Below are 52,491 nucleotides of genomic sequence, written 5' to 3' on the forward strand. Positions count from 1 at the left end.
TTTTTGAATGGCGACGATTTAACACAATCAATAAGTAATAACTAATTCGGTTAACATCCAAAGAATGAAGTATTAAATGTAAGGGGGAAAGAACACATTTACTACTCTATTTTATAACGAGATCGTTTAAACATATCTAGTTACTACTACTATCTATACCCGAAGCCATTGAATATTTGTCTTCACATTTTCGTTGATTCTCTTTTTCATGTTATTAACATTATTTTTCACGTATTTCCAAAAAAAAGTCATATTGAGCCATTATTATGTTGTTGACTTTTTAACAGCACTCGTTACAGCACTAAATTACCTCCTAAGATCAGTTCGATATTATAAAAACCACCAATCATGGAGTATGCTTTGTTGACAACTATCGATGGTTAAGTCCGATATTATATAACATACTTGACCTGGGGAAATAAGTGTTTGATAACGCAATCAAAGGTTCATAGAAACTATGCACTACAGAGTAGATCATTAAGTTTTCGGAAATACACTTTTTGATTTTGGTACTTCCTCAAAAGTAGCATAATCAAAACAATGTTCGCGCTCTGACTTACTAGTTGAAAGTACCATATTGTAGAGAGCCACTGCCTGTCAAAGAGACGCCTGGATCCGTCGTCCTACTTTTAATACCTCTAAAACACTTTATGCCTGATTTTAACAGAGAAGGGACTATATATAGTGATCGCCGTAAATTTTTCCAATTCATAATTCTGTAATTATCTATAATCCTGTATAGGGCAAAGATTGGTAAAAATTAAGGCGTTATCTTAATTCCAATGATATAGCTGGAGAAACAGTACATTGTTGCAAAGTTACTTTGCATTGCTGTGAGTATCGTTCAGTAAACAACCATCTGTTGTAGCAGGGTGCTGTACCTTCTATTTCTTTCATTTCTACATTCTTGGGTCTAATGTTTGAAATTCAATTTTCTTTTGTAATGCGGAAATGGAAACTTAGATTTGAAACGATAGGTCATATGTATCTTTCAACAAGCGAATTAAACTCTGTAATGTATTTCAATTAGATTGGATACATAGTTATGCTATTTAACTGTGCAAACAGATTTTTGATCTTATTGCTACGATCCCGGCCCTAAGATAACCTAAACGTTTCTTTTAATTGAAATGAAACGGATACGTGTGTTTGTTACATTAATATAACATTTGTTGGAATTCTATAGGATTAACGAGGTGTAACGGCTGAATGGGATGGAAAGAATGTGCATTGAGTATTGTTGTATTAAAGCTATAATTATTTATTAAAGTACATACGCTGGTTTTATAGAATCAAGATGTAAAGCATGTTACACAGGCGCCATAATAAATCAGCATTTAAACTACTGCATTATCAAATAAAAAGATGAATGAAATATTCCTTTTTATGTGGATGACTGACAAACGGATCGAGTGCTATAAAGGTTTTTTAGATTTGTAAGAGAGTGTGTAACTGAACTGACGATACTTATTTCAAAAAGACAAATGAAACATGAATAAAATGTCTGTCAATTAATACCAATGAATAAATAGGTACAAATAGGTATGTCAAAGTTAAATATTTAACAGGAAAATGAATGAACTGTTTATCACTTTGATTTTATTGGATATGAAAGAATGCACTACCTATTAATGACTATTAATTATAATGCTCGTGTCAGTAGCACATCTCGGAATATCCATTAGATCTATCTGCTGGTGAATCAACGATTGTGTGAAATATATTTATTGGAAACGAACAACCAGACAATAAAGGGGCAAACAGAAACTAAAACTTTAATCTATACGGATTATGTTAGAGATATTACTAGGAATTTGTTGTGCTTTGAGTCTGGTGTATGTGTTCCTTTGTATTTGGCGCAGACGGAAAAGGGAGCCACCCCCTGGTCCAAAAGGATATTTATGTTGCGGAAACAGTTTTCAGATTGATGCTGATCGGATTCATCATAATTTAAACCAACTTCGAGAAGAATTTGGAACGATTTATCAACTGAAATTATACGGAACTTCTATCATTAATTTGTCGTCAGTGTCTCTTTTGTATGATGCATTTGAAACCCCGCCGACGGACGAATTAGCTAATGATCGGTCGGCAAACTCTACCTCAGACATTTTCTACGGAAGGAAGCATATGGGATGTGCAAATTTATCAAGTACTACACTACTTTTGCGAGAATTTCATAGTAGTGCAATACCAAGATATTTTGAAAATGAACATTACTTTGAATTACTTATTAAAGAAGAAGTGAAAAAACTGCATTTAAACCTTATAAGTAAACCGAGCTGCAATATTAATCCACATGCGTATTTAAGGAAATATTTCAAAAACATATGCTCAGTACTGGTAAGTAAAAATACTTGCTTTTCCAAACAATTACTTTATACATATAAAATTGTGAAAGTATAGAGAACACTCCATTACTTCAGAATTTTCACCAGTATTTTCTTTGACCGAAAAACAGAAAATAGCCCTTATGACGATCAACCAATCCTGAACTGCCAGTCGCAAGCCCCTAGAATACTAGTAAGTTGGGTTAGCCTGGTTCCCTGCGTGTACTTATAGCTAATAACTGTGTAACAGTTAAGGGCTAAAGTTGATTATCAAATCTCAATCATTGGGTATTAATTCAAGTGTGGACAACTTTAAACAACCGTTTATCATTTCTGAGTGAAATAGTTGATCAATTTGTTTGACCTTTAAGTATTTCGCTTGTTAGTATTTGGTTTAACATTACTGTCTTCTTCCACAGTACATGGCAGTAAAGCGCTCGAAGAAATATCTTTTTTTTACATTTTTACGATTTGAGAAAACAAATACTGCATCTTCAAGATATTTCAAGACATTTTGACGGAATCTATCAATACTGGATACCATTATTTAATTCGGCTAACATTCAGTAGATTAAGTAACAAATGCAAGGAAAATTAAAACTAGCTGTATCAACGAGACACGTAGTCAAATCACTTTATTTTTATGGAACCCGTCTAGACCGGAAACCCTACAAAGCAGTCGGGTATAAGTTCCCGCTACTGAAAATATTTCCTGTTAGCCCGAAAGCCCTCAAAACTGAATATTTGCTTTGATGCTAACTGTCCGCTTAAAATAGTTCTATTGATGTACTTTCTGGTACAATATATCATCATACTTGAATGTTGGAGTATTCTATCAAGTAAAGGTAGATTTGAATGTTTTCGTCTTTACAGTTAGACATTTGTGTTACAAATGTTTAGTTACACATTTGTAAATGTTTTGATATTTGTTTTAAAATTTGTTTTAATTTAATGTTTAACTTGTTTTAAAATGTTACACTTATTCATATTTACTTTGGAAGTTTTACAATATTTCGATTGCATACTCACTGTGTGTTTTGTCCGCAAGCATTGGCCTGGCACTCATTAATCTTCGCAAATATTTTCTGGGCGTTTCCGTTGGTTAATATCTATATTACTTAATTAATCTATACATTTTACCAATGGCACGGTGGCGTAGTGGAAATATCTTATTTTCACGCACGTTACCATGTGTTCAAAATCATTCCATACCATTTTTTTTTAATTCAGTGTTATTTAATTGTATTAATATTGCTTTTATTCTAACATTGTTTTATGTAACAAATTTTTTTCAGTTGTTTTCTCTTCTAGTATTTATTGTATTATTTCTTTATTCCGTCTACTGACGGCAGTTGCTTGAATTGTCAGTTAAATGAACGAACACTTGTCCAACTCTGAACTTTGCTTATTCGGAAACACTAGTGACGAGTATTTTGTGTTTAGACCGAAGATATTTTATATTCTTTAGTCGTGGTCTTTCCACAAGTTAACTTGAATACAAATGTATTTCTTTCATAAAATGAACTATAAAACATCATGGTATATGTGGCAATTTTCAGTCCTGTCAAATTTTGCTGATAAAATAAGGAAAAAAAATGATATGTTCAGATTTGAGACTTGAACACTCCCCCCCCCCCACCTCAATCACCACTTGCCACGAGATTGACAGGTAAGTAAAGGGTTTGCCCGCAAACATACCTATACATGCGACATATCGATGTATCGCTATGTTTCGAACATTGATCATAAGATAACGGTTTCTGAGTGCCAGGTCAATACCACTGGCACCAAAACAGAAAAAAAAATACCACTGTACATCTGTACATGCCATACCTTACCACTAAGAAATTCAAAACTTCTATCTTTTGAAAACAGATGCAAAAATCATATTTCATTACTACCGTACAAATGTAGAAAAGGAGATTATCCCATATCTTTCAGACTTTCTACATTTTGCTCATAATGATCATTACAGTCTGCGTTCATCCGAACATAAGGATCTTTCTATTGTTAAACCTAAAACGAACTACCTGAAACATACATTTAGTTACAAAGCTGCACACATATGGAATTCAAATCCTTCTTACAAAAAACTTCATAATAATATGTCTGCGTTCAAGCGCGCTTTAAAGAATTTTCTCTTGCTACAATAGTTCTTAGCAATTTATCACTAGTAATAACAATAATTTTGTTGCATTAATGTTATTTGTTTTCAAATGAGCGTGGATGTTGAATAATTCGGTTAACTATAATAATATTAACTGTATTATCTTATAATCCAAATCTGGAACATGTATATTTTTTTATGAGACAGACTTTCCTTTTTTGCACGTCTTAATTGTTGTGAATTAATCTTTGTGACGTGTGGTAAACTTTAGCGCCAGGTTTGCAATGGGTAGATTTTCATGAAATATGTCGCAAAGGTTTGAATTTTTAAAGCCCGAATGTTTGTTATCGTTTGGATAACTTTATCCAACTTACGCGGTTACAAATTATGGCAACGTTTCTGTTATATACAAGCAAGTATTGTTACAAATGTATTTTAATGTAAAACCTGGTGAGCATCAAATTCCCGTATGCGGGGATTGTGACAATCAAATTCTAGACTTCTTTTAAAACATGGTTACTGTTATACTTATAATTTTTGTATATTATGCTTTTTAAGACTTCTAAAATTTGAGAACGTGTTTGTCGAAGAAAATTTAAGTAATTCTGATATGTGTATTTTTGTATAAATGTTTGATTATAAATTGACTGTATGATTGTGTAAATGTATGAATGTATATGAAATTTAATTGAAGGCCATACTGGAAATAAGTTGTATGATATTTGTATTTGTACGCTTAGTATGTAACCTTCAGAAAATAAAATTGTTATCTTATCTTATCTACCTAGGTATGCTATAAGAACATTGGTCATGAACGGGCCATTCTAGCCCATTTCAGTCGCTCATTGCTCGCATAAAACGTGCAATGCAGTACAATCTGACTAAAGTACTTGATCTTCTAAACGAAGATCTGAGAACGACCCATTCACATTCGTCTTCTGTATATTTTGGATTTCCAATATTGCTTTTTTTATTTTCGCAAACCTTTTTTTGTTTGAACCAATCAGACAACTTGTTCGAATGTCAAAGTGTAAGAAAAATATGTAGTTAATCCAGGGCTCGAACCTGGGACCTCTCGTTTACAACGCAAGTGCTCTACCGACTGAGCTAACCGGCTATCTAAAATCTTTCGACATAAAAATTGTTGATATCAAAACCCAAGTCTTTATAAAGCTTACAGAAAGCTGTAAGGTAGCTTTTGATTGGCTAGCGGAAGGGTTGTCAGAACAAGGCCATCAATAGCTCGTTGTCAGATCCTATGCGTAGCGTAATAGGAGATGTACTTTAGTCAGATTGCAGTGCAGTAAATAGGTACTATGCATATTGAACAAGTGGTAATTCATCTACCATCGTGCACCAGTCGCATTGCCTTAGTATTTCATATCGCAGAGACACTCCGCATGGTAGAATAAACGACCTTTTTCAGACTACTTACACACAAACATTCAAGAATAAATCAAATAAAAGGAAACATTTTTCCCTTTACTTATTATTTCATGTTTGACCTACGTTTTTCAGTTGATTGGAGAATCTTTACACGAGTCAGATCCTGACAAAGACGCACCGTGGGAATTCATTGATCACTTGTTTGAACTTATTGAACCATCAGTAGATGGCGCTCTCAGAACATTTCCGTTCTTGCGGTACCTGCCCGGTTACTATGGAAACATGTACAGACGGACAATCGAAGCAAGAGACCAAGTTGCAAAACGCTTTTTCGAGGACCAGAAGGTAACCATCTTGTATACTGCTTCAGCCAAACCTTTGCTTGTTTTTATAATCTTCGCCCTTATTCAGTGTAGAATAGGTATGGTTTATTGAGTCGAAACGGTTTTCAAGGGCCAAAAGCTAACGAAATTCAGAAAGAAAAAGAAAAACAAGTAATTAGAGAAAGGAACGCCAAGTCTGCAGCCTGAGCTCGGCAACTGGCGTTCAGTTTTTGATTATGAACAACGAATATTAAGCTACATTGTTCAATCATCGACATTCGACGAAACACAAACGAACATGAAAGTAGAGCTGGAAAGGCGAGGTCGGCAATCTGCATTCAACTTTACATAGACGAACTTCATTGCAGAGCTTGACTTTAGACCTCGTCACCCGAGGTTGGCATTCGTTTATTGCTTTACGCAATCAAATAGTGGTGGCTAAGCTCTGCATTCTAACTCGGAATTCATTTATTTCTATGCAGATCAGCGAGCTTGATATTGTAACCACCGGCATTAGTTTTTCACTGCAAATGTACATGATATAAATGCTAATAGCTAATCCAAAAGCCAACCACGAATTCTGACCGTAGAATGCAGATCTGGACTCGTACTTCAGGTCGCTTCTCAATATCTAGAATGAATTAGCAACTTAGTTGTCTATGCTGCATAACTAGACAGACCGAGCAGCTGTATGCTCAGCAGAGCAAAGGTGTTCCGTGTTTAGCTCCATTCTAGCAAATGAGCTTTATACGGAGAACATAAATCCACAGGAGCTATATACGAATACATGCTCCGAATATAGTTCCCAAAGAAACTATTTCCGAAGGAAGTCCTGACCTATATATTTTTGAGAATATTATCATTAAACACTCTTTAAGAAGTGAACGCTTTTTCCACTACTTTCTGGAAACAGTTTCATAAACTGTACATATTTCTTTTTATCACTTGAGTTTTTAGGCCATTAAGTATTACACTTATGTAATAACATTTTGGCGTTGATTTTGTTTTGAAAAAGAAAAGATCAAATTGACTGTGTCTGTGACATGTACATACAGAAGAATATTCGATGTCTTATAAAAGAATATCAAAATTTATATGTCTTTCTTCATTAAATGTATTAAACTCGTTGAATAAGTATAATAACATGCTCGACACAGCCTTGCATTTTATTGTTTTATTCTACTCGTTTAATAAATTCATTATTAAAATTCGCTCATGCAATATCCTGTATATATTTGCCTTTGCTTCGTAGAGCCATGCCAGATAAGATGATAAATCTGTTTTACACAATGCTCATTCCTACTAAATCACTGGCAAAAATTCCAGGCTTATCACATGACGGAACAAGGAGAACGAATATATGAATTTTCGAGCTTAGACCCAGTGAAGAAAGAAAGCTAACATACATTTGGATCAGTAACTCTTAACTATTTCAGACTATTTTATGACGGTAAACCTTCGAATATGGTTAGAGAACATTGTTTTCCATAGATTTCCATAGATTTCCATTGTAACATTATAGCGTGTACGCCCTTCCATAAATCGAAACATGTATATCTAATCACATCTTTTTCGGCGATGCCGTCTAAATTCGTTTTCGTTACTTATGCCACGTGACTTCAGTTTGCAAATCAAACTACTTGATAACGCATTATAGATAATTTATCAAAATGGAAGATTTATGCAACACTCTGCCTGATTGGACGAGAGTTTCAATTTCTTTCACTCTGTTGATTGTGCTACGCTGAGTGAAATGTAGACAAAGCGTTTATCCTAAACGACGCTGTTCACAGTTTTAAAGCTAACTTTGGCTCAGTATATTTAGCAAGAATATTGATATATCTCAAAATGATAAGTAAGTTTAATAAATATGATAAAAACCTGTTCAAATACCAGCATATATCAAATTAAAGAAAGAGCTGAATACGGTCTGCGTATCACATGAATAAGGGTGTGATAAGAGTCTTTTATGTAGAGAAGTGCTTTTAAAAGATTTTCCTTGTTACAATTGTCGTCTGTATATGAAAAGGTTTCTTGCTTTTGTGACTTATTCAGATTGCATATTAAAAGGATACTTGTTTGCTTTGATATATTTGTTATAAATTATTTAACTGATTTATTATATATGAATATTTTTCTTTAGTATGGTATGCAAACATTGAACTCAGTTGAAATCAGTTTTATTATATATATGCTATATAATGACTGAATCTCATTACACTGAAATGAAGGTACGCTGCATACAGTTTATCTATGTGATATAACTACGGTCAAACTTTGCTTATGAAACAGACATATTGAAATAATTACAATTGTATGTTTTGCTTGACCTTCACTTTTTATAGGTGTGACGTCATTTCCAAAGATTCATGAATAGCGAATATGCATTTGTTAAAGCGGGATCAGTTGGCCTATTTTAGAAATAAATAAAAATAATAAATAAAAAACAGAGGATATTACATGAGTGTCTTTTCATATTGAATTTATTAAACGAGTTGAATAAAATAATAAAATGCGAGGCTCTGCCGAGCATTTTATCAATTTTATTCAACGAGTTTAATAAATTCAATGTGGAAAGTCACAAATGTAATATTCTTTTTATCACATGTTAGCCTTTCTTGTCGAAACATCAAAGATTTGACTTTCTTTTACCATATAAACAAGACAATTTGACCGACGTCGCCAAAACAATGAACGATTATTCGTCTAAGGATAAACGAAACAAAATTGCAACCCTACGAAACCTTTGCGAAAAATTAAAAGAGAACCATTTAAATTGTTAAAGTGCGGTGTTTAGTTTTGCAAAATGTTAGATGAAAGATGAATGTTAGACGAAAAATTCATAAACTTCTTTCCTTATTACAATTCGCCGACCATCATTTTTAAAGATATTTCTTGTTCAAGAACTATCTTAGTTCCACCAGAAGATCGGACGAAAAACATATGAATAGTGATACTTTATTTAAGTAATTTTCGTGTGAATGAGATGACCCCCTGTTTACATCGTTGGCTCGTTTGATAAAACTTCTTTTCAGTACACATAAAATGTAGTAAATTTTGTCAAAATGTATAATAAAATACTGTTAATGCAGCAAAAAAAAATCACTTTTGAAAAAAATAATCACTTCTTGGGTTTGTTCACATGACTGACCAATCTGAACGGACAAACATTACCTTATTCCCATGTATACACTTACCTTATTCACAGTAAGTTCCCAGTACTTTTTTTAATTGGTGGCATCTGACCATATGACGTGGACTGTATACGTGTAGAGAGAATTTGAGAACAGTGCAGGTAGAATTCACATAAAAAAGGTCCCCAAATTTTGAAAACTTCAAAAGTTAACGACAACGTGTTAACTAAATTGCTTTGATAAATCGATGTGATCTCTAATACATAAATTTAACATGAACATGAAAGTCTTAATTACAGTTAGGCCTACATTATGATAATAACTGTGAAAAGATCCTTGTGAAGCGCAGAAGCCGTTTTGTGTTTTGCATTACCGTACATATGAATATTTCCGCCAAGATGTGTTACATTTTCAACCTCAAATTTCACTTAAACTGAGCATTAATAATTTCTTAATTAGTACCCCTTTTATCGAAATAACAAAATATTTTCAATAGTTTTGAAACATTATCTGTAGCTATCGCAAAAGACGTAGAAATGGATTATGTACAGGTAACATTTCGAAGGAAATGCTCACTTAGTCTGTCTGTGTAATGTTTACAACTCTAATCAGAGAAGAAGTGTTTATGGAATCATCGTCTTTTAAGCCCGTGGAATAAAATAAAAGCGTCTTAATGAAATATTTCAGACGTCTTTTGATTTTTTTTGCTACAGATTTTACTAATCGACAGCTATGCGTCTTAAAAGTAAAAAAAAAAATGTATAATGGAACACATTTGGACGCCACTTAAGAACGGTCAGTTGAGGAAATTCATCCGCTGAATTACGCAGACCCTCAAGATCCAAAGTAAATAAAAGTAATCCTAGCTAGTTGAATTCCTTGCATGCTGAATAACACGACATCATATACTGATTGCATTTGCAGGAGACAGTGCAATGGGAGAACCAACATTTAGAGTCATATTACCCAGAGAAGTGCCTACGCCTTTATGTATCTTGAACAATGAAGTGTGACCTAAGCGGCACTGGTCAGTTTCGTATTGTGGCCCGGGAACGTTTTCTGAATAAAATAGGCAGTAGATGTATTTTGAAGGCAACTGGTAATTAATAATGTTTATAGAACAAAAGATTCCTGCGGACGAGTAATTATTGTGTAAAATAAATAAATGCTTGAATCGATTTTCCTTGCTCCGTGAAGACGGCCGGGTCAAAAATCGTACCTGAGATAAATGAGTCTAACGAAATGGAAACATCCAGATTCAGCTCAACTTTGCGGAAAAAGTAAATGATTATGAGAACTTTTCTTCCCATAATTATTTTCGTCTGTTCACATGCTTTAAAGATACTAGTATACATATGTTTAAGGTCAGCCATTTGCAGATTATACGGTACAGGTACAGGTCGCGCAAGGTGTGCATTTTGGGCCATTTTTGCCTCAAAATTTAGTGTCTTGAAACCGGAGTTGTACTCGCTTTTATCATAGAAACAATGGAATCGGCAGGCTGAAAATGTAACACGATGAAGCGATACAACCGCTCTACACTTCCCTAGCATTTCCCAAAATTGGATTTCTTAGGATTTTTTTCACACTGGTATCAACGAAGATACGTTGATTTTTCAAATATGCTGCCCCTTGCCCCCAGCTAACAAACTAAATTGACAAAACGCAGAGCTGGTGAGATCTATCTATTTAAGATGTGAATGGAACCAAGCATGTCACTAATACATCGAAAATACAACCTGTCCTGATAATGCATATTAGTTACAAAAGAAGTGTGTTGTCAAGAACGACTGTGTTCAATATGTAACATTACACGTTACATGGTTTATACACAGTGCAGTTCTAAAACTGTTTTACCACGCTTGTAAAGTGTAGCTGAATTCCTAGTAAATTCACTAGAACTGTGATAATTCAAAAAGTAAGAAATGTCGAGTTATGGTTCTTGTACACAACCTGCACTTCCCCTCCATGACCTCAGTAAATGTGTTAGTAACATTCCCTGTTACAATCAAGTCACATGTAAAACTGCTTTCTATCATTTAAACGATGACAATATAGCATTGACCAGGTACTGGGGTTATAGTTCAGATCACACATGCAGGGAGTAAAAATTGACATTTGACTTCACAGTGATTTGGGTCATATTTAACCAAAACTATTACAGAAATTACCAGTAAACATAGTAAAATTGACTGTACAGGCAAGGAAAGAAAACATTATTTTATGTTTTACTCCGCAAACAATCCAAAGAAACCCGCATCATTCGTATCTAGAGCAAAATTTTCTCCTTGTACGGGCAATTTATTTGTTTAAAATTTATACTGTACACATACTAGCAAATATAGCATAACTGATCTTTATTTCTTCAATTAGAAATACATTTTTTGAATTTTTTATTTACAGAAAACATACTTTTCTGGAAGATTGCGGGGACTAGTTGACGTGTGTTTACAGCGCCAGTTAGAGGACATCGCTAAGACTGGCAGCACTTTGCTAACAGATGAACATGTCAAGGGATTCATATTCGATACACTCGCGGCAGGTAAATTCGTTAGCAAAATAAAAATCAAAAATTTATTTCATTTCGATTACGACTAGTTTTAATTTAGAAAGCGTGCATATATCTGAATATTAACCGCATATTAACTCAGTATATAAAAACACTATACAATTTACGCAAACATTTGATTAATATACAAGAAATATTTGAATGTCGGGCCATAACTATACAAAGCTAGCTAATGTTTATTGTATGTATCACCGACTTTAAATAAAACTTGTATTTGTATTTATTTCAAATATCTTCAAAATGTTTCTTTAAGTCAGGTTCACTCATGATGCATTTACGTAACTCGGTCCAAAGGTGGTTCCTGTATATTTTAAAGAAAACGTGCTGATATGATCCTTACTGCAGGAGTCAATGCGTGTAATATGTATTCCGCTTACATACGAACTTTGCTTCGATAGTTATATACAACCTGCAATAATTTGCTAATTTCAGGTATGACAGAAATACTGAAGAGTATTCGTCTGTTTATTTTACTCATGTGTCACTATCAAGACGTACAGACACGTCTCCAAGCTGAAATTGACTGTATAATCGGTAAATATTTACGAATAGTTTTTGTGCAATCAAAAATTCGTGATGCAAAATGGTAAATGGACCACTTTCTGGCGAAGTAATAAGATCTTTCCAAAGGATTTAGGATAGTACGACATTGTCATTGTGCCAGAAATAATTAAATCACAATAAAAATACAATAAACAAGCCGAATTCGGCATGAGAATATCATTTTAGAGCCTTTTATGTCTAACTTTATGTCTCTGTACATTTTAGTACTTAAAAACCTGATGAAAGTTTGCTATCCTATGCAGGAACTGAACGGTTTCCCGCGGTATCAGACCGGACGTGGATGCCGTACACGGAAGCTGTCATGCTCGAGCTGTGGCGGTATGGTTCTCAGACACCTCTGGCTATACCACACTTGTGTAAAAAGGATTTTGTTTTAGACGGGTATTTTATAGAAAGGGGATCCGTGGTAAGCATTTGTGTTTTGTTTTGTTTTTGTCTGGTTTAACGTCATACCGACACAGTTATAGGTCATATGGCGACTTTTCCAGCTTTGATGGTGGAGGAAGACCCCAGGTGCCCCTCCGTGCATTATTTCATGACGAGCCGGCCCTGGGTAGAACCACCGACCTTCCGTAAGCCAGCTGGATGGCTTCCTCACATGAAGAATTCAACACCCCGAATACGGCTCGAACCCACATCAGTGAGGGGCAAGTGATTTGAAATCAGAGACCTTAACCACTCGGCCACGGAGGCCTCGGTAAGCATTTGTGCATTCAATTATTATCTGATAAGAGCAATCACGATAAGCTATATTTTGAAACGGGGTTACACTTTTAAACGCCTTCATAACAAGAGCTGTCCGTAAGACAGCGCGCTCCACTATTCGGCGATTTGACAGTAAAATGTCTATATATATAGATATAGCACCACAGTTATGTCCAGAATACGAAGTTTGTCAAAAAAAATGTAAGTATGGAAGGGGCATAATTTGGTCAAAAATACAAAACCAGAGTTATGGGGATTGTTACCAGATGATAAAGATACATTTTAAGTTTTAAGTCATTATCTTATATTGTACTAAAGTTATATCCAGAAAGCGAAGATTGCTATAAAACGTTAAGTATGAAAGTGGTATGATTCTGTCAAAAATACAATCAGAGTTATGGGAATTGTAACGACACATGCAGATGATGATTATAAAGAAATATTTTTTAATTTCAAGTCATTATCTTTTAAAGTACCAAAGATATATCTATAAACGAAGCCTTCGAAAAACACAACTTGGTGACCTTGACCTTGGGTATAAGCCCCTGCACATACTTTGTTTGCATGCTGAACAATGTTAATGTGAAGTTACAGTAAGATATAAGCAATGGTAACAAAGAAAAGCAAAGGTTGCCGAAAAACTTTAACCAAGAAAGCTCACACCGACGCCGGGGCGAGTAGAATAGCACCCCTATTCTCCGAATAGTGGAGCTAAAATGTAGTGTCGTATTCAATAACTACTTTGTGTCTTTTCTGAAACGTTTTACTGTATGACATAAACACATGAAGTAGCTGCTTTTCTGTATTCTGTATAAAATGGAGAAACTTCCATTGGCTGCAGCACACAACAGGACCCATTTTAAATGTCTGTTACAAACATTTTCACGAAGAAAATTGCCAGTACTATATCAAAATAAAAATAAAAGTACATGGGATGGGGGAAGGGTAGATATGGTGTTTGATGCAAGAAAAACATTTTAGTCCGACAAACAAACTGTAGAGTAAGCTAAAAATGAGACCTAAAATTTAAGTGGTGTTGTTTGTCCTAAATTTTCATGACAGATGCTGAAATGCAATTATTTCATGATGAAAATGCTACCTAAATGCCAAGCATAGATCTGTCATGTAATTTCTGCAAAGAGATGCAATGAAAGAAAGGAAATAAGCTGTATAGAGCAAAACAAAAACCATACTGAAAAAAAGTCGAATCCACGTTAATACATTTTTCCTTCCAAGTCCCAGTTTAAATTCTGTGTAGATTATAATCGAATGTATAATGTCTAAACAGTGACATAGCAAAATATACATACAGATGTACTTTCAATATATATGTATACTTTTCCAGATTTTTCCCAATTTGTACTGCATACACCATGATTCCGAAATCTGGGGTGACCCCTGGGACTTCCGGCCAGGGAGATTCCTTGATAGCAGAGGAGATCTACTTCCGCCAGAGCATAGCTTTATACGAAAGTAAGTCACAATACAATGTAAATAAACACGTGTTTTCATAATGGTTCTGTAATTGATCTAAAGCAGATGACAGAACGAGAATCTGCTATATTGAGAAAACCGATTTCATTGACAATTTTATAACATGATCACTTTAAAACACTTTAAACCAAACATTCCTGTTGACACTTGAGGTTGCTTCCTACAAATTACACGATAAGATAATACGAGTAACCGTTCCGGGTAATTACCGTAATGCACGTACAGCCCGTTCATTCCGGACCTGTGCCCTAATAGGGCGTTTGAGACTTTTAGCAGGCTTCACTTATCAAAAGCACTGACCAAATACTTAGCATTGATTGCCTACCAAATGTAAAAAAGTAATGATTAAACATTTCTCATAACTCAAATGCAAGTACCAAAGGTCACATAACAGTTTGGATATAATATTTGTAAAGCATATAGTATTTTACAGCAATCATATATCAAATACCATTACATTTATATTCATCAAGTATTGATGTAACCTCAACTATCTTGGCATAGGCGTTTTCATGGTCCAACTAGAATACCTTATACTGGACTAAACATGTAAATATGTCAACTGTTAAAATAATTGTTCCTATATTTCAGTGTAGTACCATTCAGTGTAGGAAAACGCGCGTGTCCAGGACAGGACTTCGCACGATCACGAATCTTCATTACAATTACTTCACTCTTACAGCGCGTGCGCGTTCTACCACCGGAAAACTATGACTTGCCGTCTGCTGACCCGAGACTATACACGAGAAACTTTCCACTGACAGAACCTCAATATGAGTGTAGAATCATTCCTAGAGAAAACAATATTATCTGATCTCATGAACCACCAGAGAGTTGTCAAGAAAGTCATTTCAGACAGGATGGAAGTTCCGTTTTCTATTCAAGAAACTGGCATTTATTACAATCTAACTAATTCTCAAAAATAACAAAGTTGTTAACAAATTTTATTAATAGCAGACTTTTAAGTGTCGTGTGGCGGCTGTAAAAAGTCTACCCGTACTTAGACTCACTGTTGTGATATGTTCTGGTCCTTTGCGATCATGGACTCCTTTCAATTTTACTAAAATAGAATTCCGCTTTAACATGTTCTAGGCGAGTACGTCTCATAAAACGCCTTGATTATACCGAGCCTGCTATTAGATTGATGGTTTTGTTCAGTGCTTACATAGAACCTTCTTACAGTGTTTATTGTAATAAATGAAGTTTTAGTGTACCAAAAATAATTCTAAATGCCTACTAGAACCAATAGAGCCTGTCAAATACTGTTTGTAATAAATATATTCATTCTCGGTTTCAATTTTTCTTGATTCTGACAAACTAGTTTAAGATGGCCCTTATATCTACTTACAAACGGGAAGCTTGAAAAGCTGTGAAGTTAGCAGTGTGATCGGTAATCGACATTCAGCTCGACATTCGATATTTTGAAAGTCGTTCTGCAGTGTTGAGTCAGTCAGATGAACGGCTGGCTCGACATTCGGCTTTATTTTGACTAATGAGCTAAGTGTCGAGTCAGATGAACAGTCAGCTCCGACAGTCCACTTTATGACGACTATTGAGTACAATCCCAATACAGCTAGAAATTAGAAATCTTATACAATGCCACTAGGTGAGGCGGACACTGCAGCTCAAATTTCAGAAATCTATTGTCGAGCTGAATGTCGATTGCCGGTCTCTGTGCTACCTTCACAGACAAGTTTGTAACTTCCTCATACATTTAGCAGGGAAAATAATGAAGGAATGAGAGCAATTTGGTTTCTGCCATTTTGTTTATTCTTAAATAACGAATTAGCTATATCACACTTTTCTTGAACAGTTTGACCTTGTATTGTTTATAGTAGCCATACTGTTTCCTTCCCATCATATTCTCTCGAGTCCATCCATAACATAAACCATCGTCATTAGCTCCAGATTTCTGTTTTATTATCTGACCTGGAAAAAGTAGGTATAATTCAAAACAAACATGCTATATTCATAACAAGGGTTTTCATTCTATGATCACATTTTCTCGGAAAATGATAATGTCGTAACCACTCTGAAGCGCACTAGTTGTGCACACCGCTTATATTTAAAAAAAATACTTAAAAAGTTTATTTGCAGCTCTCATTGTATACCATTTGACTAATGACTGGCCGAATGTCAGTGTAAGTACTTATAGTACTGTTAAGACGTTCTACATTTCAAGGTGTGAATGCTAGAGCTCTATTTATATACAGTGAGTTACAGAGTTCAGAGTCTATGAATTCTTGAAAAGACAACCTGTCGACATTAGATTTTGTCTTCACAACTTCATATTCTGCAACTGAGTCGAGAGTACTGGTTAGAAAATCGTTAAAACTAACATAAACTGATTCAAAATAATTACTTCATTTTCATTTTACCTTTTTTAAATGCAAGTTCGCTGCCTCCTGGACTTGGGGTATTATCTTCTACCGCAATGACACGGACATTCCGGAGATTACCGACAGTGTCTTCGTTTTCTTCGTCACTATCCGACTCTGTCGGAACAAACTTGTCAACTGCACTGTATTCTGTAACAGTACAAATTGCTTTTAAGATATCCGATCCACAAATAAAGTACTTAAGAAACTAAAGTATGTGTTAAAACTTTAAAGACGCGCAATGATTCTCGCATTAACATGTACATTTTCGGTATTCCGTAGTTCCATCCTTCACAGTTACCGAAAAAGGTCAGGTTGCAAATAAGCTGGAGGAATGTGTAAATTTAGGTCTAATCGAAAACCCAAGGATTTTTTTTTTCAGTTTTCAGTTTTATTTTATTTATTCCATAAGGCTATTAGCCCATCATGGCATAACAAGCATACATACAGATATGACGAACAGTGAAAACATATATATAATTACATACACTTCAATGTGGAGAAGGTCTGACAAATATTTTTTGCAACCTTTTCATTTAACATAAATGATTTAGATTATGTTAATACAATATTTCTTTTAATGTATCAACTACACTTGTATATAAAATAATGATATCGTAGACACATTCATTCTGATAAAATTTCAGGAATTATACAATCTATAAATTCTGCATTTCTTAGTGAGAATTGACAGTTATGCAGTTGCATATCATTTATATTGTCAAACGATAAACATATTAATATACATATGCACACACAAAAATACTAACTGCGGCTAAGCGACCGATCTTACCGAAACGAAAAGTAAGAAAGGCTACTTATTTTAACATCAATATACTATATCCACAAATTTATCAATCTTACAAAAACATACATGCAAGACAGATACCATGGATAAATTTCTTCAAAACACATAAAGTAAAGATAATGAAGTAGCCTCAGAATTATTGACTTAAAGATGGTCATTTTCTTTTATACAAAAACGTGATTGTAGTGATATCTTATTCATGTCTAAAAACATTTATTCACGTGTACCATATAACCTGTCGTTTTCTTCTTTGAAATGCTTTATATACATAAATTCCTAGTTTTCTTATATATATGGTATTCTCTAGCGTTAACAACTCAATAAATTTGAACATATTTGGATGTTTCCAATACCTTTATGTATGTAAAGTTTTCTTAAATCAGAGTACATTGAACATTCAAGTATGAAATGATATTCATCTTCTAGCTTATTACATATTACACATTTTCTATCAATCACTGGGATTCTTACTGGTCTTGCCCATCGACCTGCTTCTATTTGTAACCTATGAGATGACACTCTTAATCTTACAAAAGATTGACAAAGTTTAGTAACCGTGAAATAATCTAAATAATCTTGAAATTTAAAATTTGCAATAGTTCTATAAAATAATGCTCGAGTCGATTCTTGTAACCTTTCATGCCAATTCTGTACAAAATTATCTTTTAGTCTTTGCTTAACTATTTCTAAAACATATCTGCATTACCTACGCTTTGTTGCAGCCAAACTTCGTAAAAGCCAAGAGAACATAAAAGTCCTTTTAATTGAGAACACCAGTTCTGTCTTCCTGGGTTAGTTTCAAAATCATTTTTCAATACCTGATAAATTCTACTTATATACTTGTTCTCTTTACTACCTAAGATTTTTATCCAGTATTTAATAACATTAAATAAGTGTCTACAGTGTAAGGATATTCTACCTAGTTCTCCATATATAAAATCATTCTGTGTTGTTTTTTTAACACCTAAGACTTTTTTACAATATTGCATATGTACACGTTCCATGGATTGACTAGAACTAAAACCCATAACTTCACTTCCATAATTCAGTATTGGGGCAATTAAAGTATCAAATAAATCCATCTTATGTCTAGGTTTAATATACGTAAATTTATATAGGTATTTCTCTAAACTAAAAATTGCTTTCTGCGCTTGTCCTGCTAACGTTGTTTGCGCAGTGCTAAAAGAGCCTCCACATGTAAAAACAATACCTAGATATGTAAATTTCGTAACAATTTCAATTAAGTTTCCGTTATAATAAAACGCCAGATCCCTGGCCAGTCTACCACCCCTTTTGAATATCATCACTTTAGTTTTGGATACATTTACTTTTAATTTCCAAGTATTACAATAATCATTTAACAAATGTATACATTGTTGCAATTCTTCAGCAGAATTGGCGAAAATGGCAATGTCATCGGCGTACAAAAGCAGAAAAAGTTTAAACATATGAATATCAAGACCCTCAATACCACTATGTATAAATGTTTCTTCCAGATCATTCAGCAGCATAGAAAAAAGAAAGGGAGATAAGCACCCCCCCTGTCTGACACCGAGTGAACATGTAAACTCTTCGCTCAAGTTGTTCAAGTATTTTACCTTTGATTTCACACAATCATACATCGATTGAATTATATTTAAAATGTTTCCACGTAATCCTAATCTAATAAGTTTGTACCAGAGATTTTCTCTAACAACATAATCAAATGCTTTACTATAATCAACAAATAGACAGAAAAGTTGCTTCCCTTGATTTAAAAAATTGGAAATTAAACCATTTAATACAAACACATTATCTATAGCACTCATGTTTGATCTAAAGCCAGCTTGAGCCTCAACATATACATTATAAGATTCAGCCCAGTTTTTCAATCTAGTATTTATGACACTTGTAAATAATTTACCTAGACTACTCAATAGTGTAATTCCTCTGTAGTTTTCAACATTATTAATACTTCCTTTCTTATGTAAAGGAATGACGTAACCTTCTAACCATCTGTCATTTCAAAAATTTTGTTAAACAGAATATACAATAACGGTACAAAAATGTCCTTTCCTGCAATGAAAAATTCATTAAGTAATAAATCCGGACCTGCAGAACGATTGTGTTTTAATTGGTTTATTGCTATTCTAATTTCATTTTCAGATATAATAGTATTCAACTCTTCAAACATAACTTTAAATTCATTTTCCCTATATCTATTGTTAAATTCTAATACATCTTCGTCAGGTACAAAAAATCTATCTTCTGGGTTATTCACTGCTCTAAAATATTGCTCAAACGTTGATAGAGGGATACTTGTTGGTTTAACGCCAGCAGCTTCTTTCAACATTTTCCAGTATCTACGTGCATTTTTAAACCTACAGTTTTCAAGTTGGGAAGTTTTCTGCTTATCGTATTCATATCTACACTTTCTCAATAAACTCTTATATTCTGATCTAACTTTTACCATATTTACTCTATTTTCATCACATGGATTATTACGATATCTATTTAACAATCGAAAAAATACATTTCTTTTCTCATAACACTCGTCATTATACCAGGGATTTTCATTTTTTACAAAATATTCACCAGTTGTATTAATACCTGACTTGATAGACTTCTTAAAAAATGGTGACGCCACACTATCTATTGTATCTTCGAAACTTTTCAAACATTCATTAATACTATTGCTATCTGTGCACAATGAAATGTTGTTTCCTATACTATTAAAATTTTCCGTAATATCATCACATTTCAGGCGGTCTACAAACTCTGAGCATAAGTCATTTTTCCATATATATTTAGTGTTGACAAAATTTGCTTCATCATTACTTGCAGTTGTTTGATTAACTGTATCAAATGCCAGCGAAAATTCAATCAGACAATGGTCAGACAATATGTTCGGCTCATTAACATGAAAATTATATACATGTTCAAATAATTCCGGCCTACCTAGAACGTAATCAATAACGCTAGCCCCACGATTATTTACAAAAGTATATTGTCCGATATTCAGATCACTCCCTAATCTTCCGTTCATTATTCTAAACCCCGACTGTTTACAAAAATCAAGTAAATATAAACCGTTATTATTGACATGCCCCTGATCTTTTGATACCCTTGGTAACTCAAGGATATTCAAGGATAAATTATCGCTATGAAAAGGCCTTTATGAAAAGGCCTTCCTGCAGGATCATGTATATACTTTATGGTATAGAATATCTCATTAGTGAGGGGAAAGTTTAATTATCGTGTTTGGTATTGAAATAAATGTGAGAAAACCAAGGATATCCTTCTTTAAACCAAAATCAAAATGTACCGCGTTTTATTCAGACTTTCGAGCAGTTATACGGAATTAAGTAATACAAGTCTAAGTATTCCGTAAGTAAAAAAATATCTAATTTCTATTTTTTAATGTGAATACATCAAAACCAAGTATAAAATGAAGAACGTTTTCCTCTTGTTTTCATTTTTTTTTTTTTTTTTTTTTTTTTTTGGTTTTTCCTTTTTGTTTTGTTTTGATGAGATAATCAGAGAGTGATAAAAGTATAATGCCATGGTAACTAACTGCAGTAGAGAGATATCGTTACCTTTTTATCCTTTAATTACCTGTTAGATGTGCCACTTGACGGCAATCCTCGCTCTGGCGAAATCTGCCACCAACCCCCATTCTAGTTGTGTACTGTTTGTGAGGTTCCAGGACAGAGATATCAGCTGGACACCGAACCTCCGGTGGTAAATTCAACGTTTCTATTGAATCTTAACAAAAAACAAAACAAAAAAAAAAACATGTTGATTTCTATACACCACTAACATTTATATAAACTGTATCCATTAACGTTCTGAGCTTACATACAAGAACGCATGCTTCCATAATATCAGTGAAATTGTTTTAACATTACATGGTAGCTTATTCAGTACAGCATCCTTAACTCTGTGCTCAAACCGTTGTGTTCTTCATAATCAGTTTGCTCCCTTTGTCTGCAGTATCTCACAAAAAAACTGTCCACGATTGTTCTAGCAACAGTAGGAGAAGCTACGTGATGAATTTTAACAAAATTTGCACCATATGATTTGAGAGATCTTAAGCGAACAAACAGCCAAATTGGAATTTTTGACAAACAAAATACTTTACGTATGTCAGTTGATGTGTGACGATCTATGATAACGGACTTGTAAGCAAAATCACAAGGATTTCAGAAAGAAATGTAACGGATTTATGAATAGATATTTCGATTCCTGCAAGAAAAGTAAACCTGCATTCATTTTTAAGCTTTTAATTCTATTTGGTTTATATTATTGTTTAAAGACCCACCCTAACCTATAAACCTACTCCCCACCCCTCCACCCCACATAAACTATAGGGACGTTAGTCTATTATCCCGTGTGAGTGAATTATTGATAAATAGCTTAAACAGTACTTACACGAGATCGGTTTTAGACAAAAAATGGTCATGCGAAGATCAAGCAGTCTGAACAGTATAGTCTGTTTTAGGAATGTACGACCATGTACTGTAATTGGTAATGAGTAAATGCATCAGACCATGTCAGACATACGGACTTTTTTTTAATTGGAACCGAATTTGGGCCAAATTCCGAAGGCCGAGTAGTAGGATTTTTACCCGACAAATGTTAAAGCTGAAATTTCCCATTAAAAGACTAATAAAACCTGAAATTTTTCACGACATAACTTTAAAATGCAGGTCGTGGGTTCGAGCCCCATTGGGGTCACGGCCATGCATTCTCATATGACACCAGTACTGGTTTTTCCAGGAAGCGGACTCGAGAGTGTTTAAATAAGCTTGAAGCTCTCATCATAACTGAGCTAAAATAAATTAGTATAAACTAAAAATGCAGGTCTGAATTATATTGTTAAATATTGTAAACAGCGTATAGCTGACACTTGTAATGGTTTATCAAACTCAGAAAAAAATAATTTGGATGTTTTACCAAACATTTTCCAACTGTATCTTCCCTGACCCCATCTCAAAAATAGTGTAAAGAAAAACCAGAAATCCTGGACTGTCTATAAATATATCATCATTATTGATCAAACAAATGCGCCGAATGCCTATGACCCAAAGGTAACGTAAGACTCTATTCCAGTATGTACGCCTGATGATTTTGAAGATTAACCGATAAGCTCCTTATTCGTTGTTTCCGGAGGTTATGGCATATATTTTGTTGAAAATAAATGGACTGCATATTCTTTAAGCACGCTTTAGAAAGTTATTTTGAAGCAGATCAAATACATGTAGAAGCCTAAAACAGTCAAATTAATAACGCGAAGAAGAGGAGAATTTTAGCATGTAGGGCTTTCCCTGTTCTGTATATATAAAGGTCTTCCGATTCATCATGGGCAGTTTGAAAGCTTCAGGTAAGGTTACAGGATTTGAAGTCAAAAACAGAATCTATCAACTTTGACTGTCAAGATGTAAGACGTTTGCATGAAGTAAAAAGGCAACATAATGCCAGGTACAAGCAGGATTGGTAATTTCCAAATCATAGAAGCAGCTAAAAAGATACTAACATGATGCGGTTGAAAAATCAGTGAGAGAATTTGTTACGGTCTTTTTGCAAATAACACGCGCTGATTTACCAATACATGAAACGCCCGTTTCAAATATCACAAACTAATTTCTACTATTACAGCTCCGTGCGAATTCGTTAAATGTCAACCTACGTTCATTTTCGAAGGCGGCAAATAATACAGAATTCGTCCTGAATTCGTCTGTTACCAAGGATTGTCAGAAATCACCTCTTCGTGTGCTTGGTTGTATTTAGGATATTAAAGGAGGATGGTCATATGTTATTAGTGTCACAGGGAGTAGTTTACCTAACAAAAGGAACACACACCCATATGGGGAGAGAGCGAAACGTGCGTTCGCCAGGTTTACTATGATAAACTCCTGGTGCGCGTCTCTCAAGCTTTGTTGTAAAAACGTAAGGCTTCACTGACGTTCAAATTCATTTATATAATTTATACTATTCATTGAGACTTTGATTGACATCCAATTTTTCAGTTTGTCGCAGTGGCCGAGAGAGCTATGGCGCCGGTTCAGACAACTCTGTTTTTCGGCGATATATGACCATTTTGTGTCGATTCGCCGTAAAACCCAACTCACTCACTCACTTGTCAAATACAAGATGTATGGAAGCGTACTGGTGCCAGAATAAAACTAAAGACACAGTAACTCCTAAGAGGTATCATACGTAGGAGTCCAGAAGAAAGTACAACATTCATAGGAGTCTATAAGGACTTCCTACTGTTGATGCCGGCTCTTTGCTATAAGTCTTACTGTTGGCACTAATATCTTGCTATAAAGTTGTAGTGAATAAAAATGTAACAAGTTTACCTGGTTTTTGCACATAAAACTAAAAGTAGATCTATCCCTTCTTGATAAAAGTTTTTAAAGTAACAAAGAACCATATTATATACTATACAAGCCTCTTGACTTCTTTGCGTGGAATTGTAACAATGAGAATCGTCGTCATTTTTCCGCGTAAACTCGGACTTCAGTCCCGGTCATAATGTACACAGAAAACTGAGAAAGCCCCTACTGATCACTGAGATACCATCAATTACAATAGTTCAGTATTGATATACCTTCAGAATGTCTTTGTGACGGAAATTTGTCATGAACTGCCCTTCTAATTTGCATACGATTGACTTCAGCCACGACGGAGTTGCCGTCACCGTCGGCTTCTACCGAAGACCCCGAACTGGATTTATAGTAGAAATATGTTGAAACACTTTCTGCTAGTGGTAGATCTCGGTGACTGTCTGGCTTAGAATCTTCTTTACTATAATGATCAGAAGAAAAAGAAATGACTTGCACAGTGAAACATATCATGAAACCCCTAAATTAAGACCACCAGTTTTAAGAACGGATCTGTTTTTCTTCTATATTTTGTGGTCGCAAAACCCTTAGGAAGCCCACCCCGCCATTCGCAAAGAAGGCCACTTTTTTTCTATCACAACTCCACTTATAGGTCCACTTTCTGTCCCTTTTGCATATCTGTGAAGTATGCGGAAAATGAGAGGAATTGAATGATGTGTGTCATAATTGTGTTTAACAGCAGAAGTTTCTTTCAGTTAGAATTATGATGTGATGAATGAACTTCTTCCCAAATATATATATATAAATGATAGCCCGATTACTGATTATAAAACTTTGCATTTGGTTTATAAAATTTTCATTAATTATAAAGTGCTTTGAACTTTATCAAATTTAAAGTGTGTTAAAGATGTTTTTGAAAGTTACAGTATTTTTATTTCATGGAGGAATTGGTAATAACTGTTTCAGGATAATAAATAAAAACGTTATCATTTATGAATTACAGTTCTTGTTTTCCCAGCCACAAAATAAACTGTCGAGAAAGCACTATAATTATTCCTTGTTTCTGCATGAATTCATGACGAAACTTGAGATAATAATATATCAGTTAAAATTCCACATATCATTTATTATGGCGAACTCGATAATGAGACCACCCTGCTATTAGGACTCTTTTACAGAAGAATCATAGGGGTCTTATTAGCGGGGTTTTACTGCATTGAATCCCCAGAACGTTAGTTATTTTCGTTACAAGGGTACTAGTTTAAATTCAAAAGCAATTACTATAACAAAAACCATGTCATATTTATAAAAACAACTGTCTCAGACTTTTGGTGACGGCGACCTTTGTTCGATGACCACAATATTGACCTTGTCCTCGACAATAAGGGCATTCATATTACAGAATTTACTGTTCCCTGTAGTGTGTAGAGTTTACTGTTACTAAAGTTTTCTCCAAATGAAATAAAGGAGTTTTCCTCTTATTAGTTACCTTGGTTGTCTATCTGAGTCGTTGGCACTTGTCTTGGCTTTCGATTTCGCTGATGTAACGGCAAACATGTCCTATTTTTGTGAAGAAAAAAAAAATTGACGTGTCAATTCGGCACCGTTTATTATTCCAAGTTTTGTGCAATAACCTGATTTGATAGATGGTAGAGCAATTAAATATTTTATTCAGAGATGCATTTGTCTGAACTTTTGAACAATGCTAAATTAAATGTTCGGAACTTAAGCTATTATAATGTAAACTTAGCTCAAGGTCAACCATATTGCATATAGCTCCTAGAAGTAAATTCATACCTGGAAATTTGGCACTTCGTCCCTCTTGGCGTTTGTATGAACGTCCAGCCAGTGAACTTTTATGAGTGTTTCCGCCTCTTCGAGACTTCTGATTTGCTGACCCTTAACTGCGAGTCGGGGTGACCTTCAAATAACATACAACTTTTTATTTAAACTCATTGTACTTTCCGCTCTGTACGAGCAATTCTCATTGTGTCTAAAAGGGCAACACTTTAGACTTAGTGTACATAATGCGATTACTAAATGTAGTTCGTACGGGACTTGAAGTAGACAGACATTGAACAAAGACATGTGCAGAAGGCTGCCCTTTTGGAAAATATTCTAGTGTTATTCATCTTAATATCCAGTAAGAAATTTATGGACGATTTGTGAATTTGCAACTGAGCTTCACACACAAGGAATAACATCATGTGCAAAAAGCAATTAAGATTATTTTACCTTTGTGGTCCTGTATTTTGCAAGGCTTCGAAATAACGTTTTATTTCAGCAATAAGCAGACGTATGCGTTCTGTTTCCAACTCTTGAAGCCGCTTCTCAGTCGTCGTTAGAAACTGAAATAAAAAAAAACAACAACACATGTTTGTCCTACATATTTGCATGATATACATATTATGTAATTGTCGAGTAGTCTTGTAAACTAGTTAGCAACAGAATGTATTCGATTAAATATGAATTATCTAGATTCAAAAGAGTTGAATTATAATATATAATTGCAAAATATGTAACAATATATAGGCTATTTGTATCTTTCTTAATTTTGATTACCTAGCATAAACAATCAAACCGCCAAAGGTAAAAGCACGATCGCCAGTATACTCTTATTCCAGAACTAACTGTACTCACGTGTTTTGCAGACGACTCTTCGTCTAACAATTCCTCCTCTAATGATGCCACCTTTTCAGTTTCTGCGTCATTCTGACGCCGTAATCTTGACAGCCTATCGCGCATTTCGTCAATTTTACGTGGACCTGTCCTTGACGACGGACGCCGGGACGACGTTATTCTACTTCTCTCTGACAATTGAGACTCTAAAGTCTCGATCTGGTTGCTAGAGTGCTCATGTGCCTGAAAACAGATAATAGTCTTATTTACAGAACTAAAGGCCTACCTGGCCGAGTGGCTAAGGCTGCTAGATTGGAACACCTTTCTTTCTTTCCATTCTTTTCTCCACAACCTCAACAGTTATTCATTGATACTCGTCAGTATAAAAAAATGATTTTAGTTTCGAGAACAAGAAGTTAATGTTTTTTTGTTTTTTTTTTTTTTTGTTGTTGTTTTTTTTTTTGTGGTCATGCAAAAGATTATGTAAAGAAATTCAAACGTTTTAATTAATTGAAAGTCGCCGCTGTAATTGTTACTGAGTATTGGGAAATGCACCTTTAATATGTGGACAATGTTGTAAACTGGCTCAGCCAAATATGTTATCCACTATAAATAAAGTCGGTATTAATGTAGAGCGCGGAGCGGTGATGATTTACTCCTTTTTTTATTTGTTTTTGTTAATATGTTTTCTTTTATTTTGTTCATATTTTCCAGATATAAAATGTCTGACATTTTATTTCAGTGAAGATCGTGACACTGAATGGTTCACGTGTTGTCGGCTATACATGTAGCAAAGACATTGTTAAAAAACAAATTGTAAGACAGTAGAATCCAGTAAAGTTTTACATGAATGTTTCCGTATACAGAAGTAAGGTTTCGTAAATTTTTTTCTCCTATAATCAGTTACGTAAACTGAGAAGCATCATGTGAGAGAAAAAGAGAAATACGTTCTAAATAGAGAACAAATCTTTTATATAAAATTAGATTGCATGACTCTATTTCAAGAGGATTAAAACAAATTTAGAACGATGTAATCAGCTCAGGAAGCATTACATAGTGACACTCAACTCAAAATGGAAGCTATCACTGAAAAATGGCTACGTGTAGTTGAAATAGTGCATTGTTATCTATGCTGTATCACTTGGGTCGAAAATCTGCTTCGTGGGCGTGCACACACGTATAAAAATATGCGTGCACATGTAAATATATAAACGAGCACGCACGCGTAAAATTATACGTCCATGTATATATTTACGAGTACAATGGTAGATGTGTAGGTGCATGCGTATGTATACGGGCACCCATAATTATGCGTGCACGCGTAAAATTATACGTCCATGTATCCCGGCACAACCAGTTTTCAACCGCTTAACAGGTTTTCTGTGCAGTTTTGTACAAATGCAAGTTCAAATCTTTGGTTTATTGTCTTAACACTTTCTATCAGCATAAGTGCTATAAAAGCATACCATTTAAGTTTCAAATTTCTAACTGATCGAATCCCTGGCAGGATGATTTTGAAAGCCATCAGTAGGAAGTCGTGCTGAAAATTTACAACCTAAATTCGACCACAGGTGGTATTTTCCTTCCAGCAAAATGAAACAGCACTAAACTTTTACTGTAGTTTCATTACAACATGGCAAACATAATACACCCGAAATTCAAGTCTGGCAACAAACACTAAAACCAACATGGCAGATCAATATACTGTAGGTACACTTGCCTAAATTGGCACCTAAATTACAGGGGGTAGGGTAAAGCAAATGGCAGTCAAAAGTTAGTGCATTATCTAAAGAACTATCATGTGCTCAATTACTCAAGAGAACCAGGGTGTCACATCTGCTACATTGATAGCTGTCACATATGACAATGTATTATAATATTATAATTGCTAAGCGTTTGATACTCCAAATAGTTCAAATTGCTTCGAAAATGAAAAAAAATGTTGGACAGGCATCATGATTGCATTGTCAAAATAATTTAATAATAATATGCTTCACAATTCTGGCAGTAAGCATGTGTTAAGCAATAAACATTTAGTGCAAAAGATATATAAATACTGATATTGGCTTAAGCAAGAATAGGTAGTAGACAAGGAAAGATGCAGGTTTTTTAGTAATAAGAAAAACCTCATGAAAACATAGTACTGCTACATAAATGGAATTTATATAATTTTCTAAGTACCAAAACTGAAGGCGAATAGGTTCCTAACATGTTCTGTCTCTGCTGTAAACAGTGAAACAATCACAACTGATACATTTGGCTTGTAAAGATTTTTTATCATACAAAGTCCTAGGCGGTCGAAAACAGGTTGTGTTTGAAAATAGGTTGTTTGGGGATATATATATTTACGAGTACACTGGTAGATATGTAGGTACATGCGTATGTATACGGCCATGTACACAATTTCAATAGCAGTATGTATATATCTGTTCAATATCCACAGCCATTCATCTTGGTAGTTTTATGTATCTCTCTATTAGACAACATTAGGGCAAAAACAACCAAAAACAAAATGGTCAAAATAAGGAAGTAATTATAAAAGGTACAACTTTTGATACAAAAATATTTGAAGTGGACACAGAGAGAGATGTATAAGCAAAAGGAGAAAGATTTTGTACAGTTCAAATAAAACGTAATTTCTTCCAAAGTAATATAGAGTCCAAGCGGCTCAGTTATGTGATATTGTTGAAACTGCTTTTTTTGTTTTGTTTTTTTTTTTGTGTGTGTCGTCTCTGCAAGATCAAAAACTGTCACACAAGTTAACTGAGATGTTCCCAAATTAAACACCTACCTCGATATACTTTTTGTATGTTTTAGCTAAGTTGTTTCTCTTGCCGAGAAGTGTGTGGAATTCTTCTTCAGTCGCTTTTATGTGTCTCTTATACTCTTCTTCCATTAAACTGAAGAGAAAAACAACGACAATTTAAATCGATTGCTATTCATGAAAATGTAAGTCGTAAAACAACCATAGTTTGAATGGATGGTAAAATTTAGAATCATAAGTCGTAAAACAGCCATTATTTAAATGGACTGTAGTGTCGTCAACAGCCATAATTCAAACGAATCGTAAGTCGTATTTATAAACCTCATGAAAGTGGAAATATCGTTGTCAACACAGAATAAAGACCACTCCATTCCCGTGAAATCTAATGACCCCGTTGTCTGCATTCGAGTGAACTGAATCATATTTTACGGACGTTTACCTGATATATGCAATAAACCCATCATAAGTATATGGACACGTCATTAGTATGGATGCCTTCACTTCTAAACGGAAGTTGGCAAAGACCTTGTATGTATATGCACTAGGCAGCTGTATATAATAATATATAAACTGATGTGAGCAGATTATGAATAAAGAATAGTTTAGCTGACAGACAAGCTTGTTTCTAAAGTCTCCATCAGTGGTTAGTAAACCAGTGTATATATTCTCGATGTTTTTAGCTCACCTGAGCACGAAGTGCTCAATGAGAGCTTTTGTGATCGCCCTGTGTCCGTCGACCGTCGTCGTCAACAATTTGACTGTTAACACTCTAGAGGTCACAACTTTGGCCCAATTTTAATGAAACTTGGTCAGAATGTTACCCTTAATAAAATCTTGGACGAGTTCGATATTGGGTCATCTGGGGTCAAAAACTAGGTCACCAGGTCAAATCAAAGGAAAAGCTAGTTAACATTCTAGAGGCCACATTCATGACCATATCTTAATAAAACCTGGTCAGAATGTTAATCTTGATGATCTTTAGGTCAAATTCAACTCTGGGTCAGGTGGGGTCAAAAACTAGGTCACTAGGTCAAATCAAATGTAAAGCTTGTTAACACTGTAGAGGCCATATTTATGACAATACCTCTATGGAACTTGGTCAGAATGTTAATCTTGACGATTTTTAGGTTTAGTTCAAATCTAGGTCAAGTGAAATCAGAAACTAGGTCATCAGATCAAATCAAATGTAAAGCTTTTTAACACTCTAGAGACCACATTTATGATTGTATCTTAATGAAACTTGGTCAGAATGTTAATCTTGATGATCTTTAGGTCAAGTTCAAATCTGGGTTAGGTGGGGTCAAAACCTAGGTCAACAGATCAAATAAAAAGAAAAGCTAGTTAACACTCTAGATGTCACATTTATGTCCATACTGTAATGAAACTTGGTCAGAATGTTAATATTGATGATCTTTAGGTCAAGTTTAAATCTGGGTCAGGTGGGGTCAAAAACTAGGTTACCAGGTCAAATCAAAGGAAAAGCTTGTTAACACTCTAAAGGCCACATTTATGACTGTATCTTCATGAAACTTGGTCAGAATGTTAACCTTGATGATCTTTAGGTCAAGTTCGAATCTGGGTCATGTGGAATGTGACCTACTGACCTACTTTTTGTTTTTTAAGATACCGCCTTGAAATTTGGATGACATTTACAGTTTAGCACATCGATCTTAAAACTGACTTCAGTGACCATGAATGTGACCTACTGACCTACTTTCTTGCTTTTTTAAGATACAGCATTGAAATCTGGATGAAATGTACAGTTTTGCAGACTGATCTTAAAACTGAATTTCAGTGATCATGAATGTGACTTACTGACCTACTTTCTTGTTTTTAAGACACAGTCTTGAAATTTGGATGACATTTACAGTTTTGCACACCGATCTTAAAACTGACTTTCAGTGACCATAAATGTGACCTACTGACCTACTTTCTTAATATTTTAGCATCAGTTTGACATTTGAAACATGTAGCTCATATTACTCAGGTGAGCAATCCTGGGTCATCATGACTCTCTTGTTTTATTATTATTATTATTTTCAATTTATCATTACATTTAAGACCTTTTTTTCAAAAATGAAAGTACAACACGTGTAGTCACATTAAAAAAAACTCATCTCCAAATGTGAATGGGGGCATAAAGTCAAATGCCGTGACTTGTCTGGATTGCAAATTGTCAAAATTATTGATACGAACCTATTAAAACAAACGGTGTATTATGAATACAATTTCTACTAAAGGAAAGCAGTTTATTATTACTTTGAGTAATGAGCTGTAAATCAAACATATCATGGCCTGTACTCGTATTATGTAGCTACTTGACATAAAGATGTAGTATACTTTTACATTAACCTAGATTCAAATTTACAGTAGTAATTCAATTCAATTTTTCATCTGCTTAAACCTCGCACTTTTGTCTTTTATCCATGTTTGAAGTACATAACCCTCTAAATATATTCTGTATTAACACTGTTCAGCTTATTTCGGTGAAATCCACTCTTTCATATCGTGGACACTGTAAAACTTTCTGAACGACTTTTTAAGGTGGATAATCAGATTTTGGCTAAGTAACGGATTTGTTTTAAACTTTAACATCTGATCATTTACACTCATTTATATTCAGTTAGCGGTTTTCCTATTGCAGTTGCCCAACCAAGATCGAGTTATTTTATCATAAGTATAAATGTGATAAACATACTTTACCTAAGAAAATGTATAAATAACCGATATATTGTATTATTTTTGTAAAATAATTGCATTAACAATTACATATATAGATTGAATTCATTAGAAATGCAAGTTTGAAAAATTATTATTACCCCCCCCCCCCCCCCCCCCCCCCCCCCCCTTTGCCTATCTTGGTTGCGCAACCAAGATAGAATGGAAAAAAATAAAATTCAGAAGCTACATGCATTTTAAAACCCACCTTTTGATTCAGATTGTTAAGTATTTGGTATATCTATCCAATGCGAATGTAAAACTCGGAATTATATGGAAATAAAAAGAAATACCAAGCATTTTAAATAGTTTCATATTAAAGGGGAGTAATTACAAATTTTTATGAAAATCAAGTATACATTTCTAACAGGGAGCTAACTCTAAGTAATGGATATTTTTGTTTCTTAAATAAATCTCTAACAGAATATACAAAAAGTAAAAAATGTCACTAAATTTTACTTAAATGTGATTGATCACCTTTAAAGGGGAACAGATTATCTTTCCGTTAATTAAAACAATTAGACTAGAAATGTGATTTTCTCTTACTGTTGCAGTTTACTGTATGGCCCGTGTTCATACATAAGGAGATTGTACACCCGCTGCCGAATGTCTACCACTTGCGCAGCCTCGTTGCGCATGCTGCCGAGAATCTTTGCCATAAGCTCGCTGTTTAGATATCGGTCTGTAAAAATAAGATTTCGAAGTGATACATATCTTAACATATAACAAATCGCTATAATTTTAAGGTACGTTCAGGACCGGTCGTGGATACCAGTCTTTCTACAAAATGTCTGTATGGAAATTTTAACAGTTTGTTTTGTGCGTGTATGTGGCGGGGCATGGGTGGCGTGAAAAAAATGTCTAATGTAAAAGTCACTTAATTCACGGCTACTAAACGCAAGCTCCTGGCACCACAATTTGCATAATATTTTAAAGAAATTACAGCCAACCTGCAGTTAAAGTGTTGTTACACGGAACTACATTCTTCGATTTTCGAAAAAAGTTCTATCAATAAAAATATAATATAAAATATAAATCTTACTCACTTGTTTACAATTAGAAACGGGCGATAGCTGCACCACGGAAATGTCGATAGCTCTTTTCCTTATCACCACAATTTGGTGGTGGCGCTAGCGTTTAGTAGCCGTATAATTGACCTTAAAAGTATCTTCATGTACTAACATTATTTGGTGACGTTTTGTGACTGTTCAGCAGTTTATGATATACGGCTGTTGACTGAAAATTATAATCCTTCAATAAACGGTACAGTGATCCACAGAAAAAAAACTCAAAAAAGAAGGATATAGAAATACATTTAATCTTAATTTGATTTTATGTTTTATGAAATAGAAACAACTAAAATTATATACTAGAAATTAAAAGATAAGGATATATGCTTTCATAGCTACCAGACGGATCAGATAGGTCCATACGTATGCTGAGATCATAGTTACCAGACGGATCAGATAGGTCCATACGTATGCTGAGATCATACTTACCAGACGGATCAGATAGGTCCATACGTATGCTGAGATCATACTTACCAGACGGATCAGATAGGTCCATACGTATGCTGAGATCATACTTACCAGACGGATCAGATAGGTCCATACGTATGCTGAGATCATACTTACCAGACGGATCAGATAGGTCCATACGTATACTGAGATCATACTTACCAGACGGATCAGATAGGTCCATACGTATGCTGAGATCATACTTACCAGACGGATCAGATGTCCGTACGTATACCGAGATCATACTGACCAGATGGATCAGATTTTTCCGTACGTATACCGAGATCATACTTACCAGACGGATCAGATAGGTCCGTACGTATACCGAGATCATACTTTTCAGACGGATCAGATTTGTCCGTACGTATACCGAGATCATACTTACCAGACGGATCAGATAGGTCCGTACGTATACTGAGATCATAGTTACCAGACGGATCAGACAGGTCCGTACGTATACTGAGATCATTGATCCAGTGCTGTAGTTGCTTGATATATCGCATCTCAATCTCTGCACGCTCTGCGACCTTCATAGCAAGGAACACGCGAAATCTGGAAACAGAAATATTCTTGCCTAAACTTGGTCTCATGATATCTGTAACATAGTAATAAATGCATTTGGTCAAACGATTTTTGAAAACAGTTAATGCCGATTTTGTCCATAGCACTTGCAGAAAACGCAAATGTCGACCGTCAGTTATCTTGTGTTTTTGTATATGCAACTGTGTAAGACATCAGTGAAATTATTTTCACACCAGTTAGGCTGCATTTGTAATAGTACAAACGGCCAGCAGAAGTAGGTGACTATCTCAGGCGTGACTGGAGGATTTCGTTGTTAAGAACTGCACTATGGGCAGATGCCAAATCCGCTCCATCCGGTCCATCATTTGCATCATGGTTCTATTCTATATAAAAAAACACAACACTATGTTTTCTTTTCTTTCCTTTTTTTTTCAAAGAATAGTATTGCAATATCATAGCGCCTATACCATAATCTGCATTTGATACATCAACTGAAAGTGTGTATGTTAGACATTTTGTGAATGGTTTAAAAATGTAGGTATTAACATTCTAGTTACATATGGAAAGTGTCCGTAACGCCGCATTTATAAATTGTTCAACCCTCGATATGGTGTAGAAAATACTGCATTTCTGCCGCCACAACATAGTGATGCTGAGCCCATTTCATTAGAAACTTGTAGATTCGAAAACTTAATATTACATGGTAGAAAGTGTCCTCTTTATGATCAGATAGAAACAAAATCTCACGTACACCTTGAACTTTTTATATGATGATGAGCATATAGTCTCAAAACCTGTGAACGGCGAAACTGAATCTTTGTAAGTAATGATTGTAGTATTTCTTTCGTGATTCTTATCTTGCATTACTGTTGTACTATAGTATGATATATATCATGCATAAGACGGAAATAGAGGTATATTTGAGTTGTTGCCTTGATAATATATAATACTTTATTTTTTTAGTAAATATCAGTTATTTTAGCATTTAAAGTTGGTAGTGTTCTAAAGACACTACGGCACAAAAACCCATGGACAAAGCCGGTCACGACCTAAGAAGCCGTACTCTTGTACCAATGCGTTACAGGTTACAACACACTAAATAGCTGTTCTTCTTTATTCTATATAAAATTGACATATTTCAAATGGCCGCAGCACACACCAGGACCCATTTTAAATGTCTGTAACTTACGTTTTCTTGAAGAATATTGTCAGTGCTGAATAAAAATCAAAAGAAAAGTGGGGGTCATGTTTGGTGCAAGAAAAATATTTTCAGTCAAACACACAAACTGCAAAATCAGCTATAAAAATGAGACCCCAAATTGTAGTGGTGGTGTATGATCTAAGTTTCCATGAAAAATTCTGTCATGTTGTTATTTCATTATGAAAATGCTACCTACATGTCAAGCATAAATCTGTCATGTTATTTTAGCAAAAACATTGCAAAGAAAATAAGGAAAATAGCTCTGCAGAGCAAAAAAAATCTGAGGACTATTTGTATCCAACATTACACCATTTTTTTCGCGCCATTTTCCTATTTAGTGTATGTATGCCTACAGAAGCGTATGTATCAATGCGTACATCATGAAAATATACATGAAAATACAAAGTAAAACATATAGAAAACAAAGACCAAGGAACACTGTCCTAGAATGGTCAACAGAGAAAACTTCACTGCGAAGTTCAAATTGGTTAATGGTGCACCAGACCTAACTCTTTATTAATTCGCGCCTGACTATTATGGTACTGCCATAGCTTTTTTTCAAGTCGTTTTCTAAAGAAAAAAAATGTTTTATTGCAACAGATTATGACCCGACAATATTTAGTGTGGAAGGCCGGTGTACCATTTAATGTCAAATATCGACTGCCCTTAAGAAGTATCAATAGTTAAGGTCAAACAGAAAGGATTGCGAACACTGAAAACAGACACTCAACTTTTTTGTAAGAACGAAGACCTATCACAATTTGTTAAGACACAGTATACTGGTACTGATGATAAACCCGGACAGATGATAAAGTCGACCACCTTGGAAATATTCGATTGCAATCGGTTATTTGTAAAACTGAACACACCATCTAATAGTTTCCACTTACAACACCAACTGGTGTAAACAAAAACAAAATTGGTAAATATTCTGTATAAATAAATGACTTACATTTATTTTTATAAAAAATATTTATCCAAAATTACTGGGGAAGAGGGTGTTTTTTTTTGCACATGCTCACTGTCGAAACATGAAGGCCTGACATTTGGTGACTTTTCATTACTTGATCAGGAATGACTGTTGCAGCTTTTTGGGGAAAGTTTCAATATAACAATACCGGAAAAAAATGTAAATGACAAAGTGTTCGAATTTATCATCAGTCAACGTTCATACAGTCCCCATTTTACATACCCCTTTCAGGGCCTCACTTCATGTGAGTTTGATTACTAAATATAAATTTGAATTATGTAAAGTTTTCAGCAAAGGTTAAGCTTTATTTTGATACCGACCATTTATTACAATTTGCAGAACTAAAAAAGTTACAGGTAAAAAACCTCATTTTCTGTTCGGGTTTATCATCAGTACCAGTAATGAATAATATGTAAATATGATATGTTTTAAAATGATCAAAAGAATAGCGGCCGACGTGTTTGTGTTTGCTTTTCTTTTTATTTTTTAACAGCGATTTGCATGATCTCTTGTTATTTCTTATTTTTGGTATACGTGACTCACCCACACTTTGATATAAAACAGTAAAATTGGTGATCTGTTCATTAACATTTTAAGATATCGCAGTAAATTTGATAAAAGCAGGCTTTATTTTCATTCTCGGTTTTCTATATAGGAAATAAACTGAATCAGCCGAACTAATTAACAGAAAAACGCTTCAGGTTTGTTATCATTTCATTGCAGCCAAGATATCGTTGCCATTTTTCAGCTTTATTTGTTCAGTTTTCAGTTTATCTTTTTGTTCTTTCTATTTTATCTATTTTTTATATTTATTTTCATTTTCGTTCATTTATTCATTCACTTATTCATCATTTACAATAACTGAAAACGTTCAATAATGATACATTATGGCCATACGTGGAGGAAACAGTAAGTAAAAGGCTTGTTAGGCTACTAAGTCCACCCAGTGCGTCCTAACAGTTGTGATAAAAATACATTTTTGCATATGTTTTATTCATTTTCATTTGCTAACATCTGTCGAATGGATGTTATTTGAAAACGGAATTTCAGTTTTTTATAAAGTATATCAAATAGTCACCTGATAGAATATGCTTTGCTCCACAATAAGATACTTTCGTCTTTGCTGCCATTGATCCAAGACACATTCAAGAGAAATATCAAATTATTCATGAATTCTTTGTTAGTTTTAATAACCTAAAATTATATATATATAGAGAGAGAGAGAGAGAGAGGATATAACTATTTAAAGCCTGCATTTTGATTCAGTGCTTCTTTATTGTGCACGAATCACGTAGTAAATCATGTCATTCCGAAAGTCTTCGGTAATATGAATTATCTGTACTTTCCCGGCCTACATTGGATCATAAAAAACGAGAGAAAAAAAAACTTTTGTCAGCGGAACCCGCAGATTTCTGAAATAAAGTAGCACATTAATAAAGAGAAATTGGAATGTTAAAAATCAAACAGTTCTTTCTGGACGGTCCTTAGAATGTTGTGTAAATCTTTTATTAGATATATTCAGCTGTGTTTTACTCGAATTTAATAATGCAGTGGCATTGTGACTGCCCCTTTTCCACAGTAATAAAGTTATTCTGCAACGCCGACTTGATTTCTGCCTTTCTTAAATCTACCTTACTTAAAGGTGCGAAATAATTAACAACACCCAACGAAGAGCTCTGTCAATCACCTCGGGACACAGCAACGATTAGCTTCAGTCTCGAGTGTCAGAAATTTCCCGTTCTTTTTCTATTCATGTCATGCCAGATTTTCAAAATTGTTCACAAATATTGCTAAAAGCGCAGACAGAGAAAGACAGCGAGAGACAATTTTTGCTAATTCATGTTATGTCAGACAACTGTGAAGAAACTGTTGTTGTCATAGTTATCATTGTTACTTTGCTAATTAAGGTAACATTTATGCCGTGCATCAACATTTTTCTTGTATACATACTATCATACACACATATTTTGCATGCAATATATAGCCCGGCTTATAAGTCATTCGATCTTGCACCTTTTAGTAGAGACAAGCCATGAACATAAAATGATTGAAGGTTATGTCAAATAGAAATCTGGATATGGAACACTGACTTTTCGCACCTTCTCTTGTCAGGGGCAGACAACTCATATAAAGGATATTTTCAGCAAATTTCTTTTTAAATCGTCATATTTTGCTCATTTTTTAATAAATCTTTAAGATTTTTTGGATTTAAGTGTTTTGTGCTAATATCTTTCTATCTATAGTATCAAAAGCAGGTTTACTCTAATGTTTATTCATGCGCAACGACTTCCATTATTTTGATAAAAATGCTCTTAGTAGTTATATTTTTTAATGAATCCTGACAGATTGTTATATGATTTATCTTTATAGGAATGCAAATTTGAAATAATGTAAATAAATAATATATTTCAGAAAAAGACAAAAATATTCATTGTGGTTTATAAACAGCTACCGGTCCTTCCTTTTTATCAAAATTACCGTAAAATGTTTGTAATATAATACTCATTTTTCAATACAAAACCCTTAAAACAACACTTATTACACTTTTGTGAGATTATCCGCGATCGAACATATCATTTTCCTGGGGAAAAAACCAGTTAACGCAATTTAAAGGGAGGTAATCGGTAAATGGAAATAGATTGTGCATATTTGTCGCATTACCGTGATTTATGTGTTATAGTATTGGTTAGTTACAAGTATCAAGATTAAAAGGTTCGTGGTCTCATAAACAATAATTGAGTGGAATAATTCATGGCGATTTACCATTAAATAAATTGCACATTCTGACATAGCTAGATTTGGTTGCAGTAAAACAAAGAAGAAAGTAGTCAATCTCTGTATATTTAAGAAATGAGAAATAATATCACGTGGGCGCAGCTCGAGTGATATAAAAATACGCATCAGATGACAAACAATGAAGAGCAAATCACTAAATCTGATATGTTATTTCGATTCTAACACGTTACGAAGGCATTTAGAGTACATCCTTGACGACATCCATCAAATGCTAGTATTTGCCTATTTTCTATTTTGTGTTGATTTCTTTTCCTGTGCGACTGACGTAATAATTGTGACGTCAGGAAAATGTATTGATATATAAAAATACACAATAATCAGCTAGGAAAATGAATTCGGTTGTGTTAGAATCTGCGATAAACAACGGTTGACGCGCGGACCGCTAAGACAGCATTATGAAGTCCATTTTGACATCAAATGGTGACATGACGTCCGGTTTATTACTACTTGGATAAATGAAGCCCAGAAAATTTTATCATGAAATTTCAATGACCATGTAAGAATAAAAATAAAGAAGGCCGTCGAGTCGTTTTTCACCTGATTTATCACAGTTCAGAGCTCAGATGCGCAGGAATTGAACCAAAATGTTTTTGATATATCTAATTAAAATGCGATATTTTTAAGAACGTGATTTAGATAAAGACATGGGTGTGATATTTTAAGTGAAATGTTTCTATAAATCTAACAAAGCTGTGTAACGGCATGATTTGTGTATCATTCTTTATCTTTTTGCAAACTAACGTAGATAGACTCAAGTGAACAGTACTAAGTCGCGATTTATTTCTTATGTTAACCAAACTATATTTATATCTGACAAATGAATGTTTTAGATTGAAAGAAAATTGACATTAAAACATAATTTATTCACACAAAGCATGAAAAAATCTAACAGAGTTGTTATTGACCTAATATCCTAAATGTCTATGGCCATAGTGAAAAATAAAAATCAGCTATAGTAAATATATTCGTGTTTTAAATGTTAAGGGGTGTGTATTTCGAACGCATCAATGTAGTACATACCAAAATGGAAACTGCTAATTTGCTATTTATATCATATAATCACATTTTTTATTTGTCTTTCTTTAACATTGTTTACACTGATTCAGTTTTGCATTACTTTAACTGTTTTTATAGATAAATTTTTCAACTTACAGAATATATTTATACTAGCATGCATCATCATGAAAGTGTCTTATGACTAAAGTCTAGCGTAATCACAAAAGAATGAAGACGCGACGTCTGTAAGCAATCGTACATCCAAACGTTCTGATATTTGTAGCCCCGAGTTGGAAAGCCAATTAACTTCTGTAGAACTATTTATTTCATTTCATTTCATCAAATGCAATCGTTTAAGAGTACTAAGTTGTGTAAAAAAAGCTTATGTTCATCTTACCATGCTTACACTCCCTTTCATTAAGAAATAGACTGTGGTTTAGTGGTTCACATTTGGGTATGAAACATATGGACGTGTTTAGCTTACACGAGACGGTAGCCTTCACACGCGCTTTAAATAAAAATCATGTATTTCATACAAAATATAAATTTGTAAACCACGTTAGTGATGTGTATCTTATAACTACTACTTGAAATATTCAGTCTAATTTTACATATTTTGGGAGTTATACTTCTGTGGAACCCTACAGTAAATGTATTTATGCGGTGTCACAATGCAGTTTTCCCCATTGGTCAAATCCGGTAACGTACACATTTACCATACCGCAGTTGTTCTACCTTTACGTAAAGTCATTGTAGTAATGGTACATAGGTTTATCGTTTATGATGCAGAAGCAATTTTAACATATACTAATGAGGTAGCCTGTCCAAGTTGTAATGTACTTTGTTGACTTAGAAACATATGTAAAAGTACATTTATAAATATTTTGTCTACAGTCATACGACAGACTAGCACAGTGTATCATCTCACTGGTAAAATGCAGTTTGATATAAATATGTTAGATCAAAGTCGCCACACTATAAGGAAATCATACATTTTTTTCTCATTAATTTATATAATAGACTAATGTATCTCTGGCAGGTAAAAACAAGGAAATTGTTTCAAACATGCGCATGTTCAGTTTTATTCATCAGTTAAAAAGTATATTCGGATGAGAACCCCCCTCGCTCTTACCCCCCCCCCCCCCCCCCCCCCCCACACACACACACAACCTACCTTCTTTCCGGATATTTTACCTTATCGGGATCAACTTGCATTAGTTCGTGTCTAAACATTATCTCACGTGCCACTTTTAAAAATGGAATTCTAAGCAAATGTTTAAAATGACTACAATAAACAGTAAAATATGAGCTAGATACTTAAATATATTAAGTTCTTTATTGAGCCGCTTTTAAATGGGTTGCAAAATTGAGGCATTGATGTGAATAAAAGTATTTGATATTGCATGTTTCAGTTAGCTGTAGTTTTTAAATTTTACTAACAATATACTTTTCTAAATGAGTTGAAATATGTACATGTAGTAATTTAAAAGGTATTTGAAAAGTCTAAGTATGGGGCTAGGAGATTTGGTACGTGCATGTTGTCATACAGTTTACAGCTGTATGCAACATCGCGGTACAAATACAGTCTCTCTGACCTATCCCTACAAATATTCTTTAAGGGAATATTTCTTGTTTCAATTTTATATACGTTTCTTGCTTTTTAACAATTAGAAAAGGTCTGCTTTTCTTAGTATTTTATATTCCATCCCTTAGCCTATCTCTATTGCGAAATAGTTATGAAATTAACCACTCTACATTGTTCTTCGTTATGTTATATCAAGTAATATATCGCTGTAAAAGTATAGAAAAGTATTTAATTCAAATTAAGATTTACGTATGAATTGATTATTACATAAATACGAGGTTTAATTCGTATCCACAAGAAAGAAATTGATTATTACATAAATACGAGGTTTAGTTCGTATGCACAAGAAAGAAATTGATTATTACATAAATACGAGGTTTAGTTCGTATGCACAAGAAAGAAATTGATTATTACATAATACGAGGTTTAGTTCGTATGCACAAGAAAGAAATTGATTATTACATAAATACGAGGTTTAATTCGTATGCACAAGAAAGAAATTGATTATTACATAAATACGAGGTTTAGTTCGTATGCACAAGAAAGAAATTGATTATTACATAAATACGAGGTTTAGTTCGTATGCACAAGAAAGAAATTGATTATTACATAAATACGAGGTTTAGTTCGTATCCACAAGAAAGAAATTGATTATTACATAAATACGAGGTTTAGTTCGTATGCACAAGAAAGAAATTGATTATTACATAAATACGAGGTTTAGTTCGTATGCACAAGAAAGAAATTGATTATTACATAAATACGAGGTTTAGTTCGTATGCACAAGAAAGAAATTGATTATTACATAAATACGAGGTTTAGTTCGTATGCACAAGAAAGAAATTGATTATTACATAAATACGAGGTTTAGTTCGTATGCACAAGAAAGAAATTGATTATTACATAAATACGAGGTTTAGTTCGTATGCACAAGAAAGAAATTGATTATTACATAAATACGAGGTTTAATTCGTATCCACAAGAAAGAAATTGATTATTACATAAATACGAGGTTTAATTCGTATGCACAAGAAAGAAATTGATTATTACATAAATACGAGGTTTAGTTCGTATGCACAAGAAAGAAATTGATTATTACATAAATACGAGGTTTAGTTCGTATGCACAAGAAAGAAATTGATTATTACATAAATACGAGGTTTAGTTCGTATGCACAAGAAAGAAATTGATTATTACATAAATACGAGGTTTAGTTCGTATGCACAAGAAAGAAATTGATTATTACATAAATACGAGGTTTAGTTCGTATGCACAAGAAAGAAATTGATTATTACATAAATACGAGGTTTAGTTCGTATGCACAAGAAAGAAATTGATTATTACATAAATACGAGGTTTAGTTCGTATGCACAAGAAAGAAATTGATTATTACATAAATACGAGGTTTAGTTCGTATGCACAAGAAAGAAATTGATTATTACATAAATACGAGGTTTAATTCGTATGCACAAGAAAGAAATTGATTATTACATAAATACGAGGTTTAATTCGTACCCACAAGAAAGAAATTGATTATTACATAAATACGAGGTTTAGTTCGTATCCACAAGAAAGAAATTGATTATTACATAAATACGAGGTTTAGTTCGTATCCACAAGAAAGAAATATACAACATTTAAAATGAGCAAAATATGAGGCATCTCTCCCGTATGTGTGGACAAGTTTAAAATGACCCGAAAAGGCATTTATAGTCGGAAGAATTTTAAAGCGATATAATTTAATTATGAACACATGTTTCCTCTTTTCTATAACACAATTTTTAAAAAAATTGTCATTGTTTGAAAACAGGATGTAAAGTTTAAGAAATGTGATACGTCGTTTTAGATAACTTATTCCTGTTCATGCAAATTATTCCAAAAGTAACCTTTCTTTGATAGTTCTTAAAATAATGTTACTTTGAGAAGCTCTACTTATCCCAATTGTTTTGTCACCAGATTATTAGAAATTTCGAAAAGGGCGATACAATTTTAAACGTTGCTGAACATGATCAAATTATTTTTACGAATTCAATAGTTCTAAAGATGACGTCATAAAACAGTTTGCCCAGGCTGTCATGGTTGACTGATTCGAGTGTTCCATATCCAGAATTTATCTTCAGGTATTGTTCTTTAAGAAATGTATTATCTTAAATCTCTACTAAAATGTGCAAGGTTCGGCCATATTTTAGAATTTATAAGCCGGGCTAATATGGTTAATGATTCAGTTTCAGATCAAATAGCCACTAATTCGGTGGCTGTAACTTTTGTGCGTCTAATGTCAGGCTTAACCAAGCGCAGAATCTTGTAATTGAACAAGTCAGTGAGTGAGGTTACTGATGCGTTTTCCATTTGGGTTGAACTAGTGTCTGCGAAAACATGGATTTAAGGTGGTGAATACCGCTTTATGGAATTATTTACTAAAATCTTCAGAGGTTTTGTATCTTTTTATTACATTTAGGAAACAAATAAACCTATACCTTTTGGAAAGATCTTTTAAATCTCTAGACTAGACCGATAAAAAAGTAATGATCATAGTCTTTATAGATACAAAAAGATAAAAGATCACTGAAGGGAACACAATATCTGTCTTAACAAGGCTTACAATGGTGACCCGATGTACCCGAACGTTTTCTGCATTCTATATGCGGGATCCGCATCACGGCATTTTCTGCCGGCAGGTGGTTATACCCCTTGCCAATACAGAAAAGGTAAACATTTTTTTTTTCAAATATCAATGACACAGTTCCCTAAGGCAAGGACTAATGTAAAAATGCAGTAAAAATGGGTAAAGGGGTTGTCCCTAACTGTAAGCCTAATTGACGGCATTTTAGCGAACAACATTTTATGAAGCATTAGAGGTTCAAAACTGGCATTAACATTAAAGCCATTTTAGCGCGTGACAATCTTTAAAAGAATAATGTCAAGTTGTTTCTTGTTGAAGAATTATAGGACAGAAGATTACTATCACAGAAGATTACTATCACAGGCGTGACTTCGCATGCCGTTCTTTTTAATATCATTGACTTAACGTATTACTAACTTAATGGTAGTTGCATACTAGTCCAGGAGTTCTGTCTTGCAGCTGGATACCAGAATTAGTGGTGAACACAGATTAAAATTTTTATATTGCAAATGTGGCATAACCTGTTTTTGTGATCTACTTAATTTTGTTTGGAATGAGTTTTGTGTTGAATGATATTGTACGCTAGATCTACAAGATCTATTTTAATAAAAATCTGAAATTATTCTATTGTTCGTCCTACATTGAAAGATAACTAAAATACGTATAGCCCTATCCAACCATCTTATTGATATAGAATCTACTATTATGGTCATTAATCACCCACCTATCCGATGCCTGGTTTTTCTTTAGGCCTTGGTCCACTAAAAGATATGGATAGATATTTCCAACATTTTTCTTTGCCATGGTTCCAAGACTCCTCGTTTCAAAAGAATGGACGCTTCAGAATATTATTTCCATGTTTCTATCTTCAAACAGCTGTACACATGTACGGTCACTATCGAGACAGCGTTTTATTTTCATGACGTATGACGTCTTTACTTACGTCACACAATTAGACGCCGAAGTGACATGAAGCGGTAACTGGTGACTCACTCATAGACTATAGAGAAGTTTGGCGCATGCATATTTCATACTGCAGTTCATTTATTTTAGATATTTAAGACCAACTGAATAGTGAATTAAATTCTTCTGTGTGGTGTGCTTGTTCCAATCCGGCTCTGACCTTGTCTGGTCTTGTCTGGCCTGGTCCATTTAGTCCCGTTTTTGAATAGGCCGGGCCAGGCCACCCTAGGTTTTTGCGGGGAAAATACATTTGCAGATATTCGTATTTTATTCCGAAAAAGCTATACACGGAAATATATAATGAGTGCAAAGTACTTTTATTTCAGCCATTACAAAAGTCGCAGTTCTATTTTCATTTAACAGTCGCTTTAGGTCAAACTATTCCTGATCGCCATTGCCTCATTTCATCTAATGACCCATGTATTGTCCATGAAAATTGATAGTGAACTACTCTGTTATAAAATCCTTAACATATAGAATAACATATATTGCTTGCAATGGTAGGAGACACGGGATGGTTACCAAGTCGGTATCGCCGATGGTCATCTGCTCTACGCCTTTGGAATCGTTTGGTTTTAATGGACAATGAAAGACTTACGTACAAAGTGTTTGAAATGGATTATAGAAAGTGCTGCAATAACTGGTCTAGTGATCTTAAAACCGTTATGTACACATTGGGATTAAATACTAATTTTGACAACTTAACGCCGGTTAATCTCCCATTTGCTCGATCACTGATTAGTAATTATTATTCAAACATTTGGGCACAAGATGTACAGAACGTTTCAAAGTTGAGGACATATAAACTTTTTAAATCAGAATTTAAGACTGAGGAGTATTTATGTCTAAACCTGAGAAAAAACGAAAGATCGCTGTTAGCACAATTCAGGACTGGTATTTTACCTCTACGCGTAGAAACAGGTCGATATATTGGTGAACCAGTAGAAAACAGACTTTGTACACTTTGTGAATCCGGGTCCATTGAAACAGAGACACATTTCTTATTAGAGTGCAGCTTATATAATTCTATTAGACATGAACTATTTGAAAATTTACTGACAGACAATTCTCTCGCTAACTTAACGAATGAGCAAAGACTCGCACACTTGATTGTAAAATTTCCACGAAAAGTGTCCAAATATATTGTTAAGGCATATCTTTGCAGAAGAAACCACATATATTCTTAACACTGATCGCTAGAGCTGATATAATTACGTAAACAAGAAAGATATCAATGTTATATATGCTATAAAATTGATGTATATATTTATCCTATCTATGTTTATTTTATTGAATCGTAGTCCATCCACTAGATTTTCACATGAACCAGAATCCTTTCATTCCGTACTTACTTAAACTATGATTATTATGTTTCATGTTTTGATATGGCTTTTTGTACATACTGATTATCTGATTTGGTGACTTATAGGTCCATTGGGCCGGGTGCTATCATGTTGTATATATAATTATGTGTTATGATGAAATTGTTTATGCACATGTCACAATAATAAACAATTTACTTACTTACTTATAGAAGCTATCGTTTGTGTGTTGTCACAATTTCCGCCTTTGGTGATTAGCTCGACTATTCGAAGAATAGGTAGAGCTATTGGTCCCACCCATGCGTCGACGTTGGCCTCGGCGTTCGCGACGGCATCCCGTTTGGTTAAGTTTTTGTATGTAAGCTGGTATCTCAGTTTCACTTGTGGGAAAGGATTGAAACTTCACACACTTATTCACTGTGATAAACTTACTTGCGTATATACGTTACACAGGTTCCACTTATAACTCTATTTTGCTTTTTTACAAAGTTTTGCGCGCTTTTCGACTTAGCAATTTTTGGTTATTATTTTTTTGTATGTAAGCTGGTATCTCAGTACCCACTAACGGAAATGGATTGAAATTTCACACACTTGTTCACTGTGACGATCTGACATTCATTGCACAAGGTTTATAACTCTACTTTGCATTTTTACAAAATAATTCCTCCTTTTCGACTTAAGCTGTTTCTGGTTTATCTTTGTATGTAAGCTGGTAGCTCAGTATCCACTAAAGGGAATTTATTGAAACTTCACACATGTGCCCGTTGTAACAAGCGAACATGCGTCATACAGGTTCCATAACTCTGTATTGCATTTTTACAAAACTGTGTCCCTTATTAAACTTTTACATTAATTCTATTGACAAGGCTGTTGAATATTTTTCTAAACAAACATATCGGCTACATCACAGACAAGGCATGGGCACGGGTTAATATCATGCAAAAATTAAAATACTCTCTAGACCGTATATTCTTATTTATATTTACACATCATTTATTCGACAAATATTAGAGTACGCTGACGTTGTTTGGAGCAGTTGTGCTCAGTACGAATTTGACAAAATACAAAACGAGCATGCACGTATGATCTTTGAGCAACAAAGCCCATTTCATTGGTACATCATTCGGGAATCTCTATCGGACAGAAGATATAAGCACAAGCTCGTTTTATTTTATAAAATGCAGGCCAAACAAACACCTTATAATCACCGGATTATCTCTTATCTTTGATTCCTGAAGTTGGTAACTCACTGTACTCACTAAAAAACTGACGACATACATGGCATACATGCTAAATCTGCTTTATATTACGACTTTTTTTTACCTACTGCAACCAACTACAAGCAGATGTCCGCAATTGCTCAACTTTGTCAGCATTTAAAAGTCAAATAAACAAATCAAAAACAAAAACACCACTGTATTATGACGTTGGAAGCAGAAAACTCTAAACTTCGCGCTAAATGCGGTTCGTCCAACCAACATTCCTGATGAAAAATATTTTTCCCTTTTGGAACAATTGAATCAAACTTTCATTTCTTCTTCGACTGTAGATTATACAATGTCTGTCGCGACATCTATCCACTTAATCTACAGAATTATGATATTGGCCTCAACACAGTGCTGTTTGGAAACCCACCCCTTTCCAGCCAGGATAATATTATAATATTCGTCCATGTTCAGGAGTAAGAGATTTTTGTGATACATTGCTTTTTCTGTCGAGATTACTTTAGTCACTTTTCTATTTTTTTTTAATTGTCACCATTTTTTATAATACACAGAGACTGGTATACTACGAGAAGAATATAACGCTCTGTACTAATGACATGATTGTCCGCCAAGGGAGAATCTATGTTATGTACTCTGGGGAATATGGTCATACAGATAAGCTTCCAAAGTCAATTGGGTATTGTTTGAACTGCAATTTATGCTAAACTTATATGGGTATTTTAAAACACACCAGATTTTATTTAAAATTGCGTATTCGTGTATTTCATTTTCGAATTTCTTAACTATTGGTTAATTTGCAATGTTAATAAAATGTAACTATACCACATTTATACAGCACTCTTTTCATGTACATATACACGTTCAAAAGACTTAGTGCTTTACAGAATAAACTGCAAACAATACAAACAAATACGAATTCAACACGAACAAAAAATGCATTTCACATTAACAAAATTCAAGAATGTAAAACAAATAGATAAAACAAGACAAACATAATTATATACATATTTAAAAGTATTTAAGTGACCCTAGGATAAAATACTGTTCTACGCTGTGTTATGAAAAGAAAAAATATGTATTGGTCAATTAACGAAATGTTGTACAAAGAAGTGGGTTTTAGCAGGCTTTTGAAAGCAGCCATCGTGTGAGCTTCCCTGATCTTGACGGGAAGGGAGTTCCAAAGCTTGGGAGCAGTGAACGAAAAGGTGCGATTTCCATACATCACGGTTTTAGTTTTTGGCATAACCAGTGACAGCGTGTCTTGTGTCTTAGGTTTCTGACCCGTTTAAAAACTTCTATCATATCCTTTATATAGGCAGGGACTGATTGTGTAGAGCTTTAAAGGTGTCGGTCAGAACCTTGTACTGCACCCTGTATTTCACTGGCAACCAATGGAGCTCCTTCAGAACCGGGGTTATATGATTGCGACGGGGCGTCTTAGTGATGACGCGAGCTGCCGTGTTCTGGACATGTTGCAACTTTTTAAATGTGCTGTTTGGAATACTATTTAACAAGGCATTACAGTAGTCTAACCGTGAGGTAACCAGGCTGTTGACAAGGGTCTTTGTGGCATCACAGATAAGATACCGTCTGATGTGACCTATTCTGCGTAGTTAGTTGTGCACATCCAGCCCGGCACATAGAGCTGACTTGTTGTTCCATATCCATACTGTTGTCCAATACAGCACCAAGATTCCTAATACATTTTGTGAATTTTATCACAGAGTCACCGACCTTCACCAATACGTGTTCAATGTACTTGGAGTTATGCTTTCATGTGTATAACATTACCTCCGTTTAATCAGCATTGAGCTTCGGCATGTTGCAATGCATCCACGATTTATTTTTATATATTATCCACGATATATTTTAACATATGGGAACATTTAGTAAAAGAATGTTTGAAACCTGTTACATAGTCAATCTTAGAATAGTCAATGATATATCCATTAGCCACCGACGTCCATGTTTATCACCATTGGGCTTATCATATTTCGTAAGATTACTGGTCGTCATTAACCTCTTTATCAACTGCATATATTTCACATCGTTTGAAGAATGACACGTGTCTAACGTCTATCTATTCATTCATTTAATATTACAGGCAAGGCAAAACACTCATCATACCAGGGTACTTTTCATGACAAACAACGCTATACATACAAATGACAGTAGTGTTCTATAACGTGCCTGGTATGAAAGACCAATAAATACTAAGCTAGTTAGGTTGGAGACACTTTAGAGTACTAGTATCTCAGAAATTTCCAGTACCTCTCCTGATACTTCTCGTGACAAAAATGTACAAAAGTATTGACAGTGAGAAAATAAGTCAGTGTTTTATCACATGTTTGACGTCGCGGGAGTGTAATAATGATAATACTCTAGCGTAATAAAGCTTTGACGTCGACGTCATTTATAGCGTTGGAGACGTTGGTCAAATTGACTTGTTTATATAGTAAAAGAAAGTGGAATGTATGAGTTTTCGACAGGAAAAGCTAACATGTGATAAAAAGAATATTACATTTGTGACTTTCCACATTGCATTTATTAAACTCGTTAAATAAAATTGATAAAATGCTCGGCAGAGCCTCGCATTTTATTATTTTATTCAACTCGTTTAATAAATTCAATATGAAAAGACACTCATGTAATATCCTCTATATATACACAAACAAGAATTATTACAGTAAAATCAAGTAAAAGTAACAACACTTTGCTGCAACGTATTGCCTGCCTGAAAGATACAAGCGTGGGCAGAACAATATCCGATGGAAGATAGTTCCATAAGATGAAGGTACTTTAAAAAAGGAAAATTTATAATAATTGGAGACTACAGAGTTGTGTGTAACGCCGGAGTCAGTTTCCTGGGCTTTCAAAATAAGCAAATGAACGGACAGGTTTGTCTGATTTCCAAAGATCTTAAACCAGTAGTTTGCACATCTGAGACCCTGTCATATGTGGAATTAGTTGTTATCATGTATTCATCTGATTGCTCTTGAGTTTAGTATAGGGTGTCTGAACCAAGCCACCTGACGTTTTCATCGATTTGTCACTTTTATTGGATCTATTCCAAAATTTTATTTCATAAACTTAACGTAGACGTTGCTGGAGGTGCCTAAGCCGCCATTTCTCACGCGATTCATGACGATTTGGAGACAAAATAGGACGGCAGTGTGTTCCCAACATCATGCTTGCAGTGTCTGTTGCAGTTTTTGTACTTTCTCGCAGATGAGTGACTTGAATGTAAAGATCTTGGCGATGTGTCGTCACTTTGCATCTGGGTCGTCAAGGAAGATCGGCTACACTTCCAGTTGCATGGAATCTCAGCTGGATAGTCTTGCGATGTCTGTTGAAGATATTCGCAACCTAAAATGTTAGACTCGGTTTACGTTATTTATAAATAACACAGCATATATCGACGATAGACATTTATAATGATTTTTTTAATGATATCAGAGCATTTTATAGGCAATGATGAAATTATTGTGTATGCACGAATCCTCGTTTTCGTTGAACTATATTTTATATTTCATTTATGTCTGACATTAAACGACTTTATGAATGCATTTTAACGCCTGATATACTGCGCGCAAACAGTGTCTTATAGTTATACCGGCATTGATATATGCAACTCAAGTGTAATATAGAGCTAAAAAGTGGAAATGAACAGTCAGGCTTGTGATTTCACACAACAGTAGTTACCCTATATGCATACAATATTTAAAAAATAACATGTTTCAGTGAGTATATACGAACCCGCCGAATGGAAGTCCCGGCTGCAAGCATCACCACGACCCGGACCCTCTCCGCTGCGTTGATATGACCCATACATGCAGATTATTTGCTGTTTTCTCTTTCAGAAAATTAATTCAGAACAATTTTATCGCGAAGTTTTGACTAAAAATTGAATTGCCCGTGTGCCACGTGCAAAATACCATTTTTGCACCTACAGGTTACGCTCGAGTGATTTATCAAAGACTCATTTTGCAAAGTCATAAAAAGCAATAAATACTCACGAGTTGGGACACCGTGGAAGCTTCACCGTTTAAATATTTAGCCTGGCTACAGGAACAAAAATGTTCAACATCAAAACTTTGCAGTTTAGCAGATGGCGAGAGTTTTTACACTGTTTCTTTTATCTTTTTATTTTTGGCTTGCGTGTTACGTTTTACCAAGGGGTTTGTTTATTGTTGTGCAGAATATAAGTTTTAGACTCTGTTCCAATATATAGATCTAATTCAAGCAGCTTCTAGGGCCTATGCGTTGAGAGCACTTTGGGGACTGTTGTTGGCATACTCAGGGAGTTGTATCTTTGACATAGAAAAAAAACAGGTGTAAGTAAACCTACTATATTTCGTGCCTTGATATGATTTTTACTTAATCAATTTGAATTTTCATTCAAACTGATCACTTTCATTCTAATTAGAGGCACCGGAAAGAAAAAAAGGTAGATCTAACAGGAAATTAAAGCTATCTAGGCCTATTTCTTAAGAAAACTTTGAAACTTAATAACTGACAGACTATGTTATGTTGTGGAAACACATG

General features: G+C 34.3%; 2 protein-coding genes across 5 annotated transcripts; one reads left to right on the forward strand and one right to left on the reverse strand.

Annotated features, from left to right (window-relative positions):
• The first annotated feature begins 1,136 nt into the window (after nucleotides 1–1,136).
• LOC123536485 (cytochrome P450 2D17-like) lies at nucleotides 1,137–15,909 on the forward strand. Its single transcript, XM_045319690.2, has 7 exons — nucleotides 1,137–2,343; nucleotides 5,956–6,168; nucleotides 11,684–11,822; nucleotides 12,282–12,383; nucleotides 12,656–12,819; nucleotides 14,464–14,591; nucleotides 15,204–15,909. Exons 1-7 carry the CDS (start codon nucleotides 1,792–1,794, stop codon nucleotides 15,424–15,426), a joined length of 1,521 nt encoding a protein of 506 aa, XP_045175625.1. The 5' UTR covers nucleotides 1,137–1,791; the 3' UTR covers nucleotides 15,427–15,909.
• Nucleotides 15,910–16,361: 452 nt separating this feature from the next.
• Nucleotides 16,362–45,333, reverse strand: LOC123536630 (uncharacterized). 4 transcript variants are annotated; one of them, XM_045319960.2, is made up of 12 exons: nucleotides 45,160–45,333; nucleotides 34,197–34,294; nucleotides 32,772–32,907; nucleotides 29,535–29,643; nucleotides 26,765–26,986; nucleotides 26,360–26,472; nucleotides 25,922–26,045; nucleotides 25,614–25,684; nucleotides 24,391–24,587; nucleotides 21,393–21,542; nucleotides 16,991–17,140; nucleotides 16,362–16,541 (listed from the first exon to the last, which is right to left on the reverse strand). In XM_045319960.2, exons 1-12 carry the CDS (start codon nucleotides 45,237–45,239, stop codon nucleotides 16,402–16,404), a joined length of 1,590 nt encoding a protein of 529 aa, XP_045175895.2. In that variant the 5' UTR covers nucleotides 45,240–45,333; the 3' UTR covers nucleotides 16,362–16,401. The 4 variants fall into 4 exon arrangements, with proteins under 4 accessions (XP_045175895.2, XP_045175894.2, XP_053384410.1 ...); XM_045319959.2 differs by having other exon boundaries at nucleotides 34,173–34,294; XM_053528435.1 differs by having other exon boundaries at nucleotides 34,128–34,294.
• Between the last annotated feature and the right edge of the window lie 7,158 nt (nucleotides 45,334–52,491).

Source organism: Mercenaria mercenaria, chromosome 17 (genome assembly GCF_021730395.1).
Source record: "Mercenaria mercenaria strain notata chromosome 17, MADL_Memer_1, whole genome shotgun sequence".
In the NCBI taxonomy this organism is placed as follows: domain Eukaryota; kingdom Metazoa; phylum Mollusca; class Bivalvia; order Venerida; family Veneridae; genus Mercenaria; species Mercenaria mercenaria.

Coding starts and splice junctions, on each gene's coding strand:
- LOC123536630 (XM_053528434.1), bottom strand. CDS start 33,926: ATGGACCTATCTGATCCGTCTGGTAAGTATGATCTCAGTATACGTATG. Junction 26,987..29,534: donor CATACAAAAAGTATATCGAG/GTAGGTGTTTAA, acceptor ATCTGTTTTCAG/GCACATGAGCACTCTAGCAA. Junction 26,046..26,359: donor CAAAATACAGGACCACAAAG/GTAAAATAATCT, acceptor TGTTATTTGAAG/GTCACCCCGACTCGCAGTTA.
- LOC123536485 (XM_045319690.2), top strand. CDS start 1,792: ATGTTAGAGATATTACTAGGAATTTGTTGTGCTTTGAGTCTGGTGTAT. Junction 6,169..11,683: donor GCTTTTTCGAGGACCAGAAG/GTAACCATCTTG, acceptor TTTTATTTACAG/AAAACATACTTTTCTGGAAG. Junction 12,384..12,655: donor TGAAATTGACTGTATAATCG/GTAAATATTTAC, acceptor TATCCTATGCAG/GAACTGAACGGTTTCCCGCG.